General features: G+C 41.1%; 1 protein-coding gene, 1 long non-coding RNA gene, 2 other non-coding genes and 1 pseudogene across 9 annotated transcripts; 4 read left to right on the forward strand and 1 right to left on the reverse strand.

The window, feature by feature from the left end:
• The first annotated feature begins 1,438 nt into the window (after nucleotides 1-1,438).
• On the forward strand, nucleotides 1,439-14,338 carry LOC131255279 (uncharacterized; annotated as a pseudogene).
• On the reverse strand, nucleotides 6,733-6,839 carry LOC131257242 (small nucleolar RNA R71). The gene has a single exon (XR_009177254.1). It is a non-coding gene; the product is annotated as a small nucleolar RNA R71 (small nucleolar RNA).
• A 2,794-nt stretch (nucleotides 14,339-17,132) lies between the features above and the next one.
• On the forward strand, nucleotides 17,133-17,739 carry LOC131256511 (uncharacterized). Its single transcript, XR_009176856.1, has 3 exons — nucleotides 17,133-17,202; nucleotides 17,285-17,392; nucleotides 17,464-17,739. It is a non-coding gene; the product is annotated as an uncharacterized LOC131256511 (long non-coding RNA).
• Nucleotides 17,740-25,948: 8,209 nt separating this feature from the next.
• On the forward strand, nucleotides 25,949-42,694 carry LOC131255907 (disease resistance protein RPM1-like). Of its 6 annotated transcripts, XR_009176512.1 has the most exons (4): nucleotides 25,949-26,128; nucleotides 38,569-41,399; nucleotides 41,528-41,639; nucleotides 42,470-42,694. XR_009176512.1 is itself a non-coding variant. In XM_058256850.1 (3 exons), exon 2 carries the CDS (start codon nucleotides 38,626-38,628, stop codon nucleotides 41,377-41,379), a length of 2,754 nt encoding a protein of 917 aa, XP_058112833.1. In that variant the 5' UTR covers nucleotides 25,949-26,128; nucleotides 38,569-38,625; the 3' UTR covers nucleotides 41,380-41,399; nucleotides 42,273-42,694. The 6 variants fall into 6 exon arrangements, 5 of the variants coding, with proteins under 5 accessions (XP_058112833.1, XP_058112830.1, XP_058112831.1 ...); XM_058256850.1 differs by lacking the exon at nucleotides 41,528-41,639 and having other exon boundaries at nucleotides 42,273-42,694; XM_058256847.1 differs by lacking the exon at nucleotides 41,528-41,639.
• A 12,801-nt stretch (nucleotides 42,695-55,495) lies between these two features.
• On the forward strand, nucleotides 55,496-55,602 carry LOC131257088 (small nucleolar RNA R71). The gene has a single exon (XR_009177108.1). It is a non-coding gene; the product is annotated as a small nucleolar RNA R71 (small nucleolar RNA).
• The last annotated feature ends 16,487 nt before the right edge of the window (nucleotides 55,603-72,089 follow it).

Genomic DNA, 72,089 nt, shown 5'->3' on the forward strand with positions numbered 1-72,089 from the left:
CTTTAGACAAAGTAGAGGATGATTTTTTCATAGTTGGGATTGACCAGGGTTACACTTGGTGGATCTATCATGGTGAAGATATGACCCATAGAGTTGAGCCCTCCAAAGTCCTTGCTGACCCAATTGTGCCGGATGACGAGGATGAAGACGTTAACGAAATGCAAAATATCATAAGGGATGTGTTCAGGGGAACAACTACGGATACTGATTTTGCAGCGACAAGCATTAGCCAAGATATTCCTCCAATGGGTGATGTCGAATCAGAAAAGTTTAGTAGGTTGTTGAGGGAGGCAGAACGTTCACTTTATCCGAGGTGTGAGAACTTCTCCAAGTTGAATTTTCTTATAAAGTTATTTCATTTAAAAATAATAAATCGTTGGAGTAACAAATCGTTTGACATGTTGCTTAAGTTGTTGAAAGAAGCGTTACCGGACGGTGAGACATTGCCAAAGTCTCATTACGAGGCAAAAAATTTGATGCGAGACTTACGCCTTGGTTATGAACTCATACATGCATGTATAAATGATTGTTTATTATTTTGGAAAAAAGCACGATAAGGCTGAAGAGTGTCAAGAATGTGGAGAGTCTAGGTGGAAGAATGACGGAGCCAGGGGTAAGAAAATCCCGCGAAAGGTGTTAAGGTACTTCCCATTGAAACCCAGATTGCAAAGATTGTTTATGTCTTGTAAGATGGCTAAAGATATGAGGTGGCATAAGGAGAAACGCGTTCATGATGATAGTACACTGAGGCACCCTGCGGACGCTAAGCCTGGTAAAATTTTGACAAGCAACATGGCTGGTTTACAGAGGATTCTCGCAATGTTCGACTAGGCCTTGCAAGTGATGGTTTTAATCCATTTGGTAATATGAGTAGCTCGTACAGTATGTGGCCAGTGGTACTTATGCCCTACAATTTACCTCCTTGGTTGTGTATGAAGGAGTCATTTTTTATGATGTCATTGCTTATTCCTGGACCTAGGTCACCTGGAAATGACATTGATGTGTATTTACGACCGTTAGTAGACGAGTTAAACGAGTTGTGGAGTCAAGGTGTACAAACGTATGATACATTTGCAGGACAGACATTTCGATTACATGCAGTGGTCTTGTAGACAATAAATGATTTCTCACATATGGAAATTTGTCTGAGTGGTGCACGAAGGGCAAGTTGGCTTGTCCTACATGTGGTATTGAGACTTATTCATTGTCATTGAAGCATGGTAGGAAAACATGTTATATGGGCCATCGTCGCTTCCTTCCGAGCGATCATAGTTGGCGTAGGAAGACGATGATCTTTGATGGCAAACAAGATCATAGGCTACCTCCGAAAGAGCTATTTGGAGAAGACGTGATGCAACAACTGAGTAACATTGGAGAGGTTAGATTTGGTATGACATCGCACTTGAAGAAGAGGAAACGTACAGTATTGGACTATAACTGGAGAAAGAAGAGCATCTTTTTTGAGTTGCCCTATTGGAGTGATCTGAAATTGCGACACAACTTGAATGTCATGCATATTGAGAAAAATATATGTGACAATGTCTTTGGAACATTAATGAACATAGAGAAGAAAATAAAAGACAGTTTTAAGACTCGATTGGATCTACAAGAAATGGGTTTAAAGAAAGAGTTGCACTTGCAACCACATGAAAATTCGTATACTATACTAGCAGCCTGCTACACGTAAACAAAACTAGAGAGAAAGCATTTATGTGAATGGTTGAGATCGGTGAAGTTTCCCAATGGGTATGCATCAAACATATCTCAGCGCGTAAACGTTACGGACTGTAAGGTAATAGGAATGAAAAGTCATGATTGTCACGTCCTTCTACAATGCCTACTGCCGGTTGTGATTCATGGATTCTTGAGCAAGGATATCAGTGCGGTACTGATTGAGTTGGGGATATTCTTTAAGGATTTGTGTTCAAGATCGTTGAATGTAGATGTTATTAAATGACTGGAGAGGGACATTGCCGTAATCCTTTGCAAACTTGAAAGAGTATTTCCACCTGCATTTTTCGATGTCATGGTACACCTAGCGATTCACTTACCGCACGAAGCGAAGCTTGCAGGCCCAGTACAATATCGTTGGATGTATCCAATCGAAAGGTGGTACCAATATGTTAAAATTTTTATTCATTCCATAAACTACATATATCCATGTTTTCATACGTATAACATAGTGATTTTGTGTATAGATACCTTCACACACTGAAACTATTTGTGAGGAATAAGGCACGACCGGAGGGGTCGATAGCTGAAGCGTACATTGATAATGAGTGCCTTACATTTTGCTCCATGTATCTTCATGGCATAGAGACTATATTCAACCGAGAAGATCGGAATGCTGATGAAGGGCAGGAGCATGAACAAGGACCCATATCTGTATTTGCACATAACATTCGTCCTTTAGGATCCCCGACGTTTTAGGATATGGACCTTGGGGATCTAGCAAAGGCGCGGTGGTATGTGTTGCATAATTGTGAAGAAATAGAATCGTACTTGGAGTAAGTCTTCCCTCGATTATTATTTTCTCTACATACGATGATTTTAATGTTTCTTGTTGATGACGTGTCATTTATGTGTAGTGAACACATAGACGAGATGAAGTCCAAATTTCTCACAAATTATGATCGAATGCATCAGGATCATTTTCCAGAATTGTTCGCCAACCGTGTAAGATTTACATTGTATCTCACTACACTTAGCATTTTCGTTGTATTGCACATTATTTCAACTTATGAAAATTCCTAAACAATTATATTCTGTACATGATAATAGATGAAGACGTTGCGCATAAGCAACTCTGCGGATGCGTCTGATGCATTATACTTACTGGCATGTGGCCTTGATAGAAGTGTATCTAGATATACAGGTTGTATTGTAAACGGGATTCGATTCCACACCGAAGAACGTGAGAAGTACAGGACCACACAAAATAGTGGGGTGGTTATGAAGGGAACAAATGAGGAGGATGAAATTGACTTTTATGGCATTTTGATAGATATTATTGAGCTGAGTTATTGTATGAGAAAGCGGGTGTACTTATTTAGATGTGATTGGTGGGACATTGGAAATAAGAAGTTGGGAATACAGACTGACAACTACTTTACGAGCGTAAATTTATCTCGGAAGTGGTTTAAGGACGACCCATTTGTCCTTGCCAGCCAAGTCGAACAAGTATTTTACCTCGCTGATACCAAGTTAGGCGGCTCTTGGCATGTGGTGCAGAAAATAAAGCTCAGGAACGTATTTGACGTTCCCGTACCAGAAGTTGAAGATAGCGAGGACAGGAGAAATTGTTAAGGGTCAAATATTGCATATCAGACCCATTTATTTCATAAATTTACAAGCATGACACCGTTTAATAGCCTAATTTAATTGAATTTGTGATGCAGGGCGTCTTCATGAGCTTGGACTGGGAAAGGACATTAAAAAGCATGGATTTACCGATCTGATGACACTAAAGCAGGGGACGGACTCCAGAAGACCAAGAGCGACGAAATTATACACCAGGGGTCCGCGGAAATCGAGGAATCAAAGCTCAAGTGGCCTGAAAAGTGTCCAAAATGCAAGATCATAGGGTTCCCACCATCTGATCAGTTCGAAACTTCACACGTGGCTTGAGGACAATAAATAAACCGTACATGTAAAATTTCAGCCCCTGGATCACTGTGGAAGTGGCCCAATGAACAGATCAGCCCTTCAATCAGTCTGTGGGGCCCGCCTGATATCCGGATATGCTTGAAAATTGTTCTACATGGTTTAAACCACGTGTCAAAGCGGATGGATGGAGCAGATTTCTCACAATCATCACAGTGGACTCTATATACACAGCGCGTGTACAGAGTGCACCGCTGCCCGCGCCGCACCGGACGGTCAGCCCGGTCAAAGACGGGCTGACCCGTCTTCTTCTTCCGCAGCAACAGCGGACGGACGCTGTCCGTCCGTTTTCTAGCAGTGGGCCCCAATCAGCACTTACTACGGAGATCTGGACCGTCCATTGTGACGAGAGGTTGGGGTAGACCCTCGCCTAGGTGGCGGAATCTCAGAAGATAATGGAGAGTGGATTTCAATTGTTAAAACGGATGATTAACGGTGGAGCGAAAGAATCAGTGGGCCACACGGAATTCAACATGAAACCAGTCAAATCTTACTGGTTTTTCGACGCAAATCGAATGGTCGGAGTGGATTCTACACACGGCACCAACCAGAGGCTCGCCGCCTTCACAGCGTCCGACCGCGCACGCTCTGCTGCGTAACAGAGGTTGCGGACGATCTTAGTGGGCCATCGACGCGAACCAAATCATCAATCCGGTCCGTCCATCATGTAGAGGGACTCAATTTTGTCAGAACCATGCTGGCCGTTTTCAGCCATGCACGCATACGTGGCCGCTACAACGATCACAAAAGGACCGTTCGAATATCATTACAACAGGAATTCTTCCATGGGCAGCATCAACAGAGGATCAAAACAGACCATGATCGGTCGAAATTCTGAGGAGAAGCTGTTGGACGGCACGGATCTCTCAAATGATAGATAAAGTGGGTCCCACCGAACGTTCTGACGCAGAAAATCTCTCTGCTGCGTGATTCAGAGCCCAATCCTATCACCAAACGTTCTTTCGCAGTAGAGTCCTGCCAGGACTCCACAGCAAGGATGAGAAGAAAGATAAAAGGAGGGAGGAGGTGTTCGTGTAAGGGGGGAGTTTTTGGTGTGCATCCGATCAAGTGCGGCAGGGACGTGGCTGGCGGTTTTGGTTGCTGCTGTGTACGGGAGGAGTGCAGCTGCTGTGCACAAGAGGCAGGGCGTTTTCTGCTGTAACGGAGGAAGGCTGCTGCACGTCAGAGAAAGAAAGAAAAACAAAAGAGAAGGAAAGAAGAAACGGCTGGCACGTGGAAAAAGTGGATGATTTGGTATTTTGCTTTGTTTATTTTTTTCTTTCATTTTTAATTTGTTTAAGAGATTCATCCACATCATGCCAATGTGTGGCTAAACCTCTTAGCTAGGGCTACGAGGTGAAGCTTGTGGTCTGATGGGAGATACTTTGCTGGTGCCTATTGTTTAGATGGACTGATATTGATTTTTGTTCAAATTAAAAAGAGTACTTTCAGTTATTTTTAAGGGTTTGTTGTGACTGAAATTACAATGGATCTGCGATGATTTTGAGTATTACTTTTTCCCCTTTTCATGTTTGTAAAGTCAGGAAGCCCTGTTGTTCACCATTGTCCCACGGGCATGGTAGGATGACAGTACCCTTCCTGATCCTCATACATTGTTGATTGGTTGGTAATTAGTTTAATCATGTTGTTGGCCTTGTCTCCTGGGCATGGTTAGATGATGGAATCCATTCTAATTCATATACCTTTCATCTCTTGAAAACCAAATCAAGTAAGTTCAGTTTGAATTCCATACCCCTTGATGCAGGCATAAGATTTCCCTGATCTCTACAAGTGGATCCTCTGAATCCCTAGTTTCCTTCCTCTGAATTCCTTAAAGTTTTAGATAATTATTCCACAATTATTTCTGAAATTCTATTTGATTTAGATCATATCTTAGTCTAGTTCTATTTTTACTTGGTTTCAGATAACGTACAGGTATCAGTCCCTGTGGATTCGACCTCGGTCTTACCGAGTTTATTACTACATCACAACCCTATACTTGGGGAGTGAACAAGTTTTTGGCGCCGTTGCCGGGGACTGATAGTTACGATTTTCTGAAATTAATTAGTTTTAGAATTAGGATAAGATTAGGATTTTATTAACTTTAGTTTTAGATTTTTATTTCTATTTGACTTTTAGAACTAACTTGTTTCCTATTTTGTAGGCCTTTAAGATAGAAATCTCTATTTTGGTACACTCCTTTCATACTCTCTATTTTTCAATTTTCTTGTAGTAATTTACTTTTTAGTTTAGGCTTTCTTAGTTTACTTTAGAAATTTCCGTTTTTCTTTAAAGAATAATTTCTTTTAGAAATTAATTTACTGTTATTTTTCTTTTAAAGTATCGTTTCTCTCCTTTATAGAATCTAACTTATTTTTGTTTTATTTTGCAGGTCCTTAACTTAGGAGCTTCAATTTGGTAATTCCTTTCCAATTTTCCCTCTCTTCCGTTTTAGATTTTCTTTTATCCATCTTTAGGATTAGGCTTTGAATTGAGGGCTGCGAGTGTTTCATGCCCAAGTGGGCCCGTGACAACACTCGACGTCTCTTGACTGAAGGAGGAGTGGTTGAGGGGTTGACTATCCATCGCAGGATTAGACACCGCTCGAAATCCCCTGAGTTAACTGAGGTTATGGCTGAAGACCAACCTCCTCTACTTCCACCCAGGGTGGAGGATAACCATGATGAGAATGAGGTGCAACAGGCACCCCCGCCTCGTACTCTACGAGATTTTCTACAACCGGCGGGAGTGAGTACGCCCTCATGCATGCTTTTTCCTGAAAACACAGGACAAATGGACATCAAGCCAGGAGTTATCCAACTCCTTCCCAAATTCCATGGACTTGAATCTGAAAGTCCATATTTACATTTGAAAGAGTTCGATGAAATAATAGCTACATTATGTTTTCCTAATGTATCTGAAGATACAATTAGGCTGAAACTCTTTCCTTTTTCCTTAAAAGAGAAAGCTAAGACGTGGTTACATTCACTGCGTCCTAGATCCATTGGCACATGGAACGATATGCAGAGGGAATTCATAAAAAAATTCTTCCCACACCATAAAACGATTACCCTCAGAAAAGCGATCATGAACTTTGCCCAAAAGGAAGATGAAACATTCTTTCAATGTTGGGAAAGGTTCAAAGATTTGGTCAGTTCATGCCCACAACACGGATTTGAAACGTGGCGCATTACAAATTTTTTCTATGATGGTGACATCTTCCATGCGCCAAATGGTCGAGACAATGTGTAATGGAGAGTTCATTAATAAAGACATCGACGAGGTATGGGACTACCTCGACAGTTTGGCTGAAAAAACACAATCTTGGGACTATTACCCGAAGTCGAACACCACGTCTAGGCCAACTCAATCAAAGGAGAAAGGTGGATTATATCTCTTGAAAGAAGAGGATGATCTCAAGTGTAAAGTGACTACGCTCATAAGGAAAGTTGAGGCCATGGAAGGAAAGAAGGATAAGGCCAATGAAATTGTTTGCGGCATCTGTGATTGCAACATTCACACAACTGAAAACTGTCCTACAATACCCGCTTTCGAGGAGTGTTGAATGAACAAGCCAATGCCATAAATAATTATCAAAGACTTTTACTGGACCTAACTCCAACACATACAATCCTGGCTGGAAAAATCATCCAAACTTTAGTTGGAGGAATGGACAAACGGCAACTCCTCCAGGTTTCTTCAATCAAAATCCAAATCAAGTGAAACCTCAAGAAGAACCGGTTCAAAATCCCATACAAGAGCTGGCTCAGGCAATGCGGGGAATCACAGATTTTATGCAAAAGATAGATTCTCGTATGACGGTTATAGAAAAGGGGATGCTTCCTGCACAACCTCTCCCCAATCCTAAACCGCAATACGAGAATAATGATCCCAGCTCTTCAAATCAGATGGGACATGCTAAATCCATCACCACTCTTAGGAGTGGGAAGATCATCGATAAAACTCTTCCGGTTAGGCCCGAAAAGCCTCAAGAACCAAAAGAGGACAACAAGGATGGATCCAGTGATGTCCCACAAAAAGTGGAACCGGAACTTCTAGAGAAGCCAGTTGCTCCATTCCCCCAACGGTTGGTTTCACCAAAACCTCTCTCTAACTCTCAGGATATCTTAGAGGTGTTGAAACAGGTGAAAGTTAACATTCCTCTACTTGATGTCGTTAAACAGATACCTTCATATGCCAAATTCCTAAAAGACTTGTGCACGACCAAGCGACGGAAAATTATTCAAAAGAAAATCTTCTTGACTGAGAAAGTGAGTGCCATCCTGAAGCAAGACGTGCCCGAAATTCAAGGATCCCGGTAGCCCAACCATATCATGTGTAATCGGGAACCATCGAATTGATCACGCACTTCTTGACTTAGGAGCGAGCGTCAATTTGATTCCCTACTCGGTATACAAACAGTTAGGTTTGGGTGAATTAAAACCCACCCCAACCACACTACAACTTGCTGATCGCTCTGTCGTGTACCAAGAGGGATAATTGAGGATGTGTTGGTCCAAGTTGATAGATTTTACTACCTGTAGACTTTATCATCCTGACACCGAACCCATCAATAACATGAGCACTCGTTTCTGTCATTCTTGGTCGCCCATTCCTTGCCACATCAAATGCAATTATCAATTGCGGAATGGTATCATGACTATGTCTTTTGGAAATTTGACATTGAGTCAAACATTTTTTCAATAACGGCGGATTTCGAGGATGATGACGATTTCCACGATATTAACATGATTGACTCTTTCGTGGAAGATATGACACCTCGACCTTATCCTCCGACCATCTAGAGACGTGCCTGGCCCACTCCCATGATTTTGATGATGACATGATTAGGAGACGTGCGCCTTGCTTGAACCGCACCGGTACTTGAAGTTAACCGATGGAGGCCACAATTTGAAGAATTACCACAACCGATGTAGTGCCTCTACCGTCTAATCTCAAGCCGAAGCTTGACCTAAAACCTTTGCCCTCGATTTGAAATATGCCTATTTAGGTCGATGAGACATACCGGTGGTGATCTCTGCCACCCGGAGAAAGAACAGGAGAGTATGCTTATATCTACTCTCATTGAGCATAAAGGAGCCCTAGGATGGACGATAGCGGACCTCAAGGGAATCGACCCTTCGATTTGTACTCACCGCATATATCTTGAGGATAATGCAAAACCGCTCGGCAACCACAACGTAGACTAAATCCAAATATGAAGGAAGTGGTTAAAGCCGAGGTTCTTAAACTATTGGATGTGGGTATTATATACCCTATATCTGATAGTCAATGGGTGAGTCCAACTCAAGTGGTCCCTAAGAAGTCCGGAATCACCATCGTAGCCAATGCTAATAATGAACTCGTGCCAACTAGAGTCACTACTGGTTGGAGAATGTGCATTGACTACAGGAAGTTGAATACCGTCACGAGGAAAGACCACTTTCCCTTACCATTCATTGATCAGATCCTGGAAAGGTTAGCTGGTCATTCCTATTATAGTTTTCTTGACGGGTATTCGGGCTACAACCAGATAGAGATAGCCCCTGAAGACCAGGAAAAGACCACATTTACATGTCCCTACGGCACCTTTGCCTATCGAAGGATGCCATTCGGACTATGTAATGCCCCTGCCACCTTTCAGCGATGTATGCTTAGTATTTTTTCTGACATGGTGGGGCAATATCTAGAGGTCTTCATGGATGATTTCTCTGTTTACGGTCCATCTTTCAGCAAGTGCTTGGAAAGTCTTAAATGTGTGTTGAAAAGATGTGAAGAAAAGAACCTGGTACTTAATTGGGAGAAGTGCCATTTCATGGTTCAGAAGGGAATTGTCCTTGGGCATATCATCTCGTCCAAAGGAATCGAGGTAGATAAGGCAAAAATCGATCTTATCTCTAACCTACCTCCACCCAAGAACATCAGAGACGTGCGATCCTTCTTAGGACACGCAGGATTTTACAGGAGATTCATAAAGGACTTTAGTCTTCTCTCTCGTCCTTTATGTAATCTTCTTCAAAGGGATGCTCCGTACGAGTGGACTGAGCAGTGCCAAGAAGCTTTCACCAAGCTTAAGGGCACGTTAACCACTGCACCTATCATGCAGCCACCCGACTGGAACCTTCCTTTTGAACTTATGTGCGACGCTTCTGATTATGCTCTTGGGGCGGTCCTAGGCCAGAGAAAAGACAAGAAGCCCTACGTCATTCACTACGCAAGTAGGACTCTAAATCCTGCCCAAGTGAACTACTCGACTACGGAAAAGGAACTCTTAGCCGTAGTGTTCGCCTGGACAAATTTAGGTCCTATCCGATCGGATCCAAGATCATTATCTATACGGATCATGCGGCACTGAAGTATCTTCTTTCTAAGAAGGATTTTAAGCCCCGCCTGATACGATGGATCCTTTTACTCCAAGAATTTGATTTGGAAATTAAAGATAAAAAGGGAGTAGAGAACGTAGTGGTGATCACCTTTCTCGCCTAAATACCTCGAGTCCCTTGAGACGACTCATATCAATGACATGTTCCCCGATGAACAACTGTTCGAGTCTCCCATTCACCTTGGTTTCCGATATTGCTAATTATCTTGCTACAGGTGCCATACCGACACAATGGTTGCCTAAGATAAGAAGAAATTTTTCACCGAGGTGCGCAACTTTTCTCGGGATGATCCTTATTTATTTAAATATTGCCCGACCAAATTCTAAGGAGATGTGTACAGACGATGAGCATCGAGCATCATCTCCTTCTGTCACTCAGAGGCTGTGGTGGTCACTTTTCGCTAAAAAGACCACGGCCAAGATTCTGCAGTGTGGCTTTTCGCCCACTATGTTTAGGGATACTCATGAGTTTTGCAAAGCTTTGTGAGCGATGTCAAAAATTGGGAGCATTGTCCCGTCGAAATATGATGCCTTTGAATCCCATCCTTATCATTGAAGCATTTGATTGCTGGGGCATCGATTTCATGGGACCATTCTCCCAATCGTTTGGAAATCTGTATATTTTGCTCGCCGTGGATTATGTCACTAAATGGGTTGAAGCGATTCCGTGTCGAAAGAATGACCATCGCACGGTCATTAAATTCCTGAAAGAGAACATCCTTTCTCGATTCGGAACGCCTCGAGCCATCATTAGTGATGGGGGCTCACACTTTTGTAATAGACCATTCGAGAGCTTAATGAAGAAATACGGTATCTCTCATAAGGTGAGCACCCCATACCATCCACAGACAAGTGGACAAGCTGAGATTTCCAATAGGGAGATCAAACACATTTTGGAGAAAACGGTTAACCCAGATCGTAAGGATTGGTCAATTCGATTGACCGATGCCTTATGGGCATACCGTACTGCCTTTAAAACTCCTATTGGAATGTCTCCCTTTAGACTTGTCTATGGGAAAGCTTGTCACTTGCCTGTGGAGCTGGAACATAAAGCATACTGGGCGATCAAAAATCTTAATTTCAATCTAGACAACGCTGGCTCGCTACGCAAACTGCAGTTGAATGAACTTGAAGAAATCCGGAACGACGCATACGAGAATTCGAGAATTTACAAGGACAAGATGAAAGCTTTTCATGACCAACACATTTTTCGAAAATCATTCACGCCTGGTCAGAAGGTCCTTTTGTATAATTCTCGATTACATCTCTTTCCGGGTAAGCTTCGATCTCATTGGACCGGCCCTTACATTGTTGTTACTACTTATCCTCATGGGGCCGTCGAGATAAGAGATCCCGACAATGGCAAGGAGTTTAAAGTAAATGGACATCGTTTAAAGCCATTTGTCGAGAAATTTGATTCAGAGGACATGTCCATGCCTCTGACTGATCCTGTTTACCAGGACTGATCTCCTAGTCCGATGGAGGTATAGGTAGGTTTATCGCTTTCATAGGATTATGGTAGTTGCTTTTGTCTGGCTGAAGACGGTAAACTTAGCACTCCTGGGAGGCAACCCAGCTTTTTCACTTTTCTCATTCATTAGTTCAATGTTTGTGGGTAACATTACTGCAAACCCTCACGAGACTACAACTCGTCCACTAGGGGTAACCTAGGGGTTTAAAGGCTTGTTGCATGCGCTAAATGCAATCGAGAGCACCTGCGAAAGTGGTATAGGTAGGATTTTATTTTTTTGTTACCTTCTCTCTCGTGCTGACCGGATTCCATGCTGCGATCTCTTGAAAAGTCTCTCACGATTCGTCATCCAGGTACTATCTTCTCTTCACTCTTTCTTTACTTTTGTTGTCCTATGCGCATTCCATACTCTTATCCTTTACATTGAGGACAATGTAGCTTTTAAGATGGGGGTGGGAGATTAGGTTACCTAATCAGTTTTTCCTGAGCAAAAATTGTGAAAAATTTTTAAATTTTTTCTGGACTTTCTAGTGAATTCAAAGTGATTGGACGACCATCTTTGATTTAGAATTACAAGATATAGAATATTGGTGATTTACTGCTCTTGGATTCAGTTGCTCGTTAGATTTCACAGTTAAGTTTAATTATTATTCATGATTAGAAGTTATAAACACTGATTGAGTCATGATTTCACATGTCACATCTCGCTTACACATTAAGATTTCAGTTTGAAACTGAAGGGTTAATTTGGTGATCAGTAAGCATAGAAGGAACCAACTGGAACAATTGCCCGTCAAGATCAATTAAAAGGAAGAGATACCATTGACAAAGGATAGGCAAAGAATCTTCACTATAGGTTTGCTCCCTATAAGTGTGGACTTCATTCCCCTTCTTGGTTATTAGTCTTTTACATTTAAAAAAAAAAAAAAAAAAAAAAACTGAAGGAATGAAAAGATGATCTTTGAGGCAAGCTTTGGTTATTATGAATTCTTTTGTTGATTACCAACGATATCCTGAAATAAAGAATTGAATTTTAATGTTGAAAGTCGAGATTACACTTTACATCTGTGGAACTCAATGTTTAGGATTATTTCTAATTAAGGGACTAATACTTTGAATGAAGTTTATCGTGTGCTTGAGTTTAGGAGAGAGTAAGGCCCAACATTCATGAATTGTTGAATTCTGAATATCCAGATTGTTTTCCAAAATCACTCGAGTTCATAGAAATTTTCCTGTAATTATCAACTTATTTTTCGCATACTTTGCTCGGGACTAGCAAAATGCTGGTTGGGGGTTGTGTTAAGGGTCAAATATTGCATATCAGACCCATTTATTTCATAAATTTACAAGCATGACACCGTTTAATAGCCTAATTTAATTGAATTTGTGATGCAGGGCGTCTTCATGAGCTTGGACTGGGAAAGGACACTAAAAAGCATGGATTTACCGATCTGATGACACTAAAGCAGGGGACGGACTCCAGAAGACCAAGAGCGACGAAATTATACACCAGGGGTCCGCGGAAATCGAGGAATCAAAGCTCAAGTGGCCTGAAAAGTGTCCAAAATGCAAGATCATAGGGTTCCCACCATCTGATCAGTTCGAAACTTCACACGTGGCTTGAGGACAATAAATAAACCGTACATGTAAAATTTCAGCCCCTGGATCACTGTGGAAGTGGCCCAATGAACAGATCAGCCCTTCAATCAGTCTGTGGGGCCCGCCTGATATCCGGATATGCTTGAAAATTGTTCTACATGGTTTAAACCACGTGTCAAAGCGGATGGACGGAGCAGATTTCTCACAATCATCACAGTAGACTCTATATACACAGCGCGTGTACAGAGTGCACCGCTGCCCGCGCCGCACCGGACGGTCAGCCCGGTCAAAGACGGGCTGACCCGTCTTCTTCTTCCGCAGCAACAGCGGACGGACGCTGTCCGTCCGTTTTCTAGCAGTGGGCCCCAATCAGCACTTACTACGGAGATCTGGACCGTCCATTGTGACGAGAGGTTGGGGTAGACCCTCGCCTAGGTGGCGGAATCTCAGAAGATAATGGAGAGTGGATTTCAATTGTTAAAACGGATGATTAACGGTGGAGCGAAAGAATCAGTGGGCCACACGGAATTCAACATGAAACCAGTCAAATCTTACTGGTTTTTCGACGCAAATCGAATGGTCGGAGTGGATTCTACACACGGCACCAACCAGAGGCTCGCCGCCTTCACAGCGTCCGACCGCGCACGCTCTGCTGCGTAACAGAGGTTGCGGACGATCTTAGTGGGCCATCGACGCGAACCAAATCATCAATCCGGTCCGTCCATCATGTAGAGGGACTCAATTTTGTCAGAACCATGCTGGCCGTTTTCAGCCATGCACGCATACGTGGCCGCTACAACGATCACAAAAGGACCGTTCGAATATCATTACAACAGGAATTCTTCCATGGGCAGCATCAACAGAGGATCAAAACAGACCATGATCGGTCGAAATTCTGAGGAGAAGCTGTTGGACGGCACGGATCTCTCAAATGATAGATAAAGTGGGTCCCACCGAACGTTCTGACGCAGAAAATCTCTCTGCTGCGTGATTCAGAGCCCAATCCTATCACCAAACGTTCTTTCGCAGTAGAGTCCTGCCAGGACTCCACAGCAAGGATGAGAAGAAAGATAAAAGGAGGGAGGAGGTGTTCGTGTAAGGGGGGAGTTTTTGGTGTGCATCCGATCAAGTGCGGCAGGGACGTGGCTGGCGGTTTTGGTTGCTGCTGTGTACGGGAGGAGTGCAGCTGCTGTGCACAAGAGGCAGGGCGTTTTCTGCTGTAACGGAGGAAGGCTGCTGCACGTCAGAGAAAGAAAGAAAAACAAAAGAGAAGGAAAGAAGAAACGGCTGGCACGTGGAAAAAGTGGATGATTTGGTATTTTGCTTTGTTTATTTTTTTCTTTCATTTTTAATTTGTTTAAGAGATTCATCCACATCATGCCAATGTGTGGCTAAACCTCTTAGCTAGGGCTACGAGGTGAAGCTTGTGGTCTGATGGGAGATACTTTGCTGGTGCCTATTGTTTAGATGGACTGATATTGATTTTTGTTCAAATTAAAAAGAGTACTTTCAGTTATTTTTAAGGGTTTGTTGTGACTGAAATTACAATGGATCTGCGATGATTTTGAGTATTACTTTTTCCCCTTTTCATGTTTGTAAAGTCAGGAAGCCCTGTTGTTCACCATTGTCCCACGGGCATGGTAGGATGACAGTACCCTTCCTGATCCTCATATATTGTTGATTGGTTGGTAATTAGTTTAATCCTGTTGTTGGCCTTGTCTCCTGGGCATGGTTAGATGATGGAATCCATTCTAATTCATATACCTTTCATCTCTTGAAAACCAAATCAAGTAAGTTCAGTTTGAATTCCATACCCCTTGATGCAGGCATAAGATTTCCCTGATCTCTACAAGTGGATCCTCTGAATCCCTAGTTTCCTTCCTCTGAATTCCTTAAAGTTTTAGATAATTATTCCACAATTATTTCTGAAATTCTATTTGATTTAGATCATATCTTAGTCTAGTTCTATTTTTACTTGGTTTCAGATAACGTACAGGTATCAGTCCCTGTGGATTCGACCTCGGTCTTACCGAGTTTATTACTACATCACAACCCTATACTTGGGGAGTGAACAGAAATGACACGTTTAGGGTTGAAGAAGCATATCAAGAAGACATGACATCTAGGGATACAGGGACTGATTCAAGTGTTGATATTGATGTGGTGCAATTAGATAGAGATGATTTGCCACCTGATCATGTTGATGCCTCAATAATACGTGATATTGTTACAGATGATAGCGGTTTCATTGATGACGACGTTACGGACAATGAGGATGAAATAGTGATCAGTGATAGTGATGGTGAAGAAATAGCTCTAAGCGATAGTGATACAGACGACGACTATTAAATGTACACATGATTTACATGTTATTTTTGAATTCGAATAATTTATGTATTCCATGTATACGTGAAAATTACAAGTCATGATTAATTTTTTTTATTGAATTGTTTATAATCCACATTTGCAGTTGAGTCAATTTCTGATCATGTCCTCCTTAAACCGGAGCGTAGCAGAATCACGCAACATACTTCATCAGCTATTGCAGATGGATGTTTCGGTCCTATCTTCTTCTGGTAGGGCCATAGAGATACCTGGTCTGGTCGATGAGTGTAGAGTGGAATATATCGACGATGACTCAGAGGAAAGATTATGCTATCTCAAAGAAATTTCGTGGCTGATGGAGATATATAACCGCGGGAAACGAGATATGGAAGATGCGACTCTGTCACTTGTACATCTGAATGGAGTCCCAAGAGACCAGATATCTCCTATTGTGACTGGCATGTTGGCTGTAAATATGTCGAGTGCTTCGCACGAAATGACATATGCTTCTGAAGCATACGATAGCTTACGCAGGGAGTACTTCGGATAGTTTACCTCAAAGTTGTTTCGTATTACAACGAAATATGTGTATTTAATATAGAATGACAATGTATAATCGAATTTTAAATGATTATAAATTAAAGTTTACAGTTTTATTATATTCTGCTTGCATTATAGTATAATGGTCTAATCATATTTTAATCATCTCTCTAAGCATAAACACATGCATTGTACCGTCAATACTACTTGTACAATGTTTTAGTATATTCCACTTGTATTGACATTGTTTAAATTTATAAGTTCATAGCTCGCACATATTCAGTGATGGCACCAGGTGGGAGAGTACGTCGTTCGCGCACTGGATCTACCCCTTTTACTTGTGAAGTGACGGAGCCAGCATCGCCATCACATGTTGCATCGCAGGCGTCTGATCCCTCAGTCGCGCATACACCGAGCACTGCATGTAAGTCTAGACGTATATTTCTTTTAATGATTTCTGTTTATGTTTAAACTTACATATTTTTTTTGCAACAGCGTCGTCGACCAGCTGACAATGACGTGGACCCACGCGCGGGTTGCTTTTAGAGCGACTTACGCGTGAGGGTAGGGTGACGGTAGAGTTCCCACAGGACTGCATTAGACCTGTTGGGAACAATGTCATGTTGTTTACGTCGAAGGTCGGTGTCTTATGTCGATCTCTGATCCTCCCCACCACTCTCCATTGGGGAGACATGACAGATGATGTGCAGCAGCTCATCCGTCAACGCCTTCAGGTAAATTTTAGTAAATTAAAATTTATTTTATAAAAGTTCATTTACAGTTAAGTTATTTTCTTAATAAGTTTATTATCTTAATCTATTATTTACGAAACTGCAGGATAAATTTGACTTGGATTTAAGTGTTCCGCACATCTCCCATGCCGTCGACGACATGATGAAGGAGCGGTTCAAGGATTACCGCAGTAAGTTACACCGGCAATACAAGCGGTGCATGAGCCATGAGGAGGCCGTACAGTCCGCACCGCTGCACGTGACCGATGAAGACTGGCGGATACTCTACGATAGGTTTTCATCTGATTCTTTTCAGGTAATATTTACATATTTATGATATCTTAACGTAATAATTAAATTCGTAATTAATAATAATGTATTATGAATAACGTGTTCATAAGAGGAGCAAAATAAATTCTGACAATAGAGGAAAGTTAGAAGTGAACCACGTAGCTGGTTCAAACTCATTTGTACGACTTCGTCACGACATGGTAAGAAAGTACTGGTAATTATTACGTTTATATATTCTTTCCATGCATTTATATTAATTCTATTGTCTTTTCGATTGTGCAGCGAGATTACATCACTGGCCAGGAGCCCGGACCAGTAGACTACTACAAAGGGACTCACTGTCGGTAGGCGACAGGATCTTGGGTACATCCTAGAGTCAGCGAGATTTGGGTAAAGATCCTTACATTGTAAATTTTATGATAATGTCATTTATTATGAAAATTCATATGTTTTCATTACAGGAGGAGATGAACACCTTACATAGTCAGCCCACTCTTGATGGTACTCAGCGGAGTGAGCCAGAGATCCTGAGTCAGGTGCTTGGCACCCGTTCTGGATATGTGCGTGGGTTTGGCCATGGTGCTAAGCTCATGGCACCCGCTAGAGCTGCCTCCAGCCGATCCATCGTCGTTGGCGACAGTGTCGTACGCCGAGCTGATACTGCAGAGAGAGGTTCAGCAGCTACGGGTCGTCGTCAATAACATCAAAGATCAGCTGGACAGACAGAGGGAGGAGTAGGCGAGGCAGAGGGAGGAGTAGGAGAGGAGGATGGAGGAGGAGCTTGCGAGGCAGAGGGAGGAGAAGGAGAGGAGGATGAACGATCAGCTGGCGAGGCAGAGGGAGGAGCAGGAGAGGAGGATGGAGGAGATGCGGGTGGAGTATGAGCGACGGATGATGGAGATGTTTCAGGTTATCGCTGCACGCTTATCCACTAATGCCCCAGCGCCTCCGCCTTCATCTGTGTGATTTTTTATATATTTGTTTATTATGTTAAGTTTTGAATGAATGTGATGCGGATAAGATTGTTTGTGTTTGGATGAATGTAGTTTATGTTTGGGTTTGGGTTAATTTAATTAGATGGATGTGAATGTGAATATGATGAAATATATATATATATATATATATATATAATAGGTGTATATCAGGATGAATATGATGAAATATATTGTTAACAGGTGTATATCAGGAATTTTGTGCAGAATTTTAAGCGGTATATTAAAAAAAAAAAGGACTTTTAGTAACGAAAATTTTCGTAGCTAAAAGTATTGTAATTTATTTTTAGCAACGAAAATCTTCGCTGCTAAAAAGGCTTGTAAAGTTTTTTAGCGATGAAAATTTTCGTTGCTAAAGGTATAATGAATTTTTTGGCAGCGAAAATTTTCGCTGCTAAAGGTCATGTAAAGGTTTTTTAGCGACGAAAATTATCGTCGCTAGAAATGAACGAATTTTTAGCAGCGAAATTTTTCGCTGCTAAAAGTCTTGTATAGTTTTTTTTAGGATGAAAATATTCGTCGCTAAAAACTGAACTACTTTTATCAGCGAAAATTTTCACTGCTAAAAGTCTTGTACAGTTTTTTTTTTCGATGAACATTTTCGTCGCTAAAAGTAACGAATTTGTAGCAGCGAAAATTTTTGCTGCTAAAAGTCTTGTATAGGTTTTTTTGCGATGAAAATATTCGTCGCTAAAAACTGAACAATACTTTTAGCAGCGAAAAGTTTCGCTGCTAAAAGTCTTGTACTTTTATTTTGGCGACGAAACGTTTCATCGCTAAAAGTAACGAATTTTTAGCAGCGAAAATTTTCGCTGCTAAAAGTCTTGTACAATTTTTTTAGCGACGAAAATTTTCGTCGCTAAAAATCTTGCTTTAGCGACGATTTGAATTTTTCGCCGTTAAAATCTATGTACGTCGGTCTTTTAGCGACGAAGTTAGCGATGAAAATTTTCGTCGCTAAATGTATTTAGTTACGAAAATCTGACTTTTAGCGATGAAAATTTTCATCGCTAAAAGGGGTATTTCTTGTAGTGGGTCCACCGGTATTTCCGATCACATTACCCAACCCTTAGAAAAATCCAGAGCGTTGAACAATAAGCCCTCATTGTTTAATTTGTACCAACCAGTTGATGAGATTGCGATCAAAGAGAAAAATGAAGAAAAATAAGACCGGAGATTAAAGAGAACCAGAGCTTGCATACTAACCTCATTCTTATTAGAGATTTTACCGGAATTCTTGAGAGGATTGGATACGCTCGCGAGGGTCTTGGCTCTAATTGTCCCAAGTATTTGATCTTTCCTGCTTTGTTTTTTTCGTTTCCTAATAAAAGTGTTTTAGATATGGGACGTGGATTGTATACGCCGGCTTCTCTCCGAGGAACTTCCTTGCAACTGAAGCTCTCGGTGGGGCCACCGTGATGTTTGTAATAAATCTGCCCCTTCCATCCGTTTTTTCAGTCATTTTAGTACGGAACCGAACAATGAGGCAGATCCAAAAACTAAGGTGGGCCGCACGACAGGAACAGTGAAGATTGAACGTCCACTGTCGAAACTACCCTGAATTAAACTGTGATGGTTTTATGCCATCCATACCGTTCATAACGTTATTCCTGGTGGGATGAACTGAAAACAGAAAAAGGTTAGCCTGATCTAAAATTTCTGTGGCCCCATGAATGTTTCAATGGTGGATGTTCAATCATCGCTGTTTCTCTTCGCGGGAATTACTGAGAAGGCAATCCGCGTTCGGTTTGGATCTTGGGAACGTGCGGACGCGGATTTCATGCCAAAGCCTTTTGAAGTTTATGCGCTGGGAACCAAATGGGACCCACTGTGATATTTGTAAGAAATCCATCGCGTTCATCCGTTTTCTGAGTTCATTTTAGGACATGAAGACAAAAAAGAACCGGATTTAATACTCATTGGAATGAAAACGTGAGAATTGAACATACACAGTTGAAATATTCATTGGGACACATGAATTTTGAATCATGCTACTATCCGTTTTTTTAATTCATCCCAATCACCTTATGAAGGGTATAGATGTCATGCAAACATCACTACCGACTCTGGGAAGTTTAAACAGTAGGAATTTCGCATCAGGCGGACGCGGATTTTCTGTGGGGCTCTATGATGTTTGTGAGAAATTCGCCTTATTTATCAGTTTTGAGAGCTTATTTTAAAAAATGCAACTAAAATCAGGCCAAATCCAAAACTCAGGTAAGAGAGAAAAACTGGGGAAAGCAATTCCTACAGCTAAAACCTTCTTAGGCTCCACCTGTAAGCTTATATGCCATCCAAACCGTTTGTACGGTCATTTATAATGGGATGAACTGAAAACACAAAAAGGTTATCATGATACATGACCTTTGTGGCTATATGAATGTTGCACTGATGGTTTTTCAATCCCCATTTTCCTCTTGTATGGCCCACCTGAGCCTTTTATCGAGCTCATTTTTGGTCACAAGTCCTAAAATTAGCATTCAAAACGGATTAACGGAATGGATTTTTCACGAACATCACGGTTGGCACCCAACTTCCTGAAAGGCTTCAGCAGGAAATCTGCATCCTACGAAGATGATGCGACCTTACCGTAGGGCCCACCTTAATATATTTATTTTATATGTATACCCTGTTCATCAGTTTTTCCACATTATTTTAGGGCTCGAGCCCAAAAATGAGGCATATCCAACCCTTAAGTGGACCATAGAAAAGAAAAAAGTGGTGATGTAACATTCCACCATTGAAAACTTCTATGGCCCACCGTAATGTTTCTATGATGGGTGGACCATACTAAAGAAAAAGGTGGTGATGTAATGTCCAATGTTCCACCATTAAAAACTTCCTGCAGCCCACCGTAATGTTTCCATGATGTAGATCTGACATCCAACTTATTAATAAGGTCACAAAAATCTAACTTAAAAGAAAAAAATAAAATAAAATAAAAAAATCAGCTTGATAGAAAACTTAAGTAGTCCATTATAAGTCGTTAATCATCCATCACCAATTTGTCGTATTGGTACGGCCCACCTGAGATAGATTTGGATTTGCTTCATTTTAGGGCATGGATATAGCATACATGCATCAAGGTGGGCCCTATAAAAAAAACCTCACCTAATCCGTTCACGTGGGCCTCACCAAACGGTGCACTCCAGGGACACCAGAGATTTCATGAAAGGGCAAGTGCCCGAGTGGGCGACCGAACATGAAGCACTCAGCAATTTAAATATCGTAAGTCGTAACTATAGAGTAAGAAGCTCGATGATCCACATCAGAAAGTGACCGTTGCTGCTCCCCTTTCAGCGGGAATTCCGAAATTCCGATCGAGAAATAAAGAAAACGCATTTTAATTTTCCAAAAACAAGCATTTGTTGCAGGCCGTCCAACAGACAGCGCCAGTTTCTTTTTCTCTTGCTTTTCCCGCTTTTTCTTTCCCTCTCACTGTCTTTGTTTTTAAAAAAAATTCAAAATAAAATCTCCTCTTCTTTTTATCAAATCCACTTTTGAAATTTTCTCACATCCGCCGAACTCTACCTCTTTTCCCAAAGTGGCCGTTTTATGTCTATCGCGACTAAGCAACAAGCGTCTCTCGCCACCTTTGGCGCGTACATTTTGAGTATCCCAATGATCTGAACTGTCCATCTTTCCGATTCTATTTGTCAGGATAAAAGTATGATACGTTTTACTGAACGGTGGGTTTTTTCAATGACCATATGCAGATGAATTTAAAAGAATGAGAAAAAAATGGTCAATGGATCTAATTAAAATCTGAAAATCGAAGGTTTGACAATTCTAATACATTTTTATGGAATCATATCTTACATCCATCATATTATTTAGAATAGAGACGGCTCAAAACATTGGATTGCCTCGGAAAGTTGGCCCCAGCAGGTAGAGATATATGCTAGTTTCTACGTCGCGATGGACGTAAAACGAACTTTCTTTCTTCCGCCCCGCACCTTCGGCAGGTGAGGCGACGCCCGACAACTTCCTTTTTCTTCGACGCATCCTTTTCAAAATAGTGGTGACCCTCCTCCCTACACCTGGTACACGCGTACCGTATCCAGACCATCCAAATTGCGGGGTACGTCATAGATGAAAGGAACGTCTAAAATAAAAATCTTCGATAAATCCCAACCATCAATGGCTGAAGAGAAAAACGAATGGTCCAAATTTAAAGAAAAAATTCATTGGGTTAGTTAGAATCATTGGCACTCAACGACTTTGACGGACCCGATCTGGGTGTGACTATGTCATTTACAAGGTGGATGAGTAATTAGCACTGTAAAGCGGTAGTAAACTATCACAAGAGACTAACTGTTGTTTATTTTTCTTTTATCTATGCGGCGGGAATAGTAATTAAATGGATTTGATGGATAATGGTCCGTGAAAAGGACTGGGCACTGTACATCGCCGGTTGACACAGAACTGTTTTTAATTCATCGCGCTGAATTGGAATTGAAAATTCGTCGCGATGTAGCTCAACGTGAATGGCGTAGAGGAGGATCTGGGCCAACCAAATTGTGGGACAGATCCTGTTGAGGCCCTTAGTTGAATATCAGGAGATAAATATCATCCTATCAATAGGTTTCACCTATTGAATATACTATCATTCATATATTCAATTAAAAGTCCTCCGTCCATATCTATAGATCATTAGTTGTGGAGTTTCTTCTTCGTGACACACAACATTCATTTTATTGCTAGTGCTCCCCTAAACATACACGCCTTCAATAGAGGCTAATGTTCCTTCCCCAACAAGAATATTACGGACAGAAACACCCAGCGTCAAAACCTTTGTGGGCCCACCCTGATGTTTATATGCCATCTAAACCATTCATAAGGTTTATTTCCACGGGGATGAACTCACAGCATAAATATTATCCTCATGCAAAATTTATACGGTCCCCCAAAGATTTCAATGGTAGGCTTTAAATCTCCGCTGTTTAGTGAGGCCTGCCCCCACTTGAGCTTTGGATCTCCTTCGCTTTGGGACTCATTTGCCAACATGATCTGGTGAAACTGATGAACGGAGTGGATTTCACATGAATATCACAATTGGCCTCACATAGTTACTGCTAGAGGCTGCTGACGTCCATGACCCCGATCCAACGGATATGGTATGCATGGCAGTCCGTATGTATCCTATACCAATACAGTCATCTGTATTCTATTTTAATAGAATCACATCAAATCCTTGGGAGGAGACATCTTAGGCACTTGCTGACAACATACAGTGAGTGGCTACTTCGACAATATATGGTGAGAGGCTACTTCATTTCTAGGGAGGATTGCTTGCAGACTTTGTGGGGCCCACCACAATGAATGTGTTATATCTACACCGTTCATCCATTTTGCCAACCCATTTTGATGAATGAGCCCAAACATGAGGTAGATTTAAAGCTTGAACCAAAACTTCGACGGTACCTGAGAAGTTTTTCAAGGATAGGCATTTAATAGCTTCTGTTATTTGTTGTGTTTAATTGTTAATTGAGTATTAGATCTGCCTATTTCTTAGGCTCATGCAGTAAAATAATCTCATAAAATGGATGGACGGTGTGGATATAACATATACATCCACAGCAGTTGGTGACCTTTACACACCAAAACAGCCCGGTGCCCTCACCAGACCTGTTGCACGCAATGGGTACGACACACGGTGCTGCGCATGTGACTCCCACTTTGTCCGTCAAACGCATTCATCAGGGTCAGGACGTGATCAAAGATAGTCTAATCTGTTGTTCATGTGGGCCATACAATAAAGAATGGTAGAGAGGATACACCTGTCACTAAGGTAGCTTGCTTTTTCACCCACATTGTTCACACATGGTCATAACAATCAAGGTTTCGCTTCGAACATCTTTTGTAGAGCTTTGGCAACAGCAGGAATCTAGAAAAAGCCATTATATACTATGGTTATTGGCTCCGACCAGGCTCGGCCCACCTACAAGCTCAGATTGTCATAGGAAAGAGTTAGATTATAGGGTCGGCTCGAAGGAAGATGTGTCTTACATTCACACCTAAGGTCTAACTCCAGTAACGCATGCAAAGAGTAACATCTGGCGCACGATATCAGGGTAACTGCTAGCATTGACGCATGCATCGCTCTCGCTTAATGACATAAATCGTGCCAAGAATAACGGACACGATCACTGCAACTAGGAGGTATAAATAAGAGACATATCAATAGGAATAGGTAAGCAAAATCTCTCACCCAAATTCCCATCTATACTACTTAGACCCAGATTCCTAGCCTGACTTTGGCATTGGAGTGTCCCCTGCTCTAGCCAAGGTCTCCTTTAGCCAAGGTCTCCTTTGTTTACATCTTGTGCAGGCTTACAGAGCTCGACACCAGTGCTTGGAGCTCGGCGAGGGTGAGCCAAAATTTTGCATCAACGAACTTGATACCGGTCCCATCTTTTAGACCCATTACAAAATAGGGTTGGATTTGGGTCTCACATTTTGGACCCTAATTTGGTTAAAAATTGGCCTAATTACGTTTGGGTTAAGTCCATGTGAGGAACCTGATAAAGTTAGGTAGAATCTAATTGTCTGGGTGGGGGGTCCAGCTAGTTTTAGTAGCATACTTATGAGTAGTTAATATATATTTGATGATTATTGCAATAAAGTAAGGTTTTCTTAGCAAACATGTAAGAGAGCCCGTTTACAAACACCCGTGAGCAATGTAAATGCTTTTATTTGTCCTATTTCCAGCGTGAAATGTAGATCCAAAAACCCTTGAGCCCAACTGAATTTGGGTCTTCAAGAACTAGACCCAGGTCCAATTGGGTCTAGGTCTGGGTCTTCAAAAACAAAACCCAAACTCAATTAAATCTTGGTCCAGGTCTTAAAATATGAAACATGAAACTCGGGCCAAAAGAACTCAAACCCAGCAAGACCTGAACACAGGTAGCCTGTATATGGCTACTTTAAGATCCGACCTGGACCCAAACCATGACAGCCCTTGCCGCTAAGCAGCTTCTCAGCAGCTTGGCTTAATTTTTCCAACTTCTTTTTTTTTTTCTTTTCTTCATTTTAAACTTTCTTCCACATTATTTGTTGATTTTTTTTATAACTCTTAGGCTCAGGGAGATTAGCACCCATTTTTATTTTTTTAAATAAAGAAAATTTTAAAACCCTATATTTTTCTGGAAAAAGATATAGTGCTCTCAAAGCAATACACTTTGTCAGCTACTTGGCTCCCGTGGAATAGACGCGTGTAAATCAGTGTGCAATAGCGTGTTGAATAAATTCGATGGGCCCACTGCGATGTATGTGTCATTATCCATACCGTCCATCTATTTTTCCACACATTTTATTACATGATCCCAAATGAAGCATATCCAAAACTAAAGTAGACCACACCACAGGAAACATAAGGAAAATGACATCTGCGGTTGAAAACATATGGAAACATAAGCATCCTCCACCCAAATATTCGTTTTTACCTTTTATTTTTAACAGTAGCCCATGAAAAGCAGGGATGGTGAGGAATGATGAATATTTGACCAGACTGTCGTTCATGTATAACTTTACCGTGCCATTTTTAAAACCCTATATTTTACTGAAAAAGATACAGTGCTCTCAAAGCACTACACTTTGTCGTCTACTTGGCTACCGTGGTACAGACGCGGGTAAATCAGTGTGCAATAGCATGTTGAATAAATTCGACGGACCCACCGTGATGTATGTGTCATTATCCATACTGTCGATCCATTTTTCCACACATTTTCGTACATGATCCCAAAACGAAGCATATCCAAAACTAAAGCGGACCACACCACAGGAACGCAAGGAAAATGACATATACGGTTGAAAACATATGGAAACATAAGCAACCTCCACCCACTATTCGTTTTTACTTTTTGTTTTTAACAGTAGCCCGTGAAAAGCAGGGATGGTGAGGAATGTTGAATATTTGACCAGACTGTCGTTCCCGTATTACTTTACCGTGCCATGGCTTTACCTACAATAATTGCAGCTGAGTTTCCTTTGCTTTACGCGTCCAACGTAAAGTAGCAGCGTTTCTTTCGTGGAATGAAGCAGATCGAGGAAGTATCAATACCTCATTATAAACGAATGAATTAAGCAGAGATCCAACAGAACTTGAAGATAACTTTAATGGCAGACAGCTAAGGTACGGTTGTTTTTCTTTTTTCTTTTTCCTTCTTCATGATTCAACAGACAAAATTTTCATATTGGAATCCACTGAATAACATTCATAGGTGAACATTCTTAAAAAAAAAAGAAGAAGTAATTACCACGATTATCCTAGAAAAAAGTAATTACCACAATTATCCATGTCCATACCATAGATTCCTAATATCTAAACGTTCACATACAACACGGTATGTGAATTTTCTCATAAAACGGTTTATTTCCTGTGAACATGTGACTCAGGCAGAAATCTTTCTAATCAACTCATTTCATGGGATGCATCCATAGTAAGGTAGATCATATGTTATCCACCAATTTGAATGGTATAGCCAGTGGAAGAGGAGTTGCAATCCTCCAAGGGATTTGGCGTTTTGGAGAGCTTTTGGGGAAGATGGGTTTTGATTTGGGAAGAGGAAGGGTGCGAATGGTGAAGGAAAATGGCAAGGAATGGGGTCTTAACCCCCTTTTGCAAAGGAAACGGATTAGCTGGTGTACCACACACCGGCTATATAGCTGGTGTAGGTACCTGTCGTGCGAAGACGGGGCAGGGATTAGGTACTACCCCCGCCTGTTCCGAGCTCGGGACAGGCAGAGGCTCCGAGGGCCATTGAGGGGTCACCGTGATTTGTGAGTTTTATCTATACCGTTCATTCATTTTCACATATCATTTTAGATAATGAAGCTAAAAATAGAGAATTTCCAATGCCTAAAATGGACCACACAGTGGGAATTAAAATTCTACTGTTGAAAATTTCTTAGGAACCATAGAAGTTTTGGATCAAGACTATATTTGTTTTTTCGCTTCATCCAACTATACATGACCATATCAACAGGTCGGATGGAAAATAATCGATACAGTGGACCCTATGAAGGTTTCAATGGTGGGCATCCTTAGTACCGCTACTTCCAGTGGTGTGGTCCACTTGAGACTTAGATCTGTCTTGTTTTTTGTTCAGAAATCTAAAATGATATGAGAATATGGATGGACAGTGTGGATAAAATTTATAAATCACGTGGCCCCTCAGTGGCCCTTGGAGCCTCTGACTGTCCCGAGCTCGGAACAGGCGGGGGTAGTATGTCGTGCCCGCGAAGACGAGTGCTGACAGTCCTCCAGCTCCGAGTTGTATGAACGGTTCAAAGGAGATCAAAGTTACATGGGCCCACAATGATGTATTTATTATATCCACATAGTTCATCCATTTGTTGAGATCATTTTGTAGTAATATACAAAAAATGAATTATATCCAAAGATCAAATAGACCCACCACAAATAGCAGCAGAGATAATGATTTTCACTGTTAAAATTTTCGTAGGGCCCACCGTAACTTTTATTTTCCATCCAATATGTTCATAAGGTCACAAAGATAAGAGGAAAAATAAATTTCATATTGATCCAAAACATTTGGGAACCCCATAAGGGTTTCAATGGTAGACGTTCAATCCCCCACTACTTTTTGCAGCGTGGTCCACTTGATCGTTAGATTTGTCTTATTTTTAGTCTTAAGCCTTAAGACGAGCTCGTAAGATAGATGGACAGTTTGGATATAACACATACCTCATGATGGGACCCATAGAACTTACTGACGTCAATACATCAGCTATATAGCTGGTGTGCAGTACACCAGCCCCCACGTGTAAGACCCCCCTTCCCATCTTTCTTTCATTTTTTTAAAGAAAAAAAAATTATATGGACGCAGAGTCGAGCCAGGGTTGACTGTGTTGCCCTGTCCTACTTTCGTGGCCAGCCATTAGTCGACCGGATGGTGACAGGGTCTATCGGGTCACCGTAGTCCCAAGTTGGTCAGCAACCCGAGTTCAACTGGGTGGTGACAGGGTTGACCCGGTCACCCTAGTCCCCCATTGGTAAGTAACTTGAGGTCAACTAGGTCACCCCTAGTGACTTGGGGTCAACCGGATAGATCCACTTTCTCAATTTCAGACATTTATTTTATTTTATTATCTATTATTTATTACTATTATTATTTTGTTTTCTTGGCGTTCCACATAATCGGAATTAACTACTTAATCTTAATTGATTTTCGGTCACTAACAAATGTATATGACCAGAACGTCGCGTGAAAAGGGGAAACACGAATGGGCAGCATGGATAAGTACACATGCATCAATGTGATCCCATGTGCAGTGCATTTAACAAAAAACCCACATGAATCACTCATGGATTAAACGTACTTTTCATCCCACCTAATCAATTTGTGCTAAACATCCTCTCACCCTATTTCTCTGACTTGAAATCTCTTTCCTCATTCGTCCCGATCCACTCACTCAAGTACTGGTCCATGTTTGGTCTCTAGCAACCGATGCTCCTAAGAGCCAGATTACATCGATTTAGGGAAATCCCAAGTTTAAATTTTCTACACATGAGTTCACACTAGTTAATAATATGGAGGTTGGTTCTTAGGGTTCAATATAACTAGTTTTCAAAATCATATCTATGTCAGCATATTCATTATGGTAAGTCCTTAGCCCACGATTCAGTTTAATCCCAAACTCATGATTTGACACCAACTTGTGATGATCTGAATTTCAGGGGTTGAGTACATACTCGATCCCCGATATTTCGAGTATCAATTAAGCTTTTCGGAAATACCATTTGGTTAAGCGTCTACCAATTATATCATGATCATGCGTAAGAAGTAAACTAAATAGTACATATCATGGTTATCACAAGTGTATGAGGAAAAAAAAAGTCTCATACATGCATACATACATCCAACTAAGTTATAGAGTCCACCCAGCTAAGGACTCAATATACATGTCTAAACATAAAATGCAATAAGCGACCTCATCCTCAAAAGGAAACCAAATTGATGGTCCTAAAACGTCACTTTACATTTGGCCGTCTGCACACTGGAAGTATAAGAACTCGGTATAGTCCACATACTCCTTGACAAGTGTATCCTCTTTTAGGGCACCTGCATCGACGAAATCGTTTGGTTGGTGTTTTAAAACATCGTCCCGGGTTGGGGTGAGTGATCAATTCAGTGCTACTATTTACTTAAGTTTCACATGTTATCAAACAGATACAAGAATGACATGAAAGTCATATATTTGATTATTTAAATACGTGAATGACATGAAATGCGTATGCATGACCTGAGGTTTAATTATACCAATATAGAACCACGTCGACACCATTACTAGTGAAGACGTCAATATATGCGCAATGGTTGGCCTGAAGCACAACCCAACAAATGTTATGGAGTGCATGATTGGCCGAGTATTTATTAATATTTAGTTCAAATAACAAGTTGATAAAGCTAGGATACTGCCATCGAATCTTGAGTTTCTATCCGAATTACATGGATCATTGCGGCACTAGGTAGCTCCTCACCAGTGTCACTTTATCCATTTTGGGTTTCCATTATATCAAGTCCCTATACTTGAATCAGATTTATATTAGGGTTAATCGTCCAGAGACGGCCACGACTAGGGTAAAGGTTGTCACCCGACCTCAATATGGAGAAGTCACACCACTCGTATCATCAATATCATGATAAGTTCGCGTACTTCTTATGTGCTAGCCGGTCACTACAGGGAGGCTCGTCATCCAATGTTTTACCAATGTGGCAACCTCGTCACCCCAGTGTAGGCCGACAGCCTAGGTACAGTGTCTCATACCACTACGTCTAGCCCCCGAGTCTCAACGGATTGTATCACACTAATGGTCATGAATGACCTCATTCTTTGGTGACAGCCAACATGGTATCCCAGATTCCACAATGTGTCTCAAACGTTTATCATACATGCGATTGGGCCATGCAGGAGACTAATTTGATTGTCCAAGAAGAACCCTGGATAGACCGACATTGGGTGCAAGCAAGCCATGTAGCTCCAACTACTGTTGATTGCCTAAGTTCTGCCTTGGGTAGCTACATGAGTCGGGGTGGCTAGATTCGTTGATCATCCCTTGTTTTCAAGGTTAAGCAGGGCTCGACCTCTTCCTATTATAGCTTAATATGACGAAATCGGTAATATAATATTTATTTAACATCAAGGTTTCCAACTTATCTCAAATAGTAAATGTATATGCAAGTGTAGGTTGGAATTTACATGTGTCCACATTCAATACCCAACAAAATATGCAAAGAATATGCCCAAAGTTGTAAAGGAATAAAAAACCCTTTGAAATCTACCATTGTCATTTACAAACCCTAATCAACTACCAACAAAGTAAGCATTAAAATGAGGATGCATTTCATCATACATGTGATCTACCAATAATAATACTCTAATGCCCGGTTTACGAAACCTGAGTATACAAATCATTTTCCGAAAACTCGAGTGTTAAACTTTAAAGATAGTCAACTTTCAAGTAATTTTCTTTTCTCTATTATCTTGAGAGGGGATTCAGAAGAATCGTCATCGAATCTGACTCTTCGTTGGCGATCAACTTCCTAAATAGTAAGACAAACCTGGGGTGGAAATGGAGGTACTGGTTGAGCAGAATATTTGTGCTCCAAAAGACCGAGGAAGTGAGTTTCCGTCATTCTCTAAGGGAGAGGAATGAGCCGGTTGACAGGCTGGCTAGATTGGGCAGTGGCTCCCAGTCCTCCTCCCAGTTTCTCTCTCTCACTGAGGTCCCTCGGGAGATTAGAGGGCTCATTTTCTTGGATAGGGTGGGCCTGGGAGCCCTGAGATTTTAGACCTGTCGGTTTCCATTTTTTTTTTCCTTTGAATTGTGCAGTGGATAGTCATACGATAGGATCTGGCAGGTTTTTTTTTGTAATTGCTGTTCCTGAATTGTACAGAGAACATCATGGTTCCCTTCTTCAAGGAATGAATTCTCTCTCTCTCTCTCTTTTTTTTTTTAAAGGTAATTTTCTTTTCTTTCTTTTTCAGAGTTAGCAGTTTAATTGAAGATAAACAAATCAAAATTAAAGGAAATTTACATATACATTCAAAATATACGAGCGGCTGCCCATAAGGCTTATACAAACCAATATCTCAATACCTATAATTACAAAATAAAATAATTTAACATATAAAAAAATTGTAATTAGTCTTGAGCTATAAAATCACATAGCTTCTCTTAGCAGACGCAGTCATGCATCCCTGATAATTATACCCTACTCCTCATCAATCTAAACATGAATATCATTTAAACCACCTGCAGGACCTGTACGGTTATATATTCGATGAATGAGTGGCCAAATCAGTGTGAATTTCCCTCAAGATTACACATCACCACATTAGTTAAGCATAGTTTTAAATAAGAAAACATACAAAACAATCGATAATGTGATTTTATTTAAATGCATGGGTGCGTGACTGCAAATCAACTGACGATGCACATCCAGTTGGCCAAATGAATGGACCTTTCACACGGTCAGTCCATTTATGCAAAACAATGAGCTTTTCAAACAGTCATCTCATTCATGCATTGGAATGAGTCTTTCAAACAGTCAACCCATTCCTAATAAGAGAATGGACTTTTCAAATAGTCAACCCATTCACGCAAGAGAATGGGCCTTTCAAACAGCCAGCTCATTCAAATTACAAGAGAACAGATCTTTCAAACAATTGACCTGCTCAAGTAAGAGAATGAACCTTTCAAACAGTTGGTCCATTTAAGCAAGATAATGAGTCTTTCAAACGGTCGACTCATTCAACTTGCAAAGGAATGAGTCTTTTAAACAGTCAACTCGCTCATGTAAGAGAACGAACTTTTCAAACAGTCGGTCTATTTAAGCAATATAATGGGCCTTTCAAACAGTTGGCTCATTCAAACAATAGAATGAGTCTTTCAAACAGCCGATTCATTCAATTGCCAATGAACAGGTCTTTCAAATAGTTAACATACTTAGGTAAGAGAATGAACATTTCAAACAGTTAGTCCATTCAAAATACAAAAAGGGTCGTTCGAATGGTGCACTGATCTTTCAAACAGTCAATCAGGCACCCAATAACGCGAGTGTCATGAATGCATGATTAGCCGAGCTGTTATTATTCCAATTTAAGAAAGCTCAAAGGTCACTATGGGGGAGGGGGGTCATCACCCAATATAAGCTGACAGTTCGGGCATAGTGTCCCAAACCACAATTTCTGGCTAATGAGACTCCATCATTAAGATATTTAATCGTGTCTTTGTCAACCAGTGACCAATCATAGTTTAACAAATGAGACTTACCATCACATGGTCATACAAAATAATCCATCAATCCGCTTAGGGCTAATATACAGCAATCCATGAATGGTAAGCCCGCATTAATCTTCCATTTAATCCATCAGTTAAAGTAGCCACTAGGTCGAGGGTCCATTATAATTGCAATCAATCAAGTTACATCTCAAGTCAAACCATACATATATAAGTGGGATTTTCCACTAATAGATGTAACAATTCAAGTTTTACAACAATCCTTAAGTATGAGAAGATATACCATACAACATATAGATATTCATACAAGATAAATGTTGATCATATAATTTGATAATCGGATTCAATAACTAACACAAGTAATCATGAATTAAAGATGTCGGTTATCAATTGAAATTAAAATTGAACTATCACTTAAGCTAGAATGGAAGATGAAAGCTTGAGGGAAAAAATTCATCACCTTGTGTTTTGAATCGCCTATAATATCACTAGGAAGTGTGTGCACCCTTAATCAAATCAATCGCATTAATCCGATCTATAACTTGACTTGACCTCAATTCGATATCCGTGCTCCAATGTCACTGAACTCAACTAGCCCACCGAGTCAACTCACCTCATGCTCCCCCAACTCGGATTGACCAGGCAATCACAACATCGGTCTATTGGGTTTGAGGGAGAAACACCCTGTTAACTAAAACACACTCAGAACTGAGTCAGTAACTTACTGACTCGGTGTACAAGGATTGGAACCGGTTCGACTTGGTTAGGAGCCGAAAGCCAACATCTTCTCTCATCTTCTTCTTCGATTCTAATTTTTCTTCCTCTCCTTCTCTTTCCTTTTATTTTCTTCATTTCGTTTTCTTTTCTTTTCTTTCCTACTATGCCCAGTAGAGTGGATGGGCTAGACTAGGCCCAACCGATATCCAACATCCTAACTCGACTCAACTAAGTTGAGCAAGTTAGCCATACAACTATCGACTTGATTCGATGTGAATTGCACCCCACTCGGCGGCCCGATCCACTCCTTACTCTCTTGTTTCTCTCCCTCTCCCTCTCCCTCTTCTTCCTTTCTCCTTCCTTTCTTCCTCTTTTTTTGCTATAACGACCAACAGGGTCTGGACTTGACCCAACTAAGTTTGAGTGAGTTCATGACTCAGCTTGAGTTGAGCTGGTGTGGTGATATGCGCGCGCACACACACACACACACTCTCTCTCTCTCTCACTACCTTCCCTATCTTCCTCTTCTTGCCCTCTCTCTCTCTCTCACTTGCCTCTATTTCCTTCCTGCTCCTTCCCTTTTCTCACCCTGTCAACGAACCGGGACGGAGCTTGGCTCAGCCCAACTCGGACTAAGACTCATCTTGCCCTGGTGTGACGCAGCGGTGACCCTCTCTCTCTCTCTCTCTCTCTCTCTCTCTCTCTCTCTCTTTAGTTTCTATTTTTTAGAAGGAAAGCCCTAAAAGGGTGGCCTATATAGGCTATACTAATCCATTTCTACATGCCCCTAATCGTCAGATTAGCTATGAGCCAATGGCTCTCAACCGATCGAATTTGAGATAATGATCGTGGCTTCTGATTGCATGGCCCCTATTAGTCACCAAGGAGGAATTTCTGAGACCATGGCCACCCTAACGGACGTCTTAGATCAATGAATGGGCCTCACCAACCGCTAATAGGTTTCCCGATCAAACGAAGAAGATGACCCAACAGTTAATGACGAGTCATCATCGAGTGGCTGATCTTATAATTAGTAACATATAGATGGTGTGGATTTGTCCCATGATCACTGTGGGACCCACCAGATGTGCGGTTATTAGCATTTTCACTTAATGGATCTTGGTTTCAACATTTGCTGGTGGCTCTCTCATTGCAATGGAAACCCCATAGTGTAGGGTGAATGGGGGGCTAGGATGGTCTAGAATGGAAGGTTGAGATGGAAGGGAGTGGAGGAATGCGGATTGCAACAGCTGGCAACAGACGAAACAAGATTTTCAGTTTCGAAAATACAACCACACGCAAGTCCGGTTTGGGCTGAAAATCGTGTGCATGCACATGGGTTTTGATGTGCAGGAAGGGCGAGGGTTTGGTCGGATTTGAATGGCCAACGAGATGGATAGTTTGGATCATCCTCTTTATCCTCGAAAGTGGCCCATCTAACGATCGAACAACATTCGTTTGCTTGCCGGTGAAAACACGAAAGAGGGAGGAATTCTCTCTTTAAAGGAAACCACGGGTCAAACCCGGTTTGACCCTGTCTATGGTCTAATGTACTGCAGGTGCACACTCATTATGCTACACATAGCCAATTATGGGGTCCACAATGATGTTGGACGAAATTCACTCCATCCATTTGGTTTGAGGGTCCCCACCAGGGCCTCTGACCAGGCAGATCCAAAACTTAGGTGGGCCCCACGGCTTGATTTGGGCCCCATTTGTAGATTCCTGTCAATCTGACGGTCGAGTCATCTTCAGATCCAACCTTCACGGTTCTTAAGGGTTCTTAGTCGATCTTCGAAGAAATCTAATGGTTGTTACTATAATCAGATGGTTGGATTATCTGCCTATGTAATGGATTTCAACATTGAGTGACGTGGCCTGATAAACGATAGATCTAGTGATTTGGATCTCAATTTAAGATGATCTAAGGTTAGGGCATTCCATAGTCCACATTGAATGATTTTAATGGTTTCTAGGGCTGTCCAATTGCAACCTAAAGGTTGATTTTATAACCCGGTGGTTGAATTAGGGAAATCAAGTGTTGGAATGATCGATGAAATGCTGTAGATCTTGTTGTTTAGACTCTTAAATCTAGGACGAATGATTTGATAGTTGAGTTCGCAATTAAACAAGTTCCTAATCTACACTAGTGATTGGTCTTATATATAATTGTATGGTTGGATTTGTACGAATTTGAGTAGATTGTTAATGACCATGATATAAGATGAACAAATAGTGGACCGCGTGATCTAATGCTTGTGATAGACATTGTGCAGTTAAATTGCCTATAGGGTTGTTGAAATCCTAAATTAGGTTTCTCTGATGACTTGATGATCTATCTTGAAGATCAATGGATAGATGGCTTAATATATGGATGGGGACTACTTTCAATGGTCAGATTTAGATTGGAATGAATGTGAGTCTCCAAGTAAGTTAGGTTGGTATTTATACTAAGTTAGCTCACACGGTAACACCCGAGTACTGAAAAGTATGAGGTGTTACAAACACAAACAATGATTTTTATAGCAAAGCATTTAAGGCATACTTGACTTAAGGATTTCTACAAAATCAAAAGGGATCATAGTCTATCACCCTCAAGGGTTGATAAACAGAAACCTAGGAGAATAATTTGCACCTTGTGTTAGCTCGCCCGACTCGGATTTATTCCTGAGGTTAGGATTTTGAAAAGAGTCAGCGAAACCTAAATGATTCGAACAAGCTTTATAATGTTTATAAAAATTCAACCCTAACATCATGATTTTGGGATCTAGGTTCGAAGTTCACCTTCAATGATTGCAGACAGAGATCCAACAAAAGATTTGGTCGTGGCTAGATCACTAATCGGACGGGAAAGAGGCAACCTTCACAATCAGTCTCTCTCTCACACACAATTTCTCTCTCTCTCTCTCTCTCTCTCTCTCTCTCTCTCTCTCTCTCCTCCCCAAGGCTAGGGTATGAAAATTAGGGGGTGTGAATAAAAAGGGTATTTATAGTACCAGAATGTACACAAATGACTCCAAATGCTAAGTTTTCATTATACTAGCCCTATGGGGGTGGTTTCGAACCATGAGAGCCTACAGGAAAGTGCGCAAGTTGATCCAAGACAGGGGACGGGTGCCCCATTAGGGGATCTATATTTGGACATAGTCATCTGACGATCGGACATGCCGATCAATGGATAAGGTCCCAAATTCAGTTCGACAATCACCATTGGTTGATCGAGGGCGCAGTTATACAAATATGTGTAGGGGAATATCTTAAGTCAACGCTCCGAGTTTGGCCATGATCTGACGGTCTGAAGGTCACAACTTCGATAAAATGGGTCAGGTGATCATTTCACTTAAATCTAGGCCATTAACTAAGGTAATCGCACAACTCATGCGCCCGACTTGCAAGCTGAACTTGAGCAATCCAAGGTGTCACCTTGGCCCAATATTCGCAATGGACATTGAGCATGGTAAAACGGATGCTAATTTATAATTTTGAGACCAATAGACTAGAACGTGTGGTGTAGCCCTAATTTAGTTAACTTGGGTAGTTATGGAGTATGTTAACTCTTGAGACTCCTTGTTGGTGTCAACAAGTGGAGGAATTGTCTAAATTCACCCACCCACCTATTTGTGATGTATAGGAACGGTCGTTCGACTCCAATTTCCTTAAATCCATCATTTATAGCATAATTAGGGAACTAAGTTGGAGTAGTACGACCATTTGACAGCTTCACTCGTGTATGTACTAGGGTTTCTATGCGAAATTTTACAGAACGTTACAACCATATCCCTTGCTTCTGATCATTCTTGTTAATTGGATCCCATAACCTTTAGCCAAAATTTTCATTTGCATGTCTCAAGGAGATACACTGTTTTGCTTTGTCATCAAGTTTGGACCACTTATCTTTTAGAACATGCACAAATGATCGACAACTAAACACCTTTAGGTGTTCATAGGAAACATATTTTCTGGTCTATACGCTTTTTGCAACATCTCTATTTAGAGGATTTGAAGGAGATAGATTAATAAGTAACAAGTGATACATACAACATCTCTCCAAAATGATTTTGGTAATTTGATGATTTGACATGTGAAAGGATACACCTAATTCTATCTAAAAGATTGAGATTCATCATTTCTACTACACCATTGTACTATGAACTCTTGGGAATGGATTGCTCATGCCTTTTTTGTTACACCATTGTAGTGACAAAATATCAAATCCATGAAATTTATTTGCCATCTAAAATCTTCATAAGGTTACAAAGACCAGGAAACACAGATATCAGCTTGATCAAAGCTTATGTGGCTCAGGATGTTTTCAACAGCAGGTATCTAATTCTCACTGTTTACTCTAGTGTGGCGCACTTGATCATTGGATCTACTCAAGCAACCGAATTTCTTGGCAATTACGTGGACCACTCAGAAGGGGCTGCTTAGGAATTCCCTGTGACTTCAGCACATTGGTTATTTAACACGTAATTCATTATTTAACACGTATTTGATAACAATCAGTTTCCCCTGCTTGTCACGGACCGTAAATATCTGTTGTCCTTCATCCTCATTGGTCCACATCATCACTTACATGGTCAGCATGGCCGCATTAAATGCAGTGTGTATGACGTGGCTCAATCAGATTTCCTATTTGTTGACAATGTCAACGTATGGCAATATGAAGAGTCGGGATCCTCTGTTATCAGGTCAACAGAGAATTCCTGTTACCCTAATGGTTTGGCGTCCGAAGCTGTTTTTTATTTTTTTTATTTTTTTAGTGAGTGGTGACGTGGACCAATGGGAATTAAGGTATCAGGAATTCTCTGTTGACCTGATAACAGAGGATCCGGACTCCAATAATGAAAAGCAGGGAAACTGATTCGCCAGCAGCGTACATGATGGGAACGGATTGGCTGCTCCCCTGCCACCAGCCCCGTGGCTGATGATCGGTGCTCTGTGGGACCCACCATGATGTATATATTTCATTCATTCAGTTCATCAATTTTTTACAGATCATTTGAGGGCTGTATACCAAAAATGAGAAAGATATAAATCTCAGGTGGACCACACTGCAGGAAAACAATGATGATTGGATATCCACCATTAAAATCCTCCTATGGCCCGCTGTTCTGTTTATTTGACATCCAATATGTTGATTAGGTCATACAGACCCAAATGAAGGGAAAAAAAAACAAAGATCAGCTTGATCCAAAACTTTTATGGCCCCCGATAAGTTTTTAATGGTCGACATTCAACACTGTTTCCTGGAATGAGGTCCACTTGTGATTGGGATATACCTAATTTTTGGTTTCATACTATAAAATGATCTATAAAAATATATGGATGGCATGGATGAAACACATATATCATGGCGGGGCCCATAAAGCACCGACCACCAGCCATTGGCTGGTGGCATATGGGGAGTAGCCAATCCATTTCCGTACATGATAGTCTAGTCAGATATTCATCAATCTTGACCATCCAGGTTTTCCATACTATTCATGAGCCAGTATTAAATATTAATAAAAGAAAAAGTAGAGATTGAGAGGAGGATGCCATCCTGTTAAATAATTGAAGATAATTTCCTTTTCCTTGTCAAATAGGTGTGATGGACTTTGAAAGCTAAGGAAACGTCAAGTATCAGAGAAGAAGAAAAGGAAATGGCAGAGAGTGCTGTGAACTTCTTAATACAATACTTGGGGCCTTTGCTGGTGGATGAAGCGCAGTCGTTGAAGGAGGTCGACGGAGAAGTCCGTGAACTCATAAATGAGTTAGAAAGCATCCAATCCTTCTTAAGGGATGCTGACGCAAGACAAGATACCAATAAAGGCCTCAAGACATGGGTGAAACAAATAAAAGAAGTTGCTTACGACATCGAGGATGTTCTTGACGAGTTCATGCTTGGCCTAGCACAAGAGCAGAACGGCTCCCATGGATTCGTCGATTTTCTTCATAGACCCATCAAACGGTTGAAGGCGCGCCATCAGATTGCATCGTTGCTACGAGATATCAAAACCAGAATCTGTAAGATTACGGAGAGAAAAGATGCTTACGCTCTCAATGGAATAGAGCAAGGTTCAAGCTCCAACAACATGAGTGATCAATGGTATGATCCTCGATTGAATGTTCTTTTCATTGAGGAAGCTCATCTTGTGGGCATTGACATGCCAAGGAGCCAATTGATCAGATGGTTAATGAATGGAGATTCGAGACTCTCGACGATTTCGGTGGTCGGGATGGGTGGCCTAGGTAAGACCACTCTAGTAAAGAAAGTCTATGATAGCCAACAGGTGAAAAAACGTTTTCAAACATATGCTTGGATCACCGTCTCGCAATCGTTCAAACTGGAGGATCTACTCAGAAACATGATAAAGCAATTCTTCAAGGCGAAGAAAGATCCGTCTCCCCAAGGAGTAGATGCGATGACACATCTTGAACTAATCAAAGAGCTACGTAGCTACTTGCAGAACAAAAGGTATGTGCTCGTTCTAGATGATGTATGGGAGGCACATGTATGGAATTTCGTAAGCAATGCATTGCCCACTGGCGAATATGGTAGCTGGGTAATGATCACCACACGCAAAGGTAACGTTGCATCATCTTCTAACATCGGACCCTCCAATCACATCTACAACCTTCAGCCTCTGCATCCAGAAAATGCCTGGTCCCTCTTTTGCCGGAAGGCGTTCCAATCAAACGAGGAGAACAGCTGTCCTCAGGAATTGGAGAAGCTTTCTCAAAGTTTCGTCAAAAAATGCCAAGGACTGCCTCTTGCGATTGTTGCATTGGGTAGTCTTCTGTCAATAAAGGGCAAGACGTATGTTGAGTGGGAGATGATTCACCGTAGCCTCGGATCAGAGCTTGAAAGTGATGACAATCTTAGAAGAATGATGAAAATATTATTGCTCAGTTTCAATGACTTACCTTTCTACCTGAAATCATGCTTCTTGTATTTGAGTATTTTCCCCGAAGACTATCCGATTAAGCGTATGAAACTAATTCGCCTATGGATAGCCGAGGGATTTGTAGAAACAAAAATACGCAGGTCAAAGGAAGAGGTTGCTGAAGGTTACCTCAATGAGCTCATCGCTAGAAATCTCATTCAAGTGGCAAAACGGAAATTAAATGGGAATGTGGTCACTTGTTGCATCCATGATCTTGTGCGGGAGATGATTATTCCAAAATTCAGGGAGGAGCATTTCTTTGCATCTTCTGTTGAAGAGAACACAACGCCATGTAACAGAATCCGGCGTCGGTCCATTTATAAAGATGAGAATTTTCCAAAATTTGATGCCTTCTCCTGCCTTCGCTCGTTGTTCATTTTTGGTGCGGAAGGACTATCTAATGCCCCTGCAATCACTTCATTTTCCAGCTTAAGGTTGTTGAAGGTGGTGGATCTTGAAAATATGTCCATGGAAATCTTTCCTGATGATCTAACAAGCTTGTTGCATTTGAGATACTTAAGCTTGGAGAATACAAAGATCAAGAAGCTTCCTAGTTCGTTGGGGAGACTAAAGAACTTAGAAACATTGAATATTAAGGGCACTTTCGTATGTGAATTGCCGGTTGAGATTCTCAAGCTCAAGTGCCTATGCCACCTTCTGGTTTACCGCTATAGTGAAGACGAGTTTGATGGTAGTACTGTAGATGGAAGTAAGGTGCCTGCTGGAATCGGGAGCATGATATCCCTACAGAAGTTGGCATTCATAGAGGCAGAGAGCGGCATCATTAGAGAGCTGGGGAATCTCACCCAACTGAGGAGGTTAGGCATTATCAAGCTAAGAGTGGAAGATGGGAATGATTTATGCACTTCCATTGAGAAGATGATTCACCTTCACTCCTTTAATGTGACATCAATGGATGAGGAGGAGGTTCTCGACCTGCATTCTTTATCTCATCCTCCGCTACCTCTTCAATGTCTATATTTGAGAGGGCGTTTGGAGAAGTTGCCTGAATGGATTGGCTCGCTTCATAATCTGGTACGAGTTGGTCTGATATGCTCCAGATTGAGGGATGATCCACTCAAAGCCCTTCAGTCACTGCCCAATTTGGTGGAACTCGTACTAGATCGAGCTTATGATGGAGAAGAGTTACGTTGCGAGGGTAGAGGATATCCAAGACTTAAGCAATTATGGCTCATTGATTTGAGCGGGTTGAAGAAGGTGAGGGTGGAGAAGGGAGCAATGTCTAGCCTTGAAATGCTAGATATTAGACGTTGCGAAGAATTAGTGGAGGCGTCGTTGTGGCTCGAACACGTCACTAACCTCAAAGAACTCTACCTGTTTGACACGTCGGAGGCTTTCTTGAAGGGGCTCAGAAAGGATGGAGCGGAAGAGTTAGTGGATTCCATTCGCCACATCCCACTCATAAGATATACAGACACTCAGAGAAAAGTTTATTGGGATTTGTCATGATTCTGAAGAGCAGTTGTCAGGTGAATTCTTTATATTTCCCTTCTTCCTATTTACACTTTATATTTTTGTTGTCTCCGCTGTTTTTTTTTTTTTTTTTTTAATGACTTGCATTTTCTTTTTCTTTTCTTTTTAAATGAAATTTTTACAGTTGTTTCAAGAAGGTCGGTTCCTCTAAAATTATATGGAGTAAGCTTTGTATGTGCCTTATATCTAAGCTATTCATCCGTTTTGACCATTCATTTTAGGGCATGGCCCTCCAGGTAATTAGATAGGCATGATTCTGGAGCATCCCATCACCATGGGTTTCTTTTACTTGATGCACAGGTCAGATGGTATGCACATTTAACATGGAAGCGGATTGGGTGGTGTTGGGCGCTGTGGGGTCTACCTGATGTACGTGTTCTATCCATGGTGTTCATCGGTTTTGCCAGCTCATGCAAGCGTGGACCATGCCATAGGAAACAGTTGGAATAATTAATGATTTCTACAGTTGAAACCTTTCTAGGGCCCACAGTGATGTTTATTTATCATCCAACCTGCTCATAAGACTACACACATGGATGAAGTAAAAACACAAATACAAGCTTGACCCAAAACTTCATTGGCCCTCACGAAATTTTGAACGGCAAACGTTCAATTCACATGGTTTCTTGTGGTGTAGTCTACTTGAGTTTTGCATATACTTCATTTTTAGTCTTATGATCTAAAATTATCTGGTAAAATGGATGAACAGTGCATAAAATACATGAAGCACGGCGGACCCCACAGAGTTTTACTCAGTACACCATCCGCTTCCTTTAGAGGATCCTCCACAGATCCCGTTACATGCGGAAGGTAAAACACCAAAATTCTGTAGAGCCCACCATATCGTACGGACAAGTTCTTTATAATAGGTGCACCTTCTCATGTGCCCAGAAATGAGTGCAGTCCAAAGCGTTGGTGGGCCACACCATGTGCCTCTAAGTTCATTCATTTATGTTTTGGTTCATGATTACCTTCATGCTTGCATTTATTGGACGAGGATTGCGTCCAACAAGGGATTGGATGCATTCCATTGAAACTTTTTCTTATATGATTGTATTTTTTGTAGGACCTGCAAACAAAGAAGGTAGTTGGTGGTGGACATCAAGAGCAAGCGTCATATCTCTTTGACTCTCATTCTAGCTCTCTAGTTACTATTTTAGAATTCAATAAGTGACATTGTCACTTGGCATTCCTTATTTCGAGTTTTAAAAATGTTGTTGCTTGTACTGGTTGTAGTTCACTGTAGTCTGATACTTGTAAGCTCTTGAAGCATCATGGGAGTTTTTTTTTTTTTTTTCCCTAGAGATGGAGCAGGATTTTTGTGGATGGGGATAACTTGAGTAATGCATACTTTTTCATCTATTATTTTTCTTCTCCTTGTAATTGAGAGATCTTTAGTTCTTCCTTTTCGTCTTTTTCTAATTCAGAAATCCTTGTTTGTTTTCCATCTCCTCATAAGTTTCTTGACGGGAGTTTCTTGCAACAACAAGCCATGTGGGGCTTACAGCGATTTTCATGTAAAAGCTACTTCATCCATTAGTTTTACAATCTCATGTTATGATGAGAGACATCCAACCGAAATCTCGGTGAACGGCGGCTGTAACTATAACGGTCCTAAGGTACTAAAATTCTTTCTCAGGTAAGTTATGACCCACACGAAAGGTATAATGATCTGGGCACTGTCTCGAAGAGAGGCTTGGTGAAATAGACATGTCTGTGAAGATGCGGGCCAACCGCACCTGGACAGAAAGACCCTATGAAGCTTTACAGCTCCCTAGGATTGGCTTTGGGCCTTTCCTGTGCAGCTTAGCTAGAGGGCTTAGAGGGCCTCCTTCTGGGGAGGGGGAGCCATCACTGAAATACCACTCTAGAAGAATTGGAATTCTAACCTTGTGTCAGGACCTACGGACCAAGGGACAATCTCAAGTAGAGAGTTTCTATGGGGTTTAGGCCTTCTAAAAGGTAATGGAGGTGTGTAAAGGTTTCCTCGGTGTGAACGAAGATTGCCCCTCGAGTTCAAAGGAAGAAGGGAGAAGACATAGGTGTGTCACACCACACCAATAGGATGCAAACACCCACACTATCATGATGTTTATAAGTCATCCAATCCATTCAAAAGATGATTCCGACTAGAAGGAAAGGAAAATACATATATCTAACTTATCCAAAAATTCTATTGGCGTTCAGTCCCTACCGTTTCTTGTGGTTTGTCTTGCAACTAGTTTATTTTCGTGCTCTCAAGGTAACATGATTTGCTATGATGGATAGAGTGGATTTTCAAACGGACATTAGTGGGCTCATCAGGGCTTCGTGTTGCAGGGACTCCTTATATTAGGAGGAAATCTCTCTGTCGTTGTTTTTTTTTTTTTTTTTTCACTTTCCTCTCTGAAGGAAATCTCTGTCGTGCGTTAAGAATTCCACGGGAGTTGGATTGGAGTGACTGAAGTCTCTCTACTATAGCGCAACCAGTAAAACGTACAAGTTCTTCTGTGGCCACATGTTTTATACATGTAATCCACTCCGTCCATTTGTTGTGATCCTTGATTCTAAGATCTACCAGATACACAACTCATGTGATCTAAATCAAAGTGAACGATGGGGATGACATGCCAATCATAATTTTGTGCGTGTTTATGCACCATTCGTCAAACCGGCTCATCAACAGTAACTCACCGAGTTTGAGGGATTGTACAAAAATCAGACTGATTAAGAAATACAGAGAGACTTGACAAGCTACTTGGTTTTTAGGTGCAATTTTACATTGCTGTAGTTGGTGTGTCCCATATGAGATTTTAATGGCCACGGATTAGGAGAGTCCAGGTAACAGCTTAGTGGGTGAATCCCTGACCATGGGGCCCACCTTGATATGTGTTATATATCCACTCAATCCATTAATTCTTCTAGCTAATTGTAGAGCATGGTCCCAAAAATGAAGCAGATCCAAAATCTCTTGACCATTAAAAACTTATTGTGGGCCACAGAAGTTTTGGATCAAGCTGATATTTGTATTTTCCCCTGGTCCGGACCTATGCAACCTTATCAACAAGTTGGATGGAAAAATAAACATTATGGTGGGCCCTAGGAATTTTTAAATGGTGAGCATTTAATGACAATAATGTTCCTGATTTTCGTACTGTAAGTAGACACATAAAAACATAAATTAAAATGGTTAAAATTTTAATTTTTGTGTTAATATGAAAAACAAATCACTTATTCATTCGGTAAAGACACTATTAGATTTGAGAAAAGTTAGAGGATTGATTCTTACCATCTCCTTTTTTTAAGCTAGCAAAAAAAAGCTGTCCAGTATCCTCATGATGATAAAGAAAATATCTTATATCAGACTAACTAGTTGAACATGCAAAAGTTCCTTCATTAAACTAGAATTACAATGTTCGACCACAAAAGGCAAGAGAAGATTCCCATAATTCAAAGGATTACTTAACATGGATTTGTACATGCCGTGAGGTGGGCCTTCTGTTAGACTGTTTATATTTTGCCAAATTGTATGATGTGTCTTTGATTGGTCCCACATTCCTCTACCTGTTATCTTAATGGAGGAAACACGAAAACATTATATTATCTTTTGTTGTTGATGTCTTAAATCTGTAAATCGATCATTGACAAACTGCTCAATGCCATCGAATAGGTGCACAATCATGCTATCGGAAAAATTCAGAAAATCCATCTCTTCTTTCTAAAACATTTTGGTGTTTTCTTGATGTCATCAAAGGTGTCATCGAGTGCGCGCAAAATTGCTCAAGTGCAGGATTTGTTTCCAATTTCGATTGTGATTCTTGTATATATATATATATATATATGGGTGTAATCGGGATTTGGGGTATCTTAGAGCTTTTTAATTTGTTCTCGGGTCTCAAGGGTATAGCTTGAGTTGATTCGAGGCTTGTTCGGATCTGTAATGAACCGAAAAATTTCGTGCAAAGACCTGAGCACTACCTCAAATTCTTGAGAAGTTAACTGTGGGTTAATTAGCGCTAAACTCGATTGCTTGTGAAATTAGCATCAATCACTTTAAATTTGATCTGCAGGACTCAAAACCTATAGAATCGTTAGCGCTATGTTACCCTAAAATCTGGGATTCAACGCTAAATCCGGTTGCTCTCGGGAGTACTTGGAAACTTTGGATCGGACCTGGACCGCGTGTCGAAAGTCCGATAGTGATAATCTTAGGCATTTCTGGTCACCTTGTTGGGCTTGACCATCACCTCAGAAATCAAGTCCAGATGATGTCCTGAGTCAATTTGCTTGAGTCTGGAGTGAAGAGGGTGACAACGGTGAGAAATTAAATATGATTTATGAAATCTGAGTCGTGTCGCTTGCGCGATGATTTTAAGCAATCTGACTATTGGATTCTGACCCAATTTCACGCTCGGATCAGGAAAGATGGCCCAGGCATGTCATAGTGCTTGTGGACCTGATCGAGTTTCGGTGACCGTTGAATTGAGATTGGTCCGCCACGGCTGATCTGTATATCCGATCGGTACGAAAACTCAGCCTGACCTAGATCCATGGTCAGTGAGCTTAAGTTCGACCGCACGTGGAAAAAGGACCACCGGAAGTGCTCCGCTAGATCGAGAGAGGCCTGATTTGGTTATAACCTATGTATACCTTGGCCCTGGGGCTATTTTCATCCATGTTAGGCCTATATAAAGACCTTAAAACCCTCACTCTCTATTCCATACGAATTTTCTAAACCCTAGCTAAGAGAGAGAGAAAGGAAAAGAGAGAGAAGGTAAGAGAGAAGTTGGTGAATCATCTTGAGATTCTTTCTTGTTTCCCTACATCCTTAAACCGTCACTTCTGAATCATTATTCCGGCGATTCTCAGTTCCTTCTTGGGTAAGTTAATCAAACCCTAGTCTGTTTTAGAGCTTAAAATGGTCTATGTGTTGATGTAGCTCATTTCTATTCATGCCTTAGGTTATCTAGTCGCCGTTGACGAAGACTTATCGTCTGAATCAGTTCGGTGCGCTTTTTCTGGTTTAAGGTGCGGACTATATTCGTATAAGTTATGGTTTTCAAGGCTTTCAATGTCAGATAATGGTTTATTATTGTTGTGGGTGTAATTTCACATGCTAAATGCGATGTTTATATTGCGTTCCTGATATATATGAGTTATGTTGAGATTTGTGTATTCCATGTATATGTAGAAAGTACCGTATACGTATGAAATACGAATATGTGTTTGCCATGATTAATTGTCGTGTACTTGTGCTAGTTGTATGTGTATCAACTCCTTGGCAAAAGGAATTGTCCAAATGTGTGTTATCACCAACATACGTCATGTATGCTGGAATATGTAGTCTAAGTGTTTGTAGAAATGTCTGAATGATCAAGTGTAATATATTATCCTGTTTACGGACGTTGAGAAGAGATTCTCGACTATCCTATTTGTGTGTATGATTTCTCATATGCAATATACATTCTTTGTTGGTTAAATTTAAGCATTTCTTTTATGTAAATTCATGTTAAGTTGATATTCTTCAAATGCTCACATATTGTATGATTTGAATTGTTGTTCCATTACTGTTCTACATTGTTAATATGAATATCTGTTATAATTGAATGTGTTTGGGACTATGAAATAGTCCAGGAAATCGGTAATCGACCTTGAGCTCGTGGCCGAGGTTGCTTTCGCCACGAAGGACGTGTTTGACGAACCCAAGTCGTATTAGGGTTGTCGGCAGTGGTTTGGACACACGGAGTGTTTACGCACTCTATGTCATTCAACTCAACGTGCGCTTGTGCTAGTCGAGTTCGTTAAGTAACCCGATTGTCCTGGTGGATGTACACCATGTATGGACACCATTGTTTGAATCTAGGGTACCAAACTTACCAATGCAATCCCGTTAACCGTTGTACCTTGATCCGCTAAGACTCATGAGCCGGGCATGGTGGTATGGGACACCGTGGTCGAGCTGTCGGCCTACGCTGGGATGACGAGCCTCCCCGTAGTGACCAGTGAGCACACCAGACTCGTGAGCCGATTATGGTGGTATAGGACACTATATTCATGCTGTCGGCCTAATTGATTGGTGACGAGCCCTTTGTAGTGACCTCGAGCATACCTTGATACTGCATTAAGGCGACGAACCTTAGGGTAGTAACTAAGGTATGATAGGCGTGCATTGATTGGTGACGAGCCCTTTGCAGCGACCTAGAACCATATGATCGTATGAGATTGCCTAGGACTGACAACCTTAGAATGGATCATTGTTTGGAAATTGATATGAGGAAGGTACTTTAGCTTCCCAATCCTGCTGTCTGAAAAGGACTAATAATAACTTGGTAATCATATTCATGCACCGCATTGCATGTGCATAGGAGTTGTTGGCACTACGGGAGGTTGTCATGCGTAACGTAAGATGAAGACGCTGAGGGAGTACAGGCGAGGGCATGCATCATTTTTCATACATCCTTGCATTAACAAGAGTACCTTAGACGTGTTTGATTATATTGCCTTATCATTACTGCTTAATTGATTTGATATCATGTTAACTTTTACTGTATAGTTCCACTGATTTGATCACTCACTCCCACATTCTGGGACGGTGTTTCAACACCAACCAGACCCTGTCTTAGATGCAGATGATGACGCGACCCCTGAGGCAGAGCAGGAGTATGAGGATGATGATGACGCGTTTTCTTTTATGTAGTTCTCAGGCAGGTTCATGTGAGCCGTGTCCTGATCTACGGGGATTCTGGGTTTTCATTGGGAATAGATAATTTCATTTTGATACTTGTATTTTGAGATAAACACTTGTAATTATGACCTGGCAGAGCATACATACCACAGGGACTTGCACATGTACACATATATTTCTTTAAGTCTTTCGCTTGCGCTTTTCACTTATCCCTAGATTATGTTTGCAGTTTAACTTAATCTATTCCATATTTTATATACTCATACAAACAACATACATCATTCATTACATATGTTGCATAAGTGATGTTTTGAAACTCGGGAGTTGAGTTATGCTCAACCCCCGAATTTCAGGGCGTTACAGGATCAGATAATCTTTATCTCTTCTAATTTTCTGCTTTCATAGTGCATTATTGTCACTTTGTGCGATGGTTTCTGTGATAGATGCTCTTAGTAGATCCCACTGTGATGTTTGTGAGAAATATGTCCCATCCATCTATTTATGTAAGTCGGAATGGACTAGTTTTTGTCGAGTTTTGGTGCGGTCCACATGATTTTTCATATCACCGTTCAACCTGCGTTTGAACGGTATTTTCCTAAGTATGCGAGCATAGATCATGAAAAATCTCATGTGTACGGTCGGTTTGACCTTCTGAAACAAATGGACGGTCCAGATCATCCTGTTGGTGGCCCACACTGAGATAACGGACGGACCGCTTGTTCGTCTATTGTAAACAGAGGTGGACTCTGTTACGGAGAAACTTGCGGTCAAACGTAAGTTGGACTCTTCCCTTTGCTCGGTGCACTGCGAGTGCACAGCCCATGTGTACTCCCACGTACGCACAGTGGGTCCCATCTTGATGCATGTGAGAACTCTGATCCGTCCATCCTCTTTTTCATTTAAATTAAGGGGTTGATGTCGAAATTGAGGTATATCCAGAGATCAGGTGGGCCCAAAATCGATGGTTTATGAGTTGATCTATCAGTTGGGCCACTTCCATAGAGATCCACGGGTTCAAATTTGACGTGTACGGTTCATTTATGGTCCTCAGGCCATGTATAACGTTGGGAGCCGATCAGATGGTGGGAACCTTATGATCTTGCATTATGGACGTCTTTTCGGCCTGTTTAAAGTGAGTGGCTGGAATCTCTCTGATCTTCGGCGTGTAAATCCTCTATCTTGGTCCCATGGAGTCCCGTCCCATGCCTTAGTGAATTCAGAGCGTCAATCCATACATTTAGCATCATTTTTCAGTCCAGGTTCTTAAACATACCCTGCATTACAAACACGATTAATTCAGGCCGTTAAGCAATATCATAATCGTAAATCCATGCAATCAATGGGGTCTAATATGCAATATTTGACCCTCAACACAATCCCCAACCAGCATTTTGCTAGTCCTGAGCAAAATATGCGAAAATAAGTTGAGAATTCCAGGACAATTTGTATGAACTCGAGTGATTTTTGCAAAATAATTCAAATACGAGACTGTTACGTTGCATGAATGTTGGGCCTTACTCTCTCCTAGACTCAAACACACGGTAAATTTCATAATCAATTTCAAATATTAATCCATTAATTAGACAATTCTAAACATTGAGTTCCATGAATGTATAGTGTAATCTCGGCTTAACACTATTAAAATTCACTTTTCTATTTCAGGATATCATTGGTAACCACAAAAGAATTCATGATAACCAACACCTAAACCGAAACTTGATTCATTCTTCCAACTTTTGATGATTTTCATACTATGTCAACTTTTTTTTTTTTAATTTTAAAGTAAAGCCAAGGAGGGAAAACGAATCCTCACCTATAGGGAGCAGACCCATGGTGAAGACTAGTCGCCCAACTTTTCCCAAATGTCAACCATGGAGAATCGAATCTACACCTATAGAGAGCAAACCTATGGTAAAGACCAGTCGCCCAATCCTTTCAATTTCTCAAGTTGGTTCCTTTCATGTTTAATAATCACCAAGTTATCCCTTCAATGTTGAACTAAAATCTTAATGTGTAAGCGAGATGCGTTTTGCGAAAATCATGACTCAATCAATGTTTACAACTTTTAATTCCAGATTAACGATTCAAACTCAATCGTGAAATCTAAAAGATACTGAATCCAAGAGTCATAAATTATTAACATCACTTATCTTGAAATTTACAAGGTATTCACAAAAAAAAATTAAAAATTTTCACAATTTTTGCTCAAGACCAAGGAAACACTGATTAGCAAACCTAATCTCCCACCCCCAACCTAAAATCTACATTGTCCTTAGTGTAAAAGAAATAAGCATACAATGCACATGGGACAACGAAAATATAAGAGTGATAGAAAGATAGTACCTGGGGGAAAAAATCAAGAAGTTTTCCAAAAGATCGCAGCATGGGCGTCGGTCAGCATGAGAGAGAAGGCAACATAAAAATAACAAAAATAAAATCCTACCTATACCACTTTCGTAGGTGCTCTCGATTGCATTTAGCGTATGCAACAAGCCTTTAAACCCTTAGGTTGCCCCTAGTGGATGAGTTGTAGTCTCGTGAGGGTTTGCAGTAATGTTACCCACAAACATTGAACTAAGTAATGATAAAAATGAAATGAAATGAAGAGCTGGGTTGCCTCCCAGGAGTGCTAAGTTTACCATCTTTAGCCAGACAAATAAAGCAACTACCCTAGTCCTATGAAAGCGATAAACCTACCTATACCTCCATCAGACTAGGAGATCAATCCTGGTAAACAGGAGCAATCAGGGGCATGGACATGTCCTCTGAATCAAATTTCTCGACAAATGGTTTCAATCGATGTCCATTGACTTTAAATTCCTTGCCATTGTCGGGATCTCTTATTTCAACGGCCCCATGAGGAAAAACAGTAACAACAATGTAAGGGCCGGTCCAACGAGATCGAAGCTTACCCGGAAAGAGATGTAATCGAGAATTGTACCAAAGGACCTTCTGACCAGGCGTGAATGATTTTCACAAAATGTGTTGGTCATGAAATGCTTTCATCTTGTCCTTGTAAATTCTTGAATTATCGTACGCATCATTCCGGATTTCCTTAAGTTCATTCAATTGAAGTTTGCGTAGCGAGCCAGCGTTGTCCAGATTGAAATTAAGATTTTTGATCGCCCAGTACGCTTTATGTTCCAGCTCCACAGGCAAGTGACAAGCTTTCCCATAGACAAGTCTAAAGGGAGACATTCCAATAGGAGTTTTAAAGGCAGTACGGTATGCCTATAAGGTATCGGTCAATCAGATTGACCAATCCTTACGATCAGGGTTAATCATTTTTTCCAAAATATGTTTAATTTCCTATTAGAAATCTCAGCTTGCCCACTTGTCTGTGGGTGGTACGGGATGCTCACCTTATGAGAGATACCGTATTTCTTCAATAAGCTCTCAAATGGTTTATTACAAAAGTGTGAGCCCCCATCACTAATGATGGCTCGAGGCGTTCCGAATCGAGAAAGGATGTTTTCTTTTAGGAATTTAATGATCGTGCGATGGTCATTAGTTCGACACGGAATCGCTTCGACCCATTTAGTGACATAATCCACGGCGAGCAAAATATACAGATTTCCAAACGATTGGGGGAATGGTCCCATGAAATCGATGCCCTAGCAATCAAATGCTTCAATGATAAGGATGAGATTCAAAGGCATCATATTTCGACGGGACAATGCTCCCAATTTCTGACAACGCCCACAAGCTTTGCAAAACTCATGAGTGTCCCTAAACATAGTGGGCCAGTAAAAGCCACACTGCAGAATCTTGGCCGTGGTCTTTTTAGCAGAAAAGTGACCACCATAGGCCTGTGAGTGACAGAAGGAGATGACGCTCCGATGCTCATCGTCTGGTACACATCTCCTTAGGATTTGGTCTGGGCAATATTTAAATAAGGATCATCCTAGAAAAAGTTACGCACCTCGGTGAAGAATTTCTTCTTATCTTACGCAGTCCAATGTGTTGGTATGGAACCTGTGGCAAGATAATTAGCAATATCAGTGAACCAAGGTGAATGGGAAATTCTGAACAGTTGTTCATCAGGGAACATGTCATTAATATGGGTCGTCTCAAGGGAATCAGAGGTATTAAGGTGAAAAAGGTGATCGGCCACAACGTTTTCTACTCCCTTTTTATCTTTAATTTTCAAATCAAATTCTTGGAGTAGAATGATCTATCGTATCAGGCGGGGCTTAGAATCATTCTTAGAAAGAAGATACTTCAGTGCCGCATGATCTGTATAGATAATGATCTTGGATCCGATCAGGTAGGACCTAAATTTGTCCGAGGCGAACACTACGGCTAAAGGTTCTTTTTCCGTAGTTGAGTAGTTCACTTGGGCCGGATTTAAAGTCCTACTCGCGTAATGGATGACGTAGGGTCTCTTATCATTTCTCTGGCCTAGAACCGCTCCAAGAGCATAATCAGAAGCGTCGCACATAAGCTCAAAAGGAAGGCTCCAGTCGGGTGGCTGCATGATAGGTGCAGTGGTTAACGTGCCCTTAAGCTTGGTGAAAGCTTCCTGACATTGCTCAGTCCACTCGTACGGAGCATCCTTTTGAAGAAGATTACATAAAGGACGAGAGAGGAGACTAAAGTCCTTTATGAATCGCCTGTAAAATCCTGCATGTCCTAAGAAGGATCGCACGTCTCTGATGTTCTTGGGTGGAGGTAGGTTAGAGATAAGATCGATTTTTGTCTTATCTACCTCGATTCCCTTGGACGAGATGATATGCTCAAGGACAATTTCCTTCTGAACCATGAAATGACACTTCTCCCAATAAAAACCAAGTTCTTTTCTTCACATCTTTTCAGCACACATTTAAGACTTTCTAAGCACTTACTGAAAGATGGACCGTAAACAGAGAAATCGTCCATGAAGACCTCTAGATATTGCCCTACCATATCAGAAAAGATACTAAGCATACATCGCTGAAAGGTGGCAGGGGCATTACATAGTCCGAATGGCATCCTTCGGTAGGCAAAGGTGCCGTAGGGACATGTAAATGTGGTCTTTTCCTGATCTTCAGGGGCTATCTCTATCTGGTTGTAGCCCGAATACCCATCAAGGAAACTGTAATAGGAATGACCAGCTAACCTTTCTAAGATCTGATCAATGAATGGTAAAGGAAAGTGGTCTTTCCTCGTGACGGTATTCAACTTCCTATAGTCAATGCACATTCGCCAACCAGTAGTGACTCTAGTTGGCACGAGTTCATTATTAGCATTGGCTACGATGGTGATTCCGGACTTCTTAGGGACCACTTGAGTTGGACTCACCCATTGACTATCAGATATAGGGTATATGATACCCATGTCCAATAGTTTAAGAACCTCAGCTTTAACCACTTCCTTCATGTTTGGATTTAGTCTACGTTGTGGTTGTCGAGCAATTTTTGCATTATTCTTAAGATATATGCGGTGAGTACAAATCGAGGGATCGATTCCCTTGAGGTCTGCTATAGTCCATCCCAGGGCTCCTTTATGCTCAATGAGAGTAGATATGAGCACATTCTCCTGTTCTTTCTCCAGGTGGGCAGAGATCACCACCGGGTATGTCTCATCTTGACCTAAATAGGCATATTTCAAATCAGAGGGCAAAAGTTTTAGATCAAGCTTCGGCGGCTTGAGGTTAGACGGTAGAGGCACTACATCGGTTTGTGGTAATTCTTCAAATTGTGGCCTCCACCGATTAACTTCAAGTACCAGTGCAGTATCAAGCAAGGCGCACGGCTCCCTAATCATGTCATCATCAAAATCATGGGAGTGGGCCAGGCACGTCTCTAGATGGTCGGAGGATAAGGTTAGAGGTGTCGTATCTTCCACGAAAGAGTCAATCATGTTAATGTCGTGGAAATCATCATCATCCTCTGAGTTGCTACCGTTATTGAAAAAGATGTTTGACTCCAATGTCAAATTTCCAAAAGACATAGTCATGACACCATTCTTGCAATTGATAATTGCATTTGACGTGGCAAGGAATGGGCGACCAAGAATGACGGGAATCTGAGTGCTCATATTATTGATGGGTTCGGTGTCCAGGATGATAAAATCTATAGGGTAGTAAAATCTATCGACCTGGACTAACACATCCTCAATTATCCCTCTTGGTACACGAACAGAGCGATCAGCAAGTTGTAGTGTGGTCAGGGTGGGTTTTAATTCACCCAAACCTAACTATTTGTATACCGAGTAGGGAATCAGATTTACGCTCGCTCCTAAGTCAAGAAGTGCATGATCAATTCGATGGTTCCCGATTACACATGATATAGTTGGGCTACCGGGATCCTTGAATTTCTACGGCACGTCGTGCTTCAGGATGGCACTCACTTTCTCAGTCAAGAAGATTTTCTTTTGAATACTTTGCCGTCTTTTGGTCATGCATAAGTCTTTCAGAAATTTGGCATATGAAGGAATCTGTTTCATGACATCAAGTAGATGAATGTTAACTTTCACTTATTTCAACACCTCCAGAATATCTTGAGAGTTAGAAAGACGTTTTGGTGCAACCAATCGTTAGGGGAACGGAGCAACTGGCTTCTCTAGAAGTTCCGGTTCTAATTTTTGTGGAGCATCATTAGATCCATCATTGTTGTCCTCTTCTGGTTCTTGAGGCTTTTCGGGCCTAACTGGAAGAGTTTTATCAATGATCTTTCCACTCCTAAGAGTGGTGATGGATTTAGCGTGCCCCATCTGATTTGAAGAGCTGGGATCACTAATCTCGTACCGCGGTTTAGAATTGGGGAGAGGTTGTGCAGGAATCATCCCCTTTTCTATAACCGTCATACGAGAATCTATCTTTTGCATAAAATCTGTAATTCCCCGCATTGCCTGAGCCAGCTCTTGTATGGAATTTTGAACCGGTTCCTCTTGAGGTTTCACTTGATTTGGATTTTGATTGAAGAAACCTTGAGGGGTAGCCGTTTGTCCATTCCTCCAACTAAAGTTTAGATGATTTTTCGAACCAGGATTGTACGTATTGGAGTTAGGTCCAGTAAAGGGTCTTTGATAGTTGTTTACGGCATTGGCTTGTTCATTCAACACTCCTCGAAAGGTAGGATTGTAGGACAGTTTTCAGTTGTGTGAATGTTGCAATCACAGATGTCGCAAACAATTTCATTGACCTTATCCTTCTTTCCTTCCATGGCCTCAAATTTTCTTATGAGATTATTCACTTTATACTTTAGATCATCTTCTTCTTTCAGGAGATACATTCCGCCTTTCTCCTTAGATTGAGTTGGTCTAGACGTGGTGTTTGATTTTGGGTAATAGTCCCAAGATTGTGTTTTTTCAGCCAGACTGTCGAGGTAGTCCCATACCTCGTCGACATCTTTATTAATGAACTCTCCATTACACATTATCTCGACCATTTGGCGTATGGAAGATGTCAGTCCATCGTAGAAGAAATTTGTAATGCGCTACGTTTCAAATCCGTGTTGTGGGCATGAACTGACTAAATCTTTGAACCTTTCCCAACATTGGAAGAATGTTTCATCTTCCTTTTAGACAAAGTTCATGATTGCTTTTCTGAGGGTAATCGTTTTATGATGTGGGAAGAATTTTTTTATGAATTCCCTCTGCATGTCGTTCCATGTGCCAATGGATCTAGGACGCAGTGAATGTAACCACGTCTTAGCCTTCTCTTTTAAGGAAAAAGGGAAGAGTTTCAGCCTGATTGTATCCTCAGATACATTAGAAAAATATAATGTAGCTATAATCTCATCGAACTCTTTTAAATGTAAATATGGACTTTCTGATTCAAGTCCATGGAATTTGGGAAGGAGTTGGATAACTCCTGGCTTGATGTCCATTTGTCCTGTGTTTTCAGGAAAAATCATGCATGAGGGCGTACTCACTCCCGCCGGTTGTAGATAATCTCGTAAAGTACGAGGCGGGGGTGCCTGATGCACCTCATTCTCATCTTGGGTATCCTCCACCCTGGGTGGAAGTAGAGGCGGTTGGTCTTTAGCCATAACTTCAGTTAACTCAGGGGATTTCGAGTGGTGTCTAGTCCTGCGATGGATAGTTAACCCCTCAACCAATCCTCCTTCAGTCAAGAGACGTCGAGTGTTGTCACGGGCCCACTTGGGCATGAAACACTCACAGCCCTCAATCAAATTTGAAACCTAATCCTAAGAAGGGAGAAGAAAATCTAAAAAGAAAGAGAGGGTTGGAAAGAAGTTACCAAATTGGAGTCCCTAAGTTAAAAACTTGCAAAATAAAACAAAATAAGTTAGATTCTAAAAAGAGAAAAAAATCATTTAAAAGAAAGATAGCAGTAAACTGATTTCTAAAAGAAGGAATTCCTAAAAGAAAGTGAAAATTTCTAAAAATAAATTAGGAAACAAAGTTAGATTCTAAAAGAGTTAGAATTAGAAAGCTAATAAAAATAGAAAGTTAGTTTCTAAAAAGGAAAGTACCAGAATTAGAGAGTTTCTAAAAATAAAGGAAAGATGAGTTAGTTTCTAAAATTAAAAAGAATCTCTAAAAAGGGAAATAACTAACCTAGTTTCTAGAAACAAAAGAGGAAATTTTCTAAAAATAAACTAGTTCCTAAAAATAGAAAAATACTAGAATAAGAAAATTTCTAAAACTCAAACAATAATTCTAAAAATAGAAAAAGTAGAGGAATTAGAAAGAGATTACCAATTTAGAAGTTATTTCAGGGTCCTACAAAATAGGAAAACAAGTTAGTTTCTAAAAATAAAATAAAATAAAAACTTTTTAACCTAAAGTTAGTAAAATCCTAATCTTAACCTAATTCTAAAACTAATTAATTTCAGAAAAACGTAGCTGTCAGTCCCCGGCAACGGCGCCAAAAACTTGTTCACTCCCCAAGTATAGGGTTGTGATGTAGTAATAAACTCGGTGAGACCGAGGTCGAATCCCAAGGGACTAATACCTGTACGTAATCTGAAACTAGGTAGAAATAGAAATAACCTAAGATGAAATCGAAATCAAATATAAATTGATGAATAATGGTGAAATGCTAGTCTAAAACTTAATGAATTCAGAGGAAGGGAACTAGGGATTCAGAGGATCTACTTGTAGAGATCAGGGAGATCTTATGCCTGCATCAAGAGTTATGGAATTTAAACTGAACTTCCTTTGATATAGTTTTCAAGAGATGAAAGGTATATGAATTAGAATGGATTCCATCACCAAACCATGCCCAGGAGACAAAGTAAACAACAGAATTAAACTAATTACCAACCAACCAACAATGTATGAAGATTAGGAAGGGTACTGTCATCCGACCATGCCCATGGAACAATGATGAACAACAGGGCTTCCTGACTTCATAAACATGAAAAGGAGAAAGAAATACTCAAAGCCATCACAGATCTATTGCAATTTCAGTCACAACAAACCATTAAAAACTAAAAGCATTCCCCTAACTGAACCGTACTCAAAGTAGTTCAACAAATTAAATCAAAGGGATAAAAATAGAGTCTCCCATCTCACTACAAGCTTCACCTCTTAGCCCTAGCTAAGAGGTTTAGCCACACATAAACCTGATTAGGCTAAATCTCAAAAACATCATAAAACGTTAACGAAAACAACTGACTTATTCTCTTTCTCTCCCTTGTAATGCATCCACGTCTGCCTCCTCAAGCCGTGCTCACGTCCAGCCAAAATCGAGCCAAGCCCATAACCGACCGCTGCTCCCTCCCTTGAATGTTTCACGTCTGCCCTCGAGATTGGATCCCCCTTCTCTCCTGCACGTCTCCTTCTTATCAGCTGATGGAGGTCGGTGGATTACGCAGTAAAAAATGGTGGACACGAAGCACAGTTGCGTGCGAAGCGTTTACGCAGAGTTGGTGGCTTACGCAGTAAAAACGTAAGCGCGGTTTGCGTTTTTGCTGCGTAAGCCACCAACTCTGCGTAAACGCTTTGCACGCAACTGTGCTTCGTGTCCACCATTTTTTGCTGCGTAATCCACCGACCTCCATCAGCTGATAAGAAGGAGACGTGTGGGAGAGAAGGGGGATCCAATCTCGAGGCCAGACGTGAAGCATTCAAGGGAGGGAGCAGCGGTCGGTTATGGGCTTGGCTTGGTTTTGGCTGGACGTGAGCACGGCTTGAGGAGGCAGACGTGGATGCATTACAAGGGAGAGAAAGAGAATAAGTCAGTTGTTTTCGTTAACATTTTATGATGTTTTGAGATTTAGCCTAATCAGGTTTATGTGTGGCTAAACCTCTTAACTAGGGCTAAGAGGTGAAGCTTGTAGTGAGATGGGAGACTTTATTTTTATGCCTTTGATTTAATTTGTTGACCTACTTTGAGTACGGTTCAGTTAGGGGAATGCTTTTAGTTTTTAATGGTTTGTTGTGACTGAAATTACAATAGATCTGCGATGGCTTTGAGTATTTCTTTCTCCTTTTCATGTTTATGAAGTCAGGAAGCCCTGTTGTTCATCATTGTTCCATGGGCATGGTCGGATGACAGTACCCTTCCTAATCTTCATACATTGTTGGTTGGTTGGTAATTAGTTTAATTCTGTTGTTTACTTTGTCTCCTGGGCATGGTTTGGTGATGGAATCCATTCTAATTCATATACCTTTCATCTCTTGAAAACTATATCAAAGGAAGTTCAGTTTAAATTCCATAACTCTTGATGCAGGCATAAGATCTCCCTGATCTCTACAAGTAGATCCTCTGAATCCCTAGTTCCCTTCCTCTGAATTCATTAAGTTTTAAACTAGTATTTCACCATTATTCATCAATTTATTTTTGATTTCGATTTCATCTTAGGCTACTTCTATTTCTACCTAGTTTCAGATTACGTACAGGTATCAGTCCCTTGGGATTCGACCTCGGTCTCACCGAGTTTATTACTACATCACAACCCTATACTCGGGGAGTGAACAGTAGGGTCACTTGAGCTAGATTTGGATCTACTTCATTCTAGGGGGCATAGATATAACATATATGCATCAAGGTGGATGCGGTTTGGCTAGCGACGTTGTGGTTAGTGGTTGGTGCTCTGTGGACCCACCATGATCTATGTGTTTTATCCATATCGTTCATCATTTTTTACACATCATTTTAATTACTTATCCTATAAATGAGGTAGATCAAAATCTCAAGTGGACCACACCATGGGAAAACAATAGTGATTGAATGTCTACCATTAAAAACCTCTTACAGCCCACTGTAATGTTTATTTGACATCCAACCTGTAGATTAGGTCATACAGACCTAGATGAAAGGAAAAAACAAATCCGCTTGATCTAAAAATTTTGTAGCCCCAAGAAGTTTTTAATGTGAGAGTTGAATAACTATTGTGTGGCCCACTTGAGATTTTGATCTACCTCAATTTTGGGTTCATACCATAAAATTATCTAGAAAAATGGATGGACGGCATGGATGAGACACAAACATCATGCTGGGGTCCACAGAGCACCAACCACTAGCCATTGGCTAGTGGCAGGGGAGTAGCCAATCCTTTTCCCATCAAGTTGGCCCTATAATAAAGCCGCACTAATCCCTGCATGTATTCTGTTCTTTTGTTATTTTTCTCTCTTTTCTCTTTATTGTTTGTGCCTCCCTGAGCGTACACACATGCAATAAAGGCTAATGTAAAGGGAACATAAGTGACAATAGAATGGCACACACGTGCCACATCCAATCCATTTAAAACATTCATCCAACCTTTTATAAGTTTTTCAAAAATAAATCAGGTCCACTTAGCATGTGGGTCCCAATATTTAAAATGATGAATGAATTAGAAAACTTCAGCCAAGTTCTCCAAAGCCGTACATTCATGTTGCAATACAGCAGAAGCGGATTGATTAGTGTACCACACACCATCGACCTGGCTGGTGTGGGTACATGTTGTGCGAAGATAGCACTGACGCTCCTCTAGCTTTGAGTTGTATGAATGGTTCAAAGGAGATCAAAGTTATATGGGCTCCACCATGATGTATTTACTTATATCCACACCATTCATCCATTTAGTAAGAGCATTTAGGACCGTGTGTTCAAAAATGAGTCATATAAAAAGCTCAAAGTGGACCACACCACAAATAGCAATGGGGCACCTTTAAAACATTCATAAGCCCATGATAACATTTATTTTCCATCCAATCTAATAATAAGGTCACACACACTTGTATGAAAAGGAAAAACAAATATAATGTTGATCCAAAACTTCTGTGACCCCTAAAAGGGATTCAAACCCTCAGAGACTTGTATGGTAGACGTTTAATCCCCCACTACTTTTTACAATATGGTCCACTTGATTTTTTGATCCATTTTATTTTTCGGCTCAAGCCTTGCGACCAGCTCACCAAGTGGACGGACAGTTTAGACATAACTCATATCTCATGATGGGACCCACAAAACTTGGTGATGTCAACTCACCAGCCACATCGGTGGTGTGTGTTACACCAGCCAATCCTTGCCTTTGCACGAGAAGATAGCAGTGGTCACTAATGGTGGCATGCAGCGAGCGACATTGAGTAGAGAAGATGGGTTTCAAACCCTCCCGTTGCTGCTATTACATATTCCTGCACATGGTGGCCACTTGCAGAGGCATCCTGGCTAGACTATCGGATTCTAATGTACTATCGATGGTCTCCTATATGGTTATTGATTCAGATGCCATTGTTTCTAGCATGGTCAAGAGGGTCACAATCATCACTAAGGGTTGCTTTTCATCACCATTACTGGCCAAAAATTGCGGTGGTGACTAGTTTGCGAAGGGAAGATAGGGTATGAGGTTGAGGCTACTTTAGAGTCAGAGTTTTCCCCCTCTTCTTTTTTATTGTTGGTTCTACTAAAAAATGAGCCCTTAAGGCCCTTTTTTAGTTATTTCGAATGATCCCTCCACCCGTTATCCAGTGAGCTTACTAGCCCACTTCATTCTATTTGTGGGCTTTGTCTTTGGACCAATTAAATGGCCATCAACCATTCTCGTTGGCGCTTCTCTATGGGCCAGAGTTCTAATGGGCTTTAGTTCATAGACGTTGCATGGTGATCCATATGATTGGGCCGTGTGTTCAGGACTTGGTTTGAGCCTATTGTTTGGACTATTTTAGGCCCTATTTTTGTCCTACTTCTAGCATTTTATTTGTCAAGGGCCAGGTTGGGTTGGGAATTTATTAGGCTTGAGTTCAATGTGCATGGGTTGTAACCAATTTTTCCAACCAAGTCAATTAACCAAATTCACATATCTTGTGAGGTCCAATTTAGGCATATGCTGACCTTTTTCAGTTATGCCTTAGACCCATACTATAGAAGCTGACAAAGACCCTTGATTTAAAAGGAAAGGAGAGAGAAACCAACCCATATGTATCCTTTTTAAAATTCATAATATATTTTAACGAATGATGCCAACTACTTTCTGGGTTAAATCGGACTATTTGATTGATAATCTGTTGAGGGCAAGATTATATTCACAATCTTTAAGTTCAAATCTGTGGAATTGGATCCAGTTATGTTAGCCACCACAGTGACCTCAACCAATAAAGATTTTATAGATTTTAACTATTAATATTGGGATACAGTGGTAGGATTGCATATGGTTGCGTTTGCATTCAATGCAGATGATGACAAAAATGTAGACAATTACCGTCAGGCATAAACATAAATGGTGTGGAGTAAACATCGCTAGTGGTATAAGATTGAGACACTCATCTCACCCATAGGTATTCAGTATCTCATATTTACATGATCGATATTACTTGACTTCAAATTCATGAAAGTCACTTGCGTGTCATGACTTTCTCCCACTGGAGGAGTAATGATGATGTGACCGATTCTCACCAGGGCTGATTTAGTTGGGTTCGTCTTCATTCCGAGTAATTCAATTGAAGGGCCCAATCAATTGAATTGATAAATTTGTCTGATATTCAGTTTTATTTATGAATAGTTTTATATAAACAATCTGCCAATATGAGTATTTTTTTCTTAATCCATTACAATTCCCACTCAAACGCATCATGTCCCTGCATTAACTAGGTCCAATATGTTCAATGGAAAGAGACTATAGAAATTTTCGTAGGTTGCTTATAGCTAGACCTTGTCTTGAATAAATTAGAACCTCCAAAACCATCTGAAAATGCTATTGAGTTAGAGGTTAATCGTTACGAGGCACGGTCCAAATCCAACAGTATGTGTTTCAAAATCATGAAGCACTTGATTTCTGAGACAATGAAGGGTGTCATGCCTAATGTGGATAAGGCGAAAGTTTTCTTGACTGAAATGGAAAACCAATTTAAGAAATTGGATAAGGCTGAAGTGGATTTCTTACTGAATAAATCAACCAGCTCATCTTATGATGAAAAAGGAAACATTCGTTAATACACCATAGAGCAGTTCGAAGTGGTTTTTAAGATCCGCTCTTTGGGCTTGATAGTTAAAGATGACCAACTGGTTTACTTGATCATGAATAACTTTTCTTCTCAATACAGTACCTTCCTAGTAAACTATAATACACTAAAGGATAACTGGACGTTGAATGAACTGATTTCTTAATGTGTCTAAGAGGAGAAAAGGCTCAAGACACTAAGCAAGGCACAAAATGTTAATCTAGTAACCTCAAGATATGGACATGGACATAATATGAAGAAAAAAAAAAAAGGAAACAAGGTTATGATAAGGGATCCTCAGGTCATCCAGCTGAAAATCATGAAAATCAACCTGGGAATAGATCGAGCAACAAGTGGACTAAAAGGAACAATTATATTTTTTACAAGAAGCTGGGCTATCAGAAGAAAGACTACATAAAGTATTGGCTCATAAAGAAGAGTAATAATGCTATCCTGGTTTGTTTTGAATCTAATCTAACTGATGTATCGATAGATTCTTGGTGGATAGATTTGGGAACAACTATTTACATGCATATATACTTCTATGCAAGACTTGCAACAGATCAAGCCACCAACTAATGTGGAATGCTCAGTATACGTAGGCAATGGTGTTAAAGTTGACGCGGAGGCAGTCAGAGTCTATAAACTTAGGTTAAGGTTAGGTCATTTATTGAATCTAGTAGATACATTTTGTGTGCTTTCTATAAGGTGTAATTTGATCTCTATTTTTTCATTTAGCTGAATTAAGTTATTCATTTTAAATTTGAGAATTAAAGATTGATTATTTACTTTGATTCAATTAATATTGGCACCAACTCTGTGGTGAACAACCTATACGAATTAGATTTGATTACTTTACACGTTTATAATGTAAATGCCCTGCATAGAAATAAAATGAGATCTAAGCGAAGACTATATTATAAAAATTCCTTCATAGTGTGGCATAAGCGATTATGTCATATCTCTCATGGGAGATTAGATGGGCTGGTGTGAGAAGAGATTTTTAATTCTCTACACCTATCTGACTATAAAATATGTGTTAACTGTATTAAAGGTAAACTGACCAGAACCAGAAAGAATGGTGCAATAAGGAATGAATGACTCTTAGAACTGATACACACAAACATTTTGTGAGTTATTCCCTATAGCATCTTGGAGTGGGCACAAGTATTTTATCACATTTATAAATGACTACTCTCATTTTGGGTACCTTTATCTTATTAGTGAAAAATCAGATGCCCTAGATGTTTTTAAAATCAATAAAGCTGAAATTGAAAATCAACTCGATGGGAAGATTAAGTTTGTCAGGTCTAACCGTGGTGGTGAATATTATAGCAGATATGAAAAATCAGGTTGCGATCCAAGACTCTTCACTAGATAGCTACAAGATTGTGGTATTGTCGTACAATATACCATACTTGGGTCCCCGGACCAGAATGGTGTGGTCGAAAGCCAAAAAAGTGCTAACCATTCTCGTTGGATTGATGTCATATATGATGAATTGAAATTCATGAAAGACAATAAAGTATGAGATCTTCTTGAGTTACTCTAAGGAAGAAAGTTGATTGGTTGTAAATGGGTATTCAAAACCAAACGGGCCTCCAAGGGTAATATCAAAAGATATAAAGCCAGACTTATTGCTAAGGGTTTTAACCAACGTGAATGCATTGAATTTAAGGAGACTTTCTGATCACTGGTATTTAAAAAGGACTCATTTAGAATTATAATGACTCTTATGGCACATACGAATTTGGAGCTACATTAAATGGATGTAAAGACTGTGTTTCTCAATGGAGTTCTAAATGAGAACATATATATGTTGCAACATGAAGGTTTTGTAGTTGATGACTAAGAATATATGGTTTGTAAACTAAAGAAATCCATTTACGGGTAGAAATAAGCATCACGATAATTGAACCTGAAGTTTCACGAAGCGATTTACTTATATGGTTTCATAGAAAATAATGCAGATGAGTGTATCTATATTAAAATAAGTAGGAGCAAGTTCATCATATTAGTATTATATGTTGATGACATTTTGTTAGCTAGTAGTGATACGAATTTTGAGCAATACCACGATATTCCTATATCAAATATTTAAAATAAAGGATCTTGGTGATGCCTCTTATGTCATTAGTATTGAGATATGTCATGACAGATCATGTGGATGGCTTAGCCTGTCATAGAGAGCCTATATTGATAGGGTACTCTGTTGAGATGAGTATCTCGGCCTTACACCACTGACAATGTATACTCAACACCATTTACGTCTATGTCATACAGTGATTGTCTGCATTTTCGTCATCGTCTGCATTAAATGCAAATGCAACCATATGTAATTCTACCACAATATCCTAATATTAAGAGTCAAATCTGTAAAATCTTCATTGATTGAGGTCATTGTGGTGGTTAACACAACCGAATTCAATTCCATAGGTTTGAACTATAAGATTGCGAATATAATCATGCCATCAACGGATTATTAATCAAACAATCTGATTTAACCCAGAAAGTAGTTGGCATCAATCGTTAAAATATATTGGAATTATAAAAAAGACTTAAGGGCTCATTTTTTAGTATAACCAACAATTAAGAGAGAGAGAGAGAGAGGGGGGAGGGGGGGGGGACCCTGACCCTAAAGCAGCCTCAACCTCATCCCCTACTCTCCCTTCGAAAACTGGCCACCACCATGATTTTCGGCTAGTAATGGTGATGAAAAGCTGCCCTCAATGGTGATTGTGACCCTCTTGACCACGCCGGAAACAATGAGATCTGAATCAATAGTTTGAGAAAGGACTCGTAATCGTATGTCAAAATGTGATAGTCTAGCCAGGATTTGTCTATAAGTGGCCATCATGCATAAGAATCCACAATAGCAACAACGAGAGGGTTCGAAACCCATCTTCTCTGTTGGATGTCACTCACTGCCACCATTAATGGCCGCCACTATCTTTTCAAGTGAAGGTAAGGATTTTCGAACGGGAATGATGGATAAACCTTATTTTGTTGTCTGCAATGGTTGCCAATTTTCGTTGACCACAGAAACAGATGACTGCATGATTGCCAATTTCAAACATGATGGCGGTCGGACAACAAGTTCAGGTGTGAAATTGAATGTCATCCAAGCTTGCCAAATCAGACAGCCGCAAGTAAGGTTTTTTCATGTTGACAAAAGGGGGAAGATGATCATGATTGTTCATTAGCTCTAAAACCAATCTTGACATATCGACGATCGGTCAGAAACCACATCTGAATAAGGTTTGCATATGAAAACCCTTATTATCAAGTCCAATGATCTGCAATCAGGTCCACCATTGAAGCGATTCGAATGCTTCTCGGTACTTAGAATGACTTAACTTATAGTCCTGATCCAGTCCTCTTGATCCAATAACGGACAGTTCAGAATTAGTTTTAGATAGACCCTTCGACGGTGGATCAGAACATATTTCTGAAACTGAAAGGATTTGACATACTTGATACATAGTTGGCTTTGGTACCAACTGTAAATTATATGCTGAATTGAAACTGATCGAGTTATGTATCAAGTATGGATATCAAATTGTAACGTCTCGGAAAAAATCCGTATAGGGACCCAAGTGCCACCTCAGATAGAAATCACCCAGGACCAAAACCTTTAAAAATTAGGTTAATATTAGCAAGTGCTAAACTAGAGTGCTTGTAAAATTAGCACTAATCACTTTAAATATGATCTGCAAGACCCAAAACGTGCAGGATTATTGACGCTACATTACCCTGAAATCTAGAATCTATCCTTAAACCCGGTTGCTCTCGGGAGCACACCGAAACTCCGTATCGGACTTGGACCGCACGTCGAAAGTCTGATTACCCCGAAACTATACGGATATGACCGCATTACTAGACTTGACAACCCCCTCAGAAATCAAGTCCTAATTGTATCTAGAAATGCACAACTTGAGCTCGGAGTGAAGTGTGTGAGAAACGTGAAAATATTTAGAAATAAAATTCGAATTTAAGTAATTTGAGTCGTGTCGCTTGCGGAAAAAATATAAAGATTCAGACCGTCAGAATCTGACCCAAATAGACCCTTGGATCATGAGAAATGTCTCACACATGTAAATGTACTTGTGGCCCTGATCGAGTGACCGTGATCGTTGAACTGAAACTGGTCCGCCACGGTCGATCTGTGAATCCGATCAAAACAAAAACTCAGCCTGACCTAGATCCATGGTCAGGGAGCTTAAGTCCGACCGCACGTGGAAAAGGGGCCACTAGAAGTGCTCCGTTGGACCAGAATAATCCGTATTTGGATATAACCTAAGTATACCTTGGCCCTGGGGCCATTTCCATCAAACCTGGGCCTATATAAGGACCTTAAACCCCCTCTCTCATATCCCATACGAATTTGAGAAACCCTAGGAGAGGGAGAAGAGAAAAGAGAGAGGAAAAGAGAGAAAGTGAGAGTGAGAGTTGGAGATTCTTCCTGGAATTCGATCACGTCGCTCCACACACTTAGCCACCCTCTCTGTATCGCAAATTAGGCGATTCCGACTCCGTACTTGGGTAAGAAAATCTAACCCTAATCTGTTTTAGGGTTTCTAATAGTGTAGGTTATGAAATAGCTAACCTAATTTATGCTATAAGTTGCCAATCTGCCGTAGACAAAGACTTGGCTTTAAAACTGAGTTCACTACGAGTCTACCGGCGAAAGGTGCGGACTATAAACGTATAGGTTATGGTTTTCAAGGCTTTCAATATCGGTTAATGGTTTATTATTTATGTGGGTGCAATTTCACATGCCAAATCCGATGTTTGTATCGCGTTTCTGATATATATGAACTATATTGAGTTTAGTGCATTCCATGTATATGTATAAAGTATCGTATACGTATGAAATTTGAACATGTGTTTGTCATGATTAATTATCGTATGTTTATGCTAGTTGTATGTGTAACAAGTCCTTGGCGAAGGATTTGCCTAATACGTGCTATACCCAACGTACATAATATAGGTTGGGATATGTAGTCTAAGTGTTTGTAGAAATGTCTGAATGATCAGGCATGTAGTAAATTATACTTTATGCGGGCGTTGAGAAGAGATTCTCAACTACCATAACGATGTGTATGATTTCCTCCATGTAACTTATATTCATTGTCTATTTTACTTAGACACTGCATATGTGTGAATTCATGTTTAAGTTGAAATCCATCAAGTGCTCACATGCTGGTATGATTGAAATTGTTGATCCATTACTGTTCTGATTTGCATGTATGATTATCTGTATAATTGAATGTGTTTAGGACTACGGAATAGTCCAGGCAATCGGTAACAAGCATTGAATAGGTGGCTGAGGTTGATTTCACTACATAGGATATGTTCAATGAACCCGAGTCGTACCTTGGTTGTCGGCAGTGGTTAGGCCACACGGAGTGCTTACGCATTTCATGTCGATTAACTCAACGTGCACTCGTACTAGTCAAGCTCGTCAAGTAACCCGATTGACCCGATGTATGTTCACCATGTATGCACACTACTACTTGAATCTAAGGTACCAAACTCACCAGCTAAAATTCCTTTAACCTTGGTACCTCGATCCGCTAAGACTCATGAGCCTGGCATGGTGGTATGAGACACCGTGGTCGAACTGTCGGCCTACGCTGGGGTGACGAGCCTCCCCGTAGTGACCAGTGAGTAACCCAAACTCGTGAGCCGAATACGATGGTATGGGACACTGTATTCGAGCTGTTGGCCTACACTGATCAGGTGACGAGCCCTTGTAGTGACCTCGAACATACTCTGAGACTGCGTAGAGGCGACGAGCCTTTCCGTATCAATAAGAGTACAAACTAGGCCTGCACTGATTAGGTGACGAGCCCTTTGCACAGACCTAGAACCGTAACATCTTATGAGATTTACTAGGACTGAAACCCCAGCATGGATCATCATTTGGGAATTGATATAAGGGAGGTACCTTGGCTTCCTAATCCTGGTATATGAAGAGGACTAATAAAAATTTGGTAATCACGCTCATGCACCGCATTGCATGTGCCATTTGGCGATGTGTAGAGTGCACGAGGGAGTGACTGACATGCGCGATCGTTAGATGAAGATCGCTGAGGGAGTGCAGGCGAGGGCATGCATCATTTATACATACCATTCTTGCGCACATTAATCAAAGTACTTAGGGATGTTCGATTGTATTGCTTTATCATTACTGCTTGACTGAATTGATAACATGTTAACCTTTGCTTTATTGTTCCACTGAGTTGATCACTCACTCCCACATTACGGGACGGTGTTTTAAACACTAACCAAACCCTGTTGTAGGTTCAGACAATGGCGCAGCCTGCGAGGCGGAGCCAGACTTTGATGATGATGAGGAGGCATTCTCATTCATATAGTATTCAGGTGGGTTTACATAGACCGCTCTAATCGACGAGGCTTCAGGGTCATACTTGTAGTGGACTATTATACTTTTGATATTTTGTTTTTGAAACAATAAATATAATTATTGACCTGGTAGAGCACATATACTTTGGGGACTTATACTGATTTGTAAACCTATATATATTCGTTTCAGTCTTCCGCTTGCGTATTACAACTGTCCCTAGATTATGTTTTGCTTATTTGGCTTAATCTTATTCATGTTTTATGCACTAATACAGACAACATTTAATCATCATTACATATGTTGCATAAGTGATGCGTTGGAACTCGGGAGTTGGACTTTTACTCGACCTTCGATTTTCAGGGCGTTACAAGTTGGTATCAGAGCATGATTTGGATTAAACCGGACCTGGGTTATGGTCACACGATCTACACTGATGCATTTAGACCTAGGTGGGTGCGAGAAAAATGTAGAGACAAGCTTAGGATTTCCAGTTTCGCCGATTGGCGAAAGTTACTAAAAACGATCGCCGAGATTGAGTTCGTACACGTCCGTGATTGCTTGAGGCGATCTCGGACCATTTTCAGACCATTAATCGACGGGTTTCGACCATAATTTATCCAATCCTAGCCGTCAACACTCGAGAAAATACGCGATTACATCAGAAATAACTCGAAATGACCCGAAACGACTCAAAGTGGAGTTGGGGGCCAAATGAAACACTTACAGGGGGACCCAGGGTGGGCCTCACATATTTTTACAGTCCAGGGGGTAGGAGGACCTCGCCCAAAGGGCGAGCCCTCGCCGGACTGTCCAGAGACCGGCGAGGGCCTCGCCAGTTCCACGAGGCCTCGCCGGCTGGCGGGCTGGCTCGGGCCAACGCCCCTAGGGCACTGTGTGGCCCACTGATGCATGTTGGATCCATTTAAAACCCTCCAAACATGCCTCCCCTTCATAATCCACCCCTCTAAACTTCCCTTTTTCTTCAAAACTCTTGGGTTCTCTCTCAAATCTCTCCTTCATTCACTCATTTCATCATTTTTCTTCAACACACATACCCTCCCACCGTTTTCCATCAAAACCCTCTCCTATCTCTCTCTTTTCATTTGATTTGAGAGCACAAATTCCTCATTTGTGTCCCATATACCATCAAGTTCAACAACCCCTCCTTTTTCCACCTATCTTCTCTTTTCCATGGCCTTGTTCGAGCTTGTAATGGCCATTTTCTCGATTTTCACACTTTTTTCTCTCATGGGGAAGAAAAGGACTCCTACAGATGAGGCCGAGCCTAGTTGCCCTACTTGTTCAAGGAGGCCTAGAGGTGCCGCTACTAGTGCTAATGTTGATCAGGAGATAAGGACCAACCAGGAGCTTGATCCCCAAGCTCCCCTTGAAAGGATCCTCCTGACGGATATGTCTCATGGGAGATTTTAGGGTCGCACGGTCCTCTTTGAAGCTCATATGGATGAGAGGCTCTTCGGGCAATATCTGGTGATGGACCGCCTGGTCGAAGCCGGATGGGGTCCTATGTTCGAGGGCGAGTACCGCGCAAATGTGGGCACAGTCCGAGCCTTCTACGCCCACATTCGAGAGCTTACGTTGGAGCCCTTGCAGTTCAAGATCCCAGTAGGCAGAGATCGGGAGGCCACAATTGATGCTGGGCTGATAGCTCGACTCATGAAGATGCCGCTTGGCGAAGTGCATGCAAGCGAGAAGAATTTGAAGAGTGTACGGGAAAGGGATCGCCGCACCCGATTCCTTTGTGGACAAGTAGTTCGATGGAATCTAAACAATAGTCTCCTAGAGACCAATATGAGGGACGACTTCCGCCTGCTCCACCACATCTTCACTACAACGTGTACCCTAAGTGGAGCAACCGCAGCGAGTGCACCCGTCTGATGGTAGATTTTCTGTACCAAGTAGGGCAGGAAGAGAAGTTGTGCGTGCCTACGCACATTCTGCGGCAGATAGTTCTTACTGCGCGCTCCACTAGAGCGTCTGATTCACTCCCATTCGGCCGACTCATATGCAAGATTGCATGGGAGTTTGGCTATAGACTTGGGGCGGAAGTACCGGTGCCGACCCATTACATCAACGAGGCTACTCTCAACCAGATGGAAATTGGGCCACGGCAGCGACAAGCTCACCTTGATGAGAGTGAGGATGAGATGGCTAGTGAAGAGTATGATAGCGAGGAGGAGAGCAGAGAAGAGATAGAAGAAGAACAGGAAGAAGAAGAGGAGGCTCAGGATACGGATGAGAGCTCCCCTCCTATGGCAACGGAGCATGACCCTGATCGGGCTGCTAGGGAAGCCCGTCTAGTTCAACTTGAGGAGGGTCAGGCTGCCCTGCGACAGGAGATCATTGATACTCGGGCCCTTGTGAAGCACAAGTTCAAGAAGGTGACCCGCACTTTGAAAGTTATCCTGTGTTGCCTGCAGGATAAGGGTGCCCCTCCTCCATCGCCAGACTCAGATGTCTAGGCATCCATGTCGTTGCCCAGTAGTTTACTTTATTACTGTCTTAGAATGTCTGTGTTTTAATGCTTAAGTGCTTGTGTTTGTGTTTGTTCGTTGTTTTAATGTTAGCAGCTTTACTTGTAATAACTCATGTGTGTTTCCTGTCATGATTCATGTTATGACATATCTCATGTAATTGTGACAATTTTGGTAAATGAAATGTATGAAGTTTCTTCAAACTGTGTGTAAATGCTGTGTGGTTAAGGTTGTGGGCATGCTGAATCTGACCCGGGTTGCACCCTATGTTGTATATAGGGAATGCCACCTAAGACCACACGAAGTACGGCACGTCTCACGCTTGGCGATTCGTTTGACGGGGCACCTCCCCTAAGCGATAGCCATATAGACCCCAGTTCGGGCCCGTCTCCCACTGACACTATGCCGGACTCTCAGCCGGCCACTGGCCCCAGTAATGGGCCTACACCTATTGTACAACCTGTTCCAGAGTAGAACCGTGCGTCCTCCTCGACGCCACCTGTATCTCAGTCGGCTCCCCCTACTGATAGGTTGGAGCAGATGATATTGTTAATGTAGCAGCAGCAGGTACAACAGTAGCAGCAACAGCAGTTTTTGGCCACCATGGCGGAAATTTTTGCCCAGAGCATGGGTGTGGCTTCGCCTGCTCCATTTACACCCCCTACTGGGAATGCAGGTGTTAGCGACCACTTTGAGCGATTCCAGCGCTTACGACTCTCTACTTTTGCGGGTACTCACAGACCCGAGGAGGCCGAGTATTGGCTCGACCGCATCTCTAAGATGCTAAAGCCGCTGCACTGCACAGAGCCTGAGTAGGTGGAGTTGGTCACCTTCATGTTCGAGA

Source organism: Magnolia sinica, chromosome 9, assembly GCF_029962835.1.
Source record: "Magnolia sinica isolate HGM2019 chromosome 9, MsV1, whole genome shotgun sequence".
In the NCBI taxonomy this organism is placed as follows: Eukaryota; Viridiplantae; Streptophyta; class Magnoliopsida; order Magnoliales; family Magnoliaceae; genus Magnolia; species Magnolia sinica.

Bases quoted from the DNA above. Each gene is read 5' to 3' on its own strand.
- LOC131255907 (XM_058256850.1), top strand. From the start codon at position 38,626: ATGGCAGAGAGTGCTGTGAACTTCTTAATACAATACTTGGGGCCTTTG.